This window comes from Drosophila virilis, unplaced genomic scaffold (assembly GCF_030788295.1).
Source record: "Drosophila virilis strain 15010-1051.87 unplaced genomic scaffold, Dvir_AGI_RSII-ME tig00000012, whole genome shotgun sequence".
Taxonomy (NCBI): Eukaryota; Metazoa; Arthropoda; class Insecta; order Diptera; family Drosophilidae; genus Drosophila; species Drosophila virilis.
Window position 1 is genome coordinate 1 of NW_027212784.1, and position 58,136 is coordinate 58,136.

Genomic DNA, 58,136 nt, shown 5'->3' on the forward strand with positions numbered 1-58,136 from the left:
TCAACGCGATCAAAATGTGTCAGAAAATCTTGGAATGACATCCAAAATTCGCCGTCTCTATCGAATGTTAAGCCAATTTCCTGTTTCTGTTCTTCAGGTATATATCGCCACTCGGGCGAGCTGTCGCTCCATGGACCATTCCACTCTGCCTCATTTCCCCACGGATTTCGCATGCGAATCATGGGGATTTTGCCCTGCCGATTTGGTGTCACACAATAAGGCACACCTGTAAATATACAAAATTTTACATTGTACATTCGCCACACAAAGTCAACTACAAAACCTTGGTAATGGAGTAAGCATGTCCTCGAATCAATCCCTGTGGAGTTTCGGCTTCCAGCACGTTGGGATCTGCTTCGATGGAGCATCCCATCATGGGAGTTACGTTCTGCGGCTTTCTGCAGAATGCTAAAAAGATTCGCTGGTGCTTCCTTAAGATCATACCACTCGCTGACACCGCCCGTAAAATCTTCCATCGCCTCGCATGTGGTGCCGCCCTTGAGGGCTTCATACGATCCATGAAGTCTAAAGAATGACAATAATAATAATTACAACTTTACAGCACGCTTAATATTCATACTTAGCATATGCCTTCTCCAAGAGTGCACTCCAGAATTCGTTTTTCTCAGCCGAATGCATATACAGTAGCTCTCCACGATACGTTGGCAAACGGTCATCAATAACCACGTCAACCCATTTACCTGTTAAAAATCAAAAAGGTGGCATGTTTTATATAAGTTCATTGTAAGCCTAAAAGAGTATCAATTCTTCTCCAAATAATGCAAATTCAACAATGCTGCTCCAAATTAAGCAAATAATGCTGGCCCGGGACGGAAAACGTATCTTCTGGCAGGATGTTTGGCGAGCAATATTAACCTAAGTTTATTCGGAGAACTTCGAAAGTATGCCAGTCTCTCGTTGAAAACCTTTTGAATGCTAGCAGACATTGAGGTCAGAGGCCTTGATAGGCAGAGACTGGTTTGCATAGAGAAAGGCAGACAAACATTTGGCTGTTATTCAAACATTCTCTTCAAAAAATATGTTGTATGGGGTACATATAATCTTATGACATGATAAATAAAAAAAAATTAAAAATTAATTCAAATTATTACCATATTGCCAAAAACGAAAGTGGAATATTCCAGCATAGTTCTCTTCGAAGCTTTGTTCCGGGGGAATCACCCGGAAGAACAGAGACGATTCATGTGTCAGGTTTGCGGTGGCAGCCAAAAGCCAACAATCGCCAAGTTCGCCCTGTTGCACATCAAATCTGGAATAGCCTTCGACGAAAAATTGAGGATTGTCAACGATTTCCTGAAAAAAATTTAAATATTGTTAGAAAAGTCGTACAATTAGCAAATACAAGAAGTAAAATAGGCGCAACGAAAGACTAATAGCTTTTGGAATAAACCTTGGCTTATGTATTTACAATTTCTAAAAATTCCCCGAAAAATAATGTGTTGAAAAGATATTGTCAATAGATGAAGAAAATTATTCCTGAAGATTTTAGTCATGACATTTCAGGATGCTTGGCCCGAAATCGATTTCGACTGAGCCTCAAGAGCTGTGAATTGATGGAGGCAATTCCTCGAGGATCGAGTCAAGCAGTTGAGATATGTAGGCTAAATCTAATTGTATCCCCTGGAGCATGTTTCTGGAAAGGAATATAATCAGACAGACTCTGACTCGCCTGTCAAAGCTCATCAAGAATTATAAGATATCTATACAGGGAACTTAGACAGAGCTTCATTAATAATTCGCTTCAGTTATCTATTTTAAGTTTGTTTGTTTTTAACGTCATTTAATCATTAACATGTGCACAAATATTTAAAAAGCTGGCTTATTGACTATCAATAGAGAGACTTACATGAGGTCGCAGCCATTCTATATATCGGTCGGGTCGGCGTGAGAACATGAGGGACTCATTGCTGGCCGGAAAGAGTGCGTCCTCGAATAAAGATCCATTCGTCAAACAATTATTCCTAAGTGTTTCATAATCCTGCACCTCCGAGTGCGGTCCAAGATTCGAGTTGTTTTCGCCCAGCTAGAAAAATGCAAATTTTATTAGGCTATACTTAGAATTTGTATAATATTTGTATTCTTCAAATAAGAAATTATCTTTACACAACTGACGTGATTTACGATTCTGCACAATGGTAGAAAGCAAAAAATGGGGAACAGTCGGAAGTGCCAGACTAGGAGATATCCTGAACTCTTTCCTAAAAAACTTAAGCTGAATATTTACAGTGCCATTTAAGGGATAAAAAGATTAAAAGATATGCTAAAAAAAACAGATATCGATCTGGATTTCTATCGATTTATTGAAGAAAAAAAGTTATGAATGATTTGTCAGACGGACCTGCCCAGATTACCCGGCTTTACTCGGATATTGAATATATATATTCTCATGATGTTGCAGATGTTCCATTCTGCCTCTCATATACATTGTCAAATATCCGACATGGTTATAGATATTTTTATAAACATAGGCGTAATACTCTATATATTTAAGCGAGACAGGAAGAGGTCTTCACGTACTTCGTTACAACAACAATAACAATAACAATAACAATACACAGCCATTTATTAGTTGAGTGCAGTTGACTAGAACTATAGTTCAATTATAATTTCTAATTTAATTTAAAATATTTATAATTTAAACCTTGGCATAGTTGTGCGACTTTCATTTGATTTCGAATCCCTAAGGCTTTTATAATCGAGAAATTTTGCATGGATACTCTTTCAGCAGGTTTTCCCCAAGAATGTATATATAATAAAAAACACGTTTCTTTAATTAAAAAAATATTTTTGCATAACAAGTATTGTGCCCAACTTATGTTCTTAAACAGAAAGTAATTAAATGAACGAATTTTAGATCTTGGACAAATTGGCAACATTAATAAATTGATTTTAGAACAAAACTTTATCGTGTTATCTACGCGATATGAAAAGTAAAGAAAGTTTTCGAATGTACTGAAAAGAATTCACAAAAACTCAATGAAAAGTCTTGGGCTTTACCAAGAGGAGCGCATCATACCAAGTCATTTATTCGCCGTATTCATGTGATCTATTCGGGAACTCTATTTCCGATTAAATCTCAAATACGTAGTTTACAATGGATTGCCATAGTACGTATTTATAAAACCCAAACCTGTTAATATAAATTAATTAGCGCTCTAGAGTATTAAAGTTGTTGAAGGGGCACCTTATGCCAGATTCCGCGTACAGCTTCCTAGATCTCTTGGTTGGGTCTGTTCGTTGACCATTTATCAAAGTCAGTTTTATATAAGAAAAATAGCTGATCTTTACCGGGGTTGCCGCTTCGAAGTTTTATGCTTTGACACCTAAATTTTTCTTTCCATTGGCTTTCATAAGAAAATTTTTAAACAATAGAGATTTATAGAACCTAGGTCAGATTCCTAGCTGTTACGATTTGGGCTGTGCGGTTCGATATATACATATTATATTTATATATTTAGCTCTCACAACGATTTACTTTCCATTTATATACACATTAAATAATGTCTTGCTGTAAACTTAGGATGAAATAACATTCAGAGTGTAATAGAAATTAGGAAATTATACCTTTGATAATTTATACAAGACACGAACACATAGATAGAACGTACTAGGACAATGTTTTGCAGTTGCGAAGGACACCGTCAACTAAATTACTTACATTACATAAAGGGCAGCTTCATTATGCAAGGGTTGCTAAGTTTTAAATTATCGTTTGACCGAAACGTAATTAGCAGACATATAAAAGTGTATATGAGATATGAATTCATGCAAGTTCAACTGTTTTTTTTTTTTTCAATATTGTAATAATTATAATTCGAATTTCTTTTTGATCACTTACAACTCGCATATTCTTAATGCTTGGAAGTACGCGCTTGGTATCCGCCTCCTTCTTTATAAATATTTCGTTAATCACAGATCCAACCACATCCTTGGCGGCGCCCATCGCAGCCTCGCCAGCGGCATTGAGAAACTCTTGGCCGGCTTGTTTCAGAAAACCCTTAAGTTCATCCATCCTGGAAAGAGAACATCGAATTAAACGTAAAATAACATCGAAATCCAGGCTCTTATGCAACTTTCATATGGCAAATCCTATGGATGAGAGTAAGCCAAAGCCGTTTCCTGTAGTGGGAGCGAGATAAATCATGTGTATTCTTACTCTCTTGCTGTCTGAGCATGTGAGCGTGTCTCGAACCGAACAAAAACGAAGACGACTTTGGACCTGCCGACAAAAGTATGCATGGTCCCATTCTTTTACTCTATATGTTCTATGCTTGAACGAATTGAAAATGGGTGAAAAAGAGGCAGGCAAGAAACATCGCCGACCACATAAAGTATATTATTACTCTTGGTCAGCATCAAAGGCGAGACGAGTAGGCGAGTAGCGCCCGACTGGAGCCTCTCACTTGTTGTTCATTTTATTACTCATGCGTGTTTCAAGGATGAGTTAACTATTAAGTAAGTCCCATTGCATGACTTGAAGTAATTATCTTATTATCATATTATATATATATACATCTGTAGGATAATATAAAAAATAATTTCCCTTGGGATGAATTAGAACTGGATACTGATTCCCTCGCTAACAATTTGTTATAAAATTCCACTAAATAGTTATACTTAAGCTAAGAATTATTATTTGTAGAAACTGTTGTCCGCTATTTGAATGAAAAATAAATTTTGATAACTGTCGTTAGTTTCTTTCGATATTGAGGCATATAGAAGGCAAAATATGAAATATTCTATGTATGCATAGAGGAATTTTGCGTGTTTAAGCTGATATTAGCTCAGAGATATGCTCAAAGACAGATTTTTTTTTGCCAATAATATCGACATTAATATTTAAAACAAGCTACACACATAAATCATTCACTTCTGAGTAGATGAAGAATTGACACATTCATGCATTCATTCATGCAATATTCATATTCTTCTTACATTTTCTGCCTGACCCACCCAAACATATTTAGCTTTTAATGTTTCATTCGCATGAACATACATACATACATACATACAATCTAACGGTGACATCATAGATATGCACGTGCGTATAATTTTGGGACATTGTTAATTATAAAGCCGTTGGATTTGAAAGCGTTTCTTTATAAAAAAAATATATGTACCAATACATACAAATTTAAGAACTTTTGTGTGTAATCTGTTTGAATTGTTTAATATATATGTGCATATTAAAAAATCAAATATATATTACATATGTTTGTTGCATACTTTATAGATTTCTATAGTTTTTATATTTTAGCGAAATATTGATATTTCTATGCAGTGACGAATCAGGTTTAATAACATAGTATCAAAATACGTATGTGTATGTATGTATATATACATATACTAAAAATATTAGGCATATTTATCCATATAATTATACAAGACCATCTATTTATAATATATGCATTTAAACACTGCCAATTAATGAAAACACTTTCTTGCAACACACCTGTAGAATCTCACTTCCGGACAACAAACAAAAATACCGATGCACTCGTATATATATGTATTTACATGTATTTAACAAATATACTGTGTAGTTTCACACGTTAATTGTTCGTATTATTATTCGCTCAGCAAACCTGTCTCTGACAGGTTTCTCTTTACAATGAACAAACAGCTATTCGAGCACTATGCCAAAAGACGTCAGCTGATTTATTACTAATATTGTTATCGAAAATGAACTAATTTGACGATAGCTGAAATGAATCCAGAATCCCTGGTATCCCTGGAGTCCCTGGTCACAGTTATTTTTCAAATACGTGTACTAAAAATCGAACGAACAGCTGTTTAATCTGATGAATGGCGCGCTCTAGATACAATTTGAATTTTGCTGCTGGTAAAAAGTTGCAGTAAAATATGTTTGGTTTGCGACTTTACAAAAAGAGTTGACATGATAATTAGCTACGGCTTCGCGAGCAACTAATTGATGGGAAGATATTATCAATTAGCTGTATATTTTTTCTATAGAAGGGAATATCAATAGATTATGAAAAGTAGACAAATTTAAATTTAATAATAATAGCATTTTTATCGAATTGATGCAAATATAAATTCATATTTTGCGAATTGTAGAACAAAAGAACCAGCTAACTTGGTTCCGGAGCTTGTACGCCCTGCAGATCATTGTGGCAGCCCTGCCAACTTGTGAAGAATTGGCTTTAAGAAAGAAATGCATCCATGGGATTAAGATACACACGACGAACCTAATACAAGTGTGTATGTATTTTCGATGTACACATTAATAACTACACAAATAAAAAATCACAGTAGAACGATTGCAAAAACAGTCTAAGCTACATACAACTAGATGCCAGCAGCTTAATATAATAATTCATAGTGCGAAGAATCATGACAGCATCACTTGTCGTTTTACCATCGCTTTGGTTAATATTAATTATTTTTACTGCACCCCATACTCACTGTACACAATCTGGCATATACATAGATAATGGTAAAGATCAGACAGTCATGGAACGTGTGCTGACCGACGATGATAAGTTGGACGTCTCACATGAGATATTGGAATTCCTGGGCATTGCCGCGCGTCCCTTGCACCACAAAAGCCATGGCTTGTCCCTTAGAAAATCGGCGCCCAAGTTTCTGCTTGACGTTTATTACCGCATTACCGCAGAAGAGGGCCTTGCTATTAAAAACAAAAGTGATCACAGCCGCTCGAAGCGTGATGCCAATGAAAGCGAGCAGAATTTCATCACAGATCTGGACAAACGTGCCATAGACGAGAGCGATATTATAATGACTTTTCTGAACAAACGTAATCACAATGTCGAAGAAATGCGCCACGAGCACGGACGCCGACTATGGTTCGATGTCAACAATATTCCCACAGACAATTATCTAATGATGGCCGAACTGCGCATATATCAAAACTCTAACGAGGGCAAATGGACTACAACGAACAAACAGTTTACGGTCACAGTCTACATGCTACGCTCGGGAGGATCGGCTCCGAACATGCTGGAGCCGTTGTCGTCGGTCAATACAACAGGTGACTACGTTGGCTGGCTGGAGCTCAATGTTACAGAGGCGTTGCATGATTGGCGCGTTAATTCAAACGAAAATCACGGCATTTATATCGGTGCACATGCTCTGAACAAACCGGAACGAGAAATCAAACTCGATGATATCGGATTAATACATCGCAGAACAAAGGTGGATGATGAAAATCAGCCCTTTATGATCGGATTTTTCAGAGGTCCTGAACTCATTAAATCCACATCTGGCCACAGCACGCAGAAGCGAACAAAACGCAGCACTCTGCATCAGCGCAAAAAGAGCAAATCCGAGCCGGTAAATCCATTTATAGAGAACTCAATAGAGAACACGCGCAGCTGTCAGATGCAAACACTCTACATTGACTTTAAGGATTTGGGCTGGCATGACTGGATAATCGCGCCGGAGGGCTACGGCGCCTTCTATTGCAGTGGAGAGTGCAATTTTCCGCTAAATGCGCACATGAATGCCACGAATCACGCAATTGTTCAAACTCTGGTGCACTTGCTCGAGCCCAAAAGGGTGCCAAAACCCTGCTGTGCACCAACTCGGCTGGGAGCATTGCCTGTTCTGTATCATCTCAACGATGAGAATGTCAACTTGAAAAAGTATAGAAATATGATTGTGAAATCGTGTGGGTGCCATTGATAAAATTAAAACAGTTGTAAATTTGCTTTACCATTTCCGTGTAATCGAATATACATTGTAATTTCAGTAATAATCTCGAATATTTTTTTAGAAATAAACCAAATGTATTATAAAAAAGAAATATTTGTTATCACCTGTTAACTTTCCGTAGTCACCGCATTTAACATTCTATATTTGTGTAAGATTATGAAATCGAATGCATTTTCAAGTAAACATATTTTACTTAATTTAAACAGAAAAACTATATTAACACATAATTAAGTATTCACGAGATTACATATATTTCAGATCACTCACTCACTACAAAACATACGTAATTATTGTAAATGCAATGTATTCCAAGTGGGAAGTGAATCTTGTAGCTTGTCTTAATCTTACTTATACTATGGCTAACACAGAACGCCATTAATACTAACACATTGTAAACTTAACTTTAGCTGTTATTTGTGTATCCAATGGTGTCGAAAAGCAAATAAATCCATAATTAAATTTCCAACTTTTTTGTCGATAAGAATTGACACTTGGCGACCATCAAAGCTGGGAGCTTTCACATTTAAAGATGCACAGGCCTGCCTTTAAAGTTATAGTATTGTATTGTATTAAAAATTTCTATGTATATATATTGTCAATAAAATGTCTGATTGTAAACAACAGGAAATCAAACGTAAACAATTATATAGGTTGCTTTGATTCCCTGCTTGGCTAATACTTACAAAATTTCGCTCAATGGGATTGCATTCCTGAAATATTCTTTTAAGATGTATTCACCCTTTTGACTTTTAGCTCGGCTAATGCTTATGATTCTATCGGGTTTTTTTGAATACAAAATCACGTAAATATGTCGACTAGGTGATTCGATCGGCCTGGCAAACTTGCCTATGACACTTTCAATATAGGACGCATCACTTTTTTTATAAAACTGCCCGGGGTTATCTTCTGTGTAAAGCAAAAAATAATGTTTTTCAATATGCAGTAATATACTATCTAAACCAGGTGCTCCGTTCGTTAAATCAGTTTTGTCATCTGATTGTTGCCAAGTGAAATGCGAATTGACGCTGAGCATATAAAAGGCCGGTAACTTTAGAGTGGGTCGAAAACCAATGTAGGAACACTCTTTAAATCCGGCAGCTGCGTCTTCATTTGTAAATATTGTAGTCAAAGTTTCGAGCAGTAAATGTTGCCTCGAGTTGGTCGACTCGTTTCGCCACTTCTCCAATTCGGTGCAGTTTTTAAGAAATTTATGATACATTTTAAAGAATTGATGCCGTGCTTTCAACACCAGCTCGATGTCGGACTTGGCCGCCACCAGCCATATCCATTCGTCTATAAAAAAATGAATCTTGCTTCTATGCGACGGCGACTGAATCTCTGTAATCTGTCCAAGTCCCAACTTTGTTGAGCCTGTTCTCAAAAAAAAAATATGAAGGTTAGTCTCAAAATAGAATTCTAAGCTTACCCGCAAACATGGCTACGGCTAGAGGAACCACAACAGTTGCATACTTTACGTTGTTCTTCTGTTTCGTGCAGACCAACCATTGCGTGAAAATACGCTGAGCGGATATTTGAAATGGTTCCAGAAAGTCCCGAAGTACCGTATTAGAGTGCAAATGCACCTCGCTTGACTGACCCGAATTGAGGTATATTTGTTTATCATTTACAGCGCAAATGTTGGGATACAAGCCGCCAGTAAGTGCCGCTTTTATTAAAGGCCAGTTGCCCGATTTGTTGTTGAGGTTTTGTATACTTAATTGACCCTGGCTATGTATCAAATTGGCAGCTCGCAGCGCACTAACAAGTCTGATGCGGGTTAAATTCAGCTGTTCCATGAGGCCATTGAGCATGAACTCGTAGTCATCGGTTAGGTATATTGGTTGCTTGTCATTTTTAAATCGGCTTTGCCACTCTTGAAACAGACGAACGAAAATTAAGTGATCCGAAAATTGGTCTTCCGCTAAACGTGCACGTTCGTTTTTAATACGATTCTGAATGTAAATGGTAAATCCATCCCATATGTAGTCGATTTCTTCGTTGGAAGGTATGCTCAGTGGGTCTGATGTGATCAGCGAGCTGACAATAGTTAATATCGGATCTAGGCATTGTAGCAAAATGCCAAAAATTAAAGTACGGCCCAGTTGGCAAGGCACAGGAATATCTATTAGCCGACAGCCTAACCATGTCACGTCCTCGGATTCATCTAGCACATCAATCTTTTTAAGGAACTGCACAGTCTGGTGGACGTTGATTAATGGCGGCGGTGCAATAGTTAAGTTTAAATATTCACTAATAATCGTGTTCGGCGACAATAATTTGACAGTCAAACAGATTTTGTCCAAATGCATTGTCTGCAGTAGAGGCTTGCTCGTTCCGCTCAGCATTTGGAATGCATCTTTTGCTATTAACCGAAAACAGTGTTTTTCAGAAACTGCTGAAAATTACATTTACTTAGGCTTACATTATGCGAACTAACAAATTTATAAACCAACCTTCAGCATCAAGAATCAATTGTCTTCTAAGCAGACAATCCGTTGCTACCCATTCATATCTGTCCTCAGAACTGTTGCTGATACCATCATATAAGGTTCTTTTCTGGCATGCTGTGTCTATTAGATATTGAAAGGATATTGGGAGTGGCAAGGACTCGATTATGTCGGTGGTTAAAACGATCTTCTTGTTCTCCTTGCGAGACTTGACTAAAGAGTATAAATATTCCTTGTCCATGTTCTCGTGCAACACAAATATGGAAAACTCTTGCAAATTGCCTGTCAATAAATGGCCTAACAGCATATAGTTAAGTTTTACTATATGGTAAAAAGTCGGTAAAACGATCAATATGTTTCCTGAAATATATAATTGTATACACAACATGTAATAGGCATTGTTTCGTATTTATTTATAAATTAATTTAAAAAATAGCCGTACTTGCTAATCATGTAAAATGTTGAACAGATAAACGGAACCACACATTTTTAAAACAGATGCATGTAGTTAGCTGTCACAAATTAAAACTATTTAACAGACATGTACGGTATGTTAAACTTAAGTTTAACACAAGCTTTCTTTTTTGTTTTCAGTAAAAATAACTAAATGTTCAGTATGGCAGTAGAACCCTCCTCCTCGATTTTCTTTAATTGTTTTAAAATTTCCGGCTTCTTTTCACCTTTTCCAGTTGATCTTTGTCAAGTTTGTTTATGTCGCCCGCTTTGATTCTACTCTCAATTAGCTCAATTTCGCGTATTTTTTTTCTCAATTTTTGATTTGTTTGGCTAAATCAATCTCTGGGCCGTCGCCCAGCGTTAGGTTGTTATCCAAGGTATTTGATAGTTTCGCAATTTCAGACTCATTCGGAGAATCACGGTTAATTTGGGTAGCTGTACAGTTGGGCACTTCCGTAGCGTGGGATGTTGGCTTCAATAAAATTTTAGGTGACTGCCTTTCAACTTTTTTTACTTTTGCCTTCTCCTTTTTCTCGCGCTCTTTTTTCAATTCCGCTGCCAAAAGTGGACACATGCCGGGAGGCACTCCAGTTTGTCTTTGGGCAACAAACTGTTTCCCCTTGCTTTCGTATAGCGGAACTTCTTCCTGTGGTACGTAACCGTCTTTGACTCGGCGTGCTTTGCGCCAAGTGCCATCCGGGCGCTTGGTAGCCGGAATAACTTTTCCCTTGCTGCTTTCCAAGACTGAGTTCATTTTAATTGAACAACACAAAACCAAACTATAGTTTCGATCAAAAATAAAATTCTAATGGAAATATTAAATTTATCGATATTGACACTTAGAGATGGACCAATTGAGTGTATGTAGATATGTTTATAAACGATTTTTCGTGAATAAAAACGAATACAATATTTTAAAAAAGACAAATATATATATCTTTCCTCCAATAAATGCATAAATTTAATTTATTTTACTGACGATAAACGTTTTTTTTTTTTCAAATGTCATTGGATAAGCGTATTAATAGGTAAATTACGCTGATTGTTAAGACGAATTAATACAGAGCATTTCGCCGCAAAATAACATGAATAAAACGATTGGAAATGAAACACATCGAGTTCTTGTTATCGATAATCGATACCGTTCTAATCGATAGTTAGATATTAAATACCCTACAGTAAATTTGTGTGCAGAATTTGCTGTACACATTCATAAGGAGTATGTAGGGTATTTGAGATTTCAACGAGCTATGGGGATCTCGCATATCTGCAAAACGATAATGTCGACAAAAGTATTAAATCTTTGGAAATTTTTATGATGAATTATAATCGAAATTCTGTGGCATGTGTTTTTCTTCTTGTGTATTTACTAATGGGAGGTTCAGGACAACTCCCAGTCGATCAATTTCTATAGAGCTACCTTTTTTAGATAAACTGTTCGTGCCATACTGAACAATTATAATTTTATTGACAATTTATCAACATCGAAGATCGTACGATGTTTAATATTAAGGATATTTTTATCTTACCTGGTGAGAAGTCAGGCTTTGTGCATATAAGATACATTAGATCGATAATAAGATCATAATCAACAAATTCTGGTTTGGCATCTTTAGCAACGTATCCATGGAGTTCAAAATTTTCAAGTATATCAATACATGCCGCGTTTCCATTTAAAGCTGCAACAGTTATTGCGTTTTCGTGTTGTGCGTCCGAAATGTATGGATTAGCACCCATAAACAACAACAATCGAAGATGATTCGCTTTGCCCAGCTGGGAGGCAATCAAAATAGCCGTTTTGCCCGTAACCGAGTGTTGATAGTTAACCGGAACCGACTCATAATTGATCGAGTAAAGAAACGGACGGATAGCCACATCGCTGCCAATCTCCTCGTATGCCTGTAGACATTTATCTATTTGTTCGTTTCTCTGGTTTTTGTTTCTGAACACTTGCCGCTGCTTTTGGTAAATCTCTGGGGCCTTTTGAATATCAGTCAATGCAACTAGCCTACGGATATCTTCCAAATAACAAATGTTAGGGCTAATCTGGCTCAGAGGCTCCATGCAGAATTTCGTGCCCTCGCCAAAGAAGTTCACAAATCGCATTGAATCACACTCTTGTGAAAGTAATATGATTCTCAGATTTCGATCCAAATTTAATGCTTGCTTCAATTCATAGAGCAGAATGTCGGTATAAGGATCGTGTAGGTGTACATCATTTATTACAAAGTGGCTAATTTGACTGAATTTCTTTGAGTTCTTGTTAAATAAGGAGCGCATAAAGGCTTTGGCAGTTGTGTAGACAACATGTGTTGCCGAGCTTATGATATTATGCTGAGGCACTTGGATGCCCACAGTTTCGCCAATATTTTCAGCCAAACATTCGGCGAAACGCTCGCAATTGTAGGTTGCCAGTATATTATCTTTCTCGATGCAAATCACTTTTACGTTGATATGTTTAGATTCGGAATCTTCCAAAATTAAAAGCGGCACTAATATGGATTTGTCCAAGCATAGATTGCCATCAAACATGGTCACACGATGACCATAAATTGAGCCAAGAATATCGTCGTGGTGCGAGTAGAGTGAGCCATTCCTCATGAGCTTGCTACGTTTTTCCGTTTTAAGACGTACTGTTGGTTGCGTCGGAACTGTTAACGGAATATGAAGTGACGGAATTTTAACACTCCAGGGTCCGTCAAAATAATCCGCACAACAGGGCAGCTCATCCCTTCCTAGAGCTTTTGTACGCGCCAATAATGAGAGCATGTCAATTATAGTTGGGGGAGACAATGTCAAGGATTTTGGCTCTTCTATAAAGTGTTTGCATTGCGGTTTGAATACCTTAACACATTGCTGCCCATTTATTAATGTGATTTGTGAACGTAAGCCCAAAGTATGTGCTGAATCAAATAGTATATTGTGCTCAGTTGATCGGAATGTGCAAGCAAATTGCTGACAGCAGCGCCGACCAGCAATAAAATATAATAATTGTTGGGGAATAAATTTAGTCCGGATTGTATGCTCCATAATTGATATGCGTTTAAAGTTAATCAACAATTTGATTCAATATAAGGAATAACTTGACTTAACTGAACTTGTCCGTTACAGTCAAATCCCCTAAATCAACTTGGAATGACGGAATAGAACACGAAAGATATGCAACGTTTTTTAGATTATTCTATCAGTTTTTAACATAGTGACCGACAAAAGTCTACATATGGAATCGGACGAGTCTACTGCACGTATTAAAATAAGTTAGTTGTATTAAATATATGTTTTATTAATATGTATTAAGAAATATATCGTGAAAAACTAAAATAACCAAAGTTTTCTTACATTGACATTGAGATCTAATAAAAAACCGATATTATTTAAATAAAATTATTGTTCAAATTTACAAAAAGGTCCACCGCGATCATCTAAACCTTTCAAACAAAATTTTAAAGTTGTTTAGTGGTATAGAAGTAAGAAATATTATTATTGTTAATTGTTACGAAAATATATTGATTTAATTGATATGATTTTCATTGGGGAGCCTAAGTTGGTTCACTGGTTTTTTGACACCAAATTACCTGCATCGGAAGTAAATAATATCATCCTGTTCTGGTGCCAGGTTGGCCTCCTTCTTGTAATGAACAAACCCGGTCTCCCTCAAAGTAAGACGGTTATCTCAATCTGCGTCAACCATCATTCTCCTTTTCTATGAAGGTTGCCATCGCGCAGATCAGGGTGCATCTGCTCACTTACAGATTTATTGCGACACACGGGTCAGCTCGATTATCTACAGTAAGTATTACCGCAAATGTTGTTTCAAAATAAACCTTATTCGGTCGGCATAAGTGTATTTCCAACTCGCGGCAAACTGTATTTTATTAAGTTTGGCATAAGGTAGATATTAATTTGCTCAATAGAAAGTGTGAACTATTGCTTGGCGAAAAAAAAAATGTTAGCACATATATTATTTTAATACCTAAGAAATAAATATTTGATGCAGCATTCTTCAAACTACATTCTCATCATTGAGAACGCGACTAAGGAACATCGATAGAATATTGGTGCACCCCTAAGTCAATCATCGATATATCGGAGCTTTGATGCTGTCGTTCTTCACTAGTATACATACAGAAAATTTAATCCTCACATTTTTTGCAAGGAGAAATGGTGTACATTACGAATTCAAATTTATTAAAAGCGAAATTGTAAATATTCTTCATATTTATTACGCACTTATTAAAAAGTGGATGTGCAGATTGACCTAGCGTGTGTTGTGTCAAGATTCAAGCGTGAAGAAAAGTGACTCCGATCTGGTTCTGACTGTGTGTGAATCTTGTGAGAGAGCGAGCATTAAAGAGGAAATATTACGTGTGTGAGCTGTACTGAAAACATACATACATATATTGATTGAAGGCATTACATCTGTAGTGCTACTACTAACCCTTAATAAATAGTGTAAGAATTGTTGTATAACCATATAGGAGAGCCTTATCGCCAATCAACTTTTTTCGGTACATACATACATACGTATGCGTTAGACCGCTTTTTAGATTGTACATGTGTACATGTACTCAATCGGGTGCATTTCATGTACGCATTTTTAAATAGATGTTTGTGTAAAAACGAGTACCGTTTTATACATGTGCATATTACTGCATTAAATTATAAGTTATGTCTATGCCGCCGGTACATGTCAATTTACTTTTACTTAAAAACATTTTGTTTCAATATGATATTAAAAAAAACCCTTTTTCTTCGGCAAGCCGAGGAGTAAATACCCATGCAGACATACATACATGTATATAAATTAGATTTGCCTATCATTTGCATTTGCTCAATGGTCTGTTGATAAGATTTAACTCTTATATTAGGCTAAAAATCAATATTTCCAAGTATAGCACAAATGAATGTACAAATTGATCCGATTTTTCTTAAGACAGTAAATCTTCCAAATGTCATAATTAGATTGTGACACATGAATATATTTTTACTCTTAAGTGATGACAATTGCAGAATTGCTATTTTATAACCAAAAATTTGTAGCAATTTTAAGAGTCCTCATTTAACAGTTACTTAAACGTCTTCAGAACTGTCGTTAACTCATTTACAGTTATATCGTTATTTTATAGTTCCTTAATCCTATACCCTTGTAGAGGGTATTCTAATTTCGTCATGAAAAAAGTTACGCATATGAATATATGTATATAAATACTATAACTATAAAATATTTTATATTGTCCTTCATGAACAGCTATCGGAACACTTTAATATATAGCTGACAGAGGCATAATTGGTCGAAAAGTAGATTTTTGTATAAAAAAATCGATCAGTTTTTCAAGATATATTCGGACCCAACTGGGCAGCCGCGAGCTACCCTATTCTACACATATTTTCGAGCCCATTCGCCACAGTTCGGCAAAGGTATTTAATCTTCGGCAACTCGAAGATAACAATTCTTTGTTGTTTTTGAGCTATCCAAGTGTTCAAGGTAATGGTTGATCAAATTTTTGAATAACAACAACACTGAACTGTAAATTGTTTAAGTATATATTTTTTCTTGAGAACTCGTAATTTGTAGTAATTTATTTGCTGTTCAGTTTATGAAGATAATCAGATATGTGTCAATTTTAGATATAATATGAGTAAGGGTCAAAGGTTGGAATGGATACATTGAATTTTTGAAATATGTATAATTCCGTTTTGATATACTTGTGTCCGCTTTTTTTTTGTATGTTTCCTTTTATGCCAAAGAGACTCAAGAGAGAACAAAATAACACGAATTGATAAAATCCGAAAAAAATTACTTACATATTAAACTGTGCTAACAGAGTTTTGTTAATTGTTTGCATTATGTTATGTATGTAATTTTGTAAAACTTGTATATATTATAAAACATATATTCTCGTTAGTTAAGCTGTTTATATGTACATAAATCCGGGTAGCTGCACTCCCCCTCCACTCGATACAGAAGATGGGGATGCTATACGTAACCATCTCCAAAGATGGAACCGCCGACGAGTTCTTAAAATCTACTTTTTATAAAGTCGCACTTTGAAAGGGTCTAAAGTCAAGATAACTAACTGCTGAGCTATTTATAAATATGTACAAATATTGTTTATGTCTTTATTGCATCTGACTGTCATGTTCTATTCTTATTTCTTTTTATATAATGCAAACTATATCGAATCTGCAACAACTTATTTATCACCTATTTAAAATTGTATTTATTTGTTTTGAAATGTTAATATCAGTATGCGTCCAATAGGCTGTGAGGTGTTTGAGTATGTGTTTATGAATGTGTATATGTGTATGTATTTGGGTATATGTGTAATGTGTGTGTGTGTCTTATTTAAATAAATATATACCTTGTTTTCATTTTTTTTTTCTTTCGAAACATCCAACTATCTTGAAAGAAATGTATTTCTCAGACTTTTCTATCGAAGTTTCAAAAATTTTTAAATACCTACTTAAGAATTTAATGAATACGTTTTTCATAGATTTTAAAATTGTCACCCGCAACCGGTCAAAGATTAAATCGGCAAAGATTTAATTTTAATCTAATCAAAGCCCTACGCTATTATTTGATAAACACCTGTTTCAGCTAGTTTCCAAATATCAAAAAAGTTGCATAAATCAAGATTTTCTTTTATTTCCAATTCGATGGATCTTAAGCTCCTTTTTAAATATCTATGTAGAGTTGAAGATAATACAGGTGGATAACAATTTTCTATCTGAGGAAAATGGGTAGAAAATTGATATTTAAAATTTAAAGCAAATAACTTTGGCAAAGCCAGTAACTTGCAGCTAGGTGATAGTTGATAAGACTTAGGCCCAACACAATTTTTGAATACAATGATATGTTTTTCTTTTTACACATTTACGCATTTAGTAGGCAAATCAATGTGTGAACAATCTGTTTCGGAGTGTGTGAATACATTGAGGTTAAATCCAAATGTGGGATTAAATTTGGAGTACATTAGAGTGATTTTCAGTTGATTGAATGGTGTAGATAACATTTAAATCATATTTAAAAGCATATAAATTGGATTAATATTTTACACATTTTAGAATTTTGAGAAAAACTCAAAATGGATTTCGTGCAAGTATCCGAGGAGGAGGGTGACGAGCCAATCGAACTGCCAGCTGAGGAAGATGGAACCTTGCTAATATCTACCCTTCAGGCACAGTTTCCTGGCTCTTGTGGACTTAAATATAGGAACATGGATTCGAAAGCTGTACGGGGTGTTCGCTCTAACGAAGGCAGACTATTTCCGCCAAATGTCGATTCGGATTGGGGAGATTATGTCTACTTTTGTGTCTTTCCAAAAGGTATACCAAATTTCACAAGAACTGTCCCACAGATCGACAGTGCTTATCGCCCCATATTGCCTCCCATAGAAAACAAACGTAAAAGCGATGATAACTTGGAAAATTCAACTGCTAAAACCAAACGTATTGAAACACGCTTACGTTGCACTGATTTGATTGTTTTGGGACTTGCTTGGAAAACAACTGAAGACAGTTTACGGGAATACTTTGAGGGCTATGGCGAAGTGCTCATGGCTCAAATAAAAAAAGATGTCAAGTCTGGCCAGTCAAAGGGCTTTGGATTCGTACGTTTCGGTTCTTACGAAGCACAAATGCGTGTACTCTCAAATCGTCATCTTATTGATGGCCGTTGGTGCGAAGTGAAAGTACCAAATTCCAAGGTAATAATTAACTTCTTTAGATTTAAACAAAATTTAACCCTAATTGTTTTTTACCCACAGGGCATGGGTCATCAAGTGCCATGTAAAGTATTCGTAGGCCGTTGCACGGAGGATATTAATTCAGATGACCTACGCGAATACTTTTCGAAATTTGGAGAAGTAACCGATGTTTTTATACCTCGACCATTTCGTGCTTTTAGTTTTGTTACGTTCCTTGATCCTGATGTAGCCCAATCTCTCTGTGGTGAGGATCATATTATTAAAGGTAAGCAATCTATTAAATATATATATATATCTGTATATATGTACTAACCTGTTGTTTTATTAGGGGTGTCGGTGCATGTTTCAAATGCCGCTCCCAAAGCCGAGCAAAATCGGACCCACCAAGGCCAAAATTACAACTATAACTCTGGAAATAATTTCGGGATGCATTCATACCATCCACAAGGAAATCACATGAACTCTGGCCGTAGCGGACATCATAGAGGTAATAACCAACACAATGCACACGGAGGTGATAGCACTGCAATCGGCAATAGTCACAGCAACATTGGCAGTGGTGGCTACGGAATGGGTAGCAATAATTTTGGTGGAAATTTGGGTGGGGGTTACACAAACGGTAGTAATCATAATAGTGGTGGGAACATGAACCGCCAAGAAGGTGGTATGTCCTATAATAGACAGAATAATTTTCATGGCATGAACCAGCCACACAATGGCAACGTAGGCAATGGTGGTTGGATGAACAGGGGACATTTGGACATGCCTAACCTACAAGCATTAGGCATAAATTCGCAAGGATCCAGCTCTTCCAATCAAGGGCAAAACATGAACAACCCTTTAGGCGTTGGACTTAATTTAAACTCATTGCCGATGAACCCTGCTTTGGTTGCTGCTGCGTTGAATCAGTGGAGCCTTCTTGGCAATCAGCTGCAAAATCAAAACCAGGATCAGCAGGCAAGCCTTCTATACACTATCATTGTTTCAAACAAAAAACTCTTTCAGTTACTTCTCAGGGAGGCAATTTTTTATCATGGATGGCTCAAAACAACGGAGGGCATTCAAACGCATCTAATATGAACTCTGGCAATCGCAAAGGTTCAAACAATCCAAACAATTCTGGTTCTGGCGGCATGAACAAAGGTGATAACTCGGCTGCTAATGATCAGGTAAGAAATTGCCATTAAGATAAATATGAAAACATACATTTTTTTCAAATATTTTACAGAATGGCTGCCCTTCAGGTAACTCATGGTCAAATCAGAGCAGTGGCTCTCAAAACTCTACGGAAAAATCAAATTTTCTCTAATTATAAAATATAAAACTCTACCCATATGGTACCATTAAAATAAAATAAAATAAAATCATTTTATCTCAACTATTGAACTTCAACATTTGCAACTATTCATAGTTAATAGTCTTAGCATCAGACTGTCATACGAATCAGACGAGTTGAAAGAGCGTTTGCAGAGTCTATGTCTGTGGCCGTGGATATTGCAGCTCGTGAAGCCGAGCATTAAAAAATGTGCAAACTTTGCTCTGAAGAACTACTTTCCCTGTAGTAAATAGGCTTGAGCGTCTTCTCACATTCGTCGAGCAATTAATTAAGCCAAGGACAATCTGTCTGGTAGAAATGCTGGCAGTGACCTTTAATGGAGGTTTGATCGCCTGTTTATGCCAGAATCTCATCCTTGCCTTAGAGGCAAAGGTGTTAAAAGGCCACTAATGGGCACAGGGTATAAACTTAATATAAATCAAATGAAGCCGTAAATTGTCGCTTCTGTGCTTCTCCCCATTAACTTAAGGGAATAAGCTCGCTAGAAATTGGAAGTGCACGTTTTTTGTCTACATGCATATTAATATATTTGACAGATACATACTAAAGTATTTACCCTAAGTTGCACAATCACAATGTATATGTATTTTGCACACAAACACAATTTAAAATTATGGGTACAGGGTATAAAAAGGCATTGTTGATCTCGACTACAAAAATATTATTGTATTTTCAGTAATATAGTTAAAATCACAGTGAGATATTACTGCACGCTGATGAATTAAATATATAGTTTTGGGCCTCCAAGATGTGCATTTCAGTTAAGCAAATGGCAACTAGTAATATTATATATCCACTGTAACGTATCGCTCGTAGAAAATCCCACAATTTGTCACAAAAGATACTAAGCAAAACACAATGAAGCAGGGCATGCACGTTGACGATGCGCCACATCCAAGCCACAGAAAAAAATAATGTGGACTTAAATATATAGTTCTGACACTGGTACTGGCTGCTGTTGACATCTTCGCGTTCCAACATATTCTGATAGACAGCGATATAACGATTCCATGCCGTAGAGCTTAGTAAAAGTTGGCCAGTAAAGCTAATAACATTTTTGGCAACCTTGCGTGTAGTTGCCTTAATTTTAGGAATAATAGTTGGCTCAGGAGTCGCTTTCGAGTCGCTCATTGGAATTATCGAGTAGCCTCGGCGAGGTGGGTTGCTTTTCAAAAAGAAGAATATGCCAAGTAGTAGCGCAATGCATCCAAGTCCATCGCAGAGTCCGTCAACATAATAGCCAGACGTTCCAATCTCCGAGCGCTCGCCACGTATATGTTTCCTTACACGCGCAACATGGCCATCCAAATCATCGAGGAACGTGCGAATTTGAAAAAGCAGTACACCAAGCCGCCTGTATCCCAGGCTATCGGAGGCCACAAGTTTTCCCGATACGCAAGCGACCACAACATGAAAAAATGATATCATGTTGGGTGTTATGAACGTCGATTGCGAGATGCCAACCACATTGTCAAAGATTGTTGCCAATGGTGCGAACAGATAGTGGTTGGTATGATCCAGCAGTATCGCCTTAACCGTAATATGACAAAGTGGATTTATATTGCATGATATCCACGTATTATCTTCATAGGACGGTTCTTTTTCAACGGTGGGAGGTTTCGGGCCACTGCTCGAAGCGGATGCCAAATTGGATGGTTCCATCGACGATATCGACGTTGTCGAGGTGTTGATGTGATAATTTCGGTTAATAGCATAATTATGAATACGCAGATACAGCTCAAAATCCATAAACATATAGAACATTATTAACAAAAACAAGAGCGTTAATAATATCTTGCTTATTTGTGAACTGGGGCCAATCATTTTTTACGTTGTGAGGTAGATATCATCTATAAATTCTTCAACTCTCAGTGAATAGCTAAAATGAAAAAAAAAAAACAAAAAATTTAATTAATTAAAAAGACAACAAAAATAATGATTATCTTCGGCACGCCCAAGATTCAATACCCTTTTTGGCTTACGGCATGTCCGATATATGAGAATAATGAATTTGTTAATGCTGAGTGAAAATGTCTTCGAACACAGAGGAACAGATTTTCCTGATTTTCCATTTATCTGCATTGAGTGTTAATCGAAGAAGGGTTCAAAGTGGAGGTATTCAATACTGAAATATGTATTATCTGTGTGTATACTTAAAAAACCAAGTCTTTGAGATTCATATCATATCATATTCCATGTGAGGGCAGCCTAGTCCGCACTGTAAATCAATGTGTACACTTATCTGGCAGCTGGTCAAAGTTTATATAAGGTGTAAAAAGTGCCTTAAGCAAGAACGTTATTTTCGTACAAACTTCAGTTTGCAACCCGAGCTATCTTTGATATTTATGAAAGATGTGGACCCTAGCGAAGTTCACAATTACTCAGTTGACATATAGAAAATAAAAAATGACATGTTTACTAACTTATTTAGATATAGATTTAAGCGAAAGTACATATAAACACAACCATCCATACATACATGCGTAACTGTATATTTATAGTTGTAGTTTATAGCATGCCCATACCATATTTTATGCAATGACACAGAGCCTGATATAAACACAACCATACATACATACGTAACTGTGTATTTGTAGTTGTATTTTATAGCATGCCCATACCATATACCATATACATGCATTTATACATACTGCATAGTTTTGGCGAGTAACTCTGTGAAAGATAATAACCCGTTGAATTACTATATCAAATAAAAAACTTTAACTACTTACTACCGATGTGATACACTGTATATTATTTACATTAACACATTTCATTTTCGATAAATTGTAATATTTGTTTATATGATAATTAATCATATATTTGTATATACCATATGATCATACATATTATTGTATGCAATTGGTTAGATAGCTTTTGCGATATTTTATTTTGTTTATTATAGTTTTTCGTAAGAAAAGCGGCTATGCTCGTCCAATTGTAAATCGGTAATTAACTTTTGGGTTTAACTGATATTAATTTAATATTTTTTTATATTTTACAAGTGTGTGTTTGTATGGAAAAAGTAATAATTCTTTAATTATACTATGAATAAATCGAGTGTATCGACAAGGCTGTTATCGATAACATTTTTTCTATATTCCCACCTTTCGCGTTTTATATTCCCAACATTCGCGTTTTATATCAAGGCATTTGTACAGAATACCGTTGGGCACATCTGTTTAATTGAGACTTTTATCAACTTATAAAATGTTAGATATTGAATTCACTCGATAAATTGAAGCATTATTTTATTTAAAATAACTTAAATAATTCGTATATATGAGACTTATTGTCTTAACTGACTGATTGGCCATAAACGCACATCCCGAATCGTGTTTACCATCCGATCAGCCTCAAACTCACACTTTCTAGAAAATCTATTACTTCTTGATGAAAATGGGCATCAAAGACTTGGTGGGTGATGTTTCTGATTCAAATTCATTTCTACGAATCTGAATCGGAAGCTGAGTTTGTTGAAATGTCTTTGAAAACAGAATATTTTGCCCCATAAGATCCTACCATTGAGCCGATCTTTCCTATAATAGCTATATATTAAAGTGGTCCGATATAAGGATCACAATTGAACTAATGTATGCAAGAGAAAGTCCTATGCATCGAGATAAGTTCACATATAATCAGACAGACAGGGTCATGGTAGCGCCGCGGCGAATACGGTGACACCAAGTACTGCCTCCGGCAGCTTATCGGCAGTTTTATCGTTTCGCACAGTTCTGCGTACTCATGTCGAAAACCGCAGTGGATCGCATCTTGGCGTTGTTTTCTTCTCATTTCGGCCTGATTGTACCTAACCCTGATTGATAAATAAATATCAGGGTACACCATGTTTTTCTAGTGTTACTTTAAGTCATCCTCAGAAAACTTACAAAGAGTTAATATATTATGGACGCTATCATAAAATGTTACGTGTTGGACGCTATAATAAAACGTTAAGTGTTAGAAACATGTTTGTTTTCATATGTCGCATCGACAATCGATACATTCGAATATCGATGCATTTGATTTTGTATCGATACATTTTAGATTTGTTTTAGTTCTTCCCGATTAGGTTAAGTAATAAACAAGGGCAAATGAATATACAAGCGTTAAGAACTGCGGCGTTTAAGGCTGCTGGAATGAGTTTGTCCCAGTCCTTGGGACGCCGGCGTCTGATATCAACGGTATCGCCAAGACTCAGCAAAGCGTATGACTATGATGGAAAAACAAAAGTCTCAATATTTAACACGGAAACAGACATGGGCCTTATGATCACAGGCTATAGTCAGTACGGATTCCGGCTAAACAATAATATGGTCTTAATAGGACCTATTACAGTATTTCCCAGGTGTGTATAAGTGACACATGTGCATACAACATGTAACTTAATTTCCATTTAAGAATTTTGAACATTCTAGGTCAGTACTGTCATGGAACATAAACTCATTTGACGATATAAACGAGGAAAGTCTTTCACTTTTTCCGACACTGGAGCCAAAGATAGATGTACTTATAATTGGAATTGGAGACCAGAATCCAACACCAAACCTAACAAAACGCATCATTAAATTCATGAAAAAGTACAAAACAAACGTCGAGGTTCTTCGGACAGAACAGGTATGTATGATTTTCCACATTTGTTAAATCCATCTACCACCTGAAATATTTTTCTTTGCAGGCGTGTGCCACGTTCAATTTCCTTAACGCAGAGGGCAGAATGGTGGCATGTGCTCTCATACCTCCGCTGCACATTTCCTACAATGAAAACGATGTTCTACAAACCAAGCTTAAACAGAAACAGCTTTATGAAACAGATTAATTAACTTAATTAAATCAAATCAACAACTAGGGTCAACTAAGAAGTTATGTACATTCAATGTGAATAGTTAGAAGCAGATGTTAAATTACATTACAAGTTGAAAATGTATGTTATATGGATTTTCTTCTTATTTTAAAGATATCTCAAATAAAAAAAAGATTGCACATTAATGTCGATTCTATAGCGAAATAAGATTGGGTGGCAAAATATTGTTTTCCGGCATAAACAAGCTTCACTTTTTCACTGCAAAGCCATGTCATATAGCAACAAGGGTATTTAATATTCAGTGTGCCGGTAGACAGATAATTTGATATTCCGGGTGCGAACTGTTTCGTAGTCAGTTTGCAGTTTTGGGTAAAATCTTTATAATCAGTGTAGCACCAATAAGTATATTTATTAAAAGATATTTTATTGAAAAGTACTTAGCAAATTATATATTCAGTCGGCGCTTGCTCCAGGATAACGCTCTATAAGCATGGCCACGCCTTGTCCACCAGCAGCACATGCCGCAACTACACCAAGCTTTCCATCCTCGCGTACCAGGCGGTTGGCGGTGTGCATACATAGACGAACTCCTGTGGCAGCAAATGGGTGACCAATAGATAGTGATCCACCCCAGTTATTCCACTTGGTTAAATCTACAGCCCCTACTTTCTCGTTCAGACCCAAATATGTTTTACAAAACCAATCAGAATCTAAGGCTTTCAAATTGGCCACAATTTGACCAGCAAAGGCTTCATGAATTTCCCAAGTGTCCACATCTTTCAGTGTGATTCCGGCTTTCTTCAAGAGCTTGGGTATTCCATAGGCAGGACCCAATAGCAGTTGGTTGACAGGATCTTGAGATACATAAAGAAAATCACGTAAAAATGCTTTGGGCTTTAGGCCCAACTGCTTGGCTTTCTCCTCTGTCATGATTAGACAAGCTGATGCACCGTCAGACTAAAAGTACAACAAATTGATGATAGTTCGTTTATATAGTATTTCTAAGACGTACCAAGAAGGAAGCGTTGGCAGCAGTAATTGTGCCATAAGGTTTCACAAACGCTGGTCTGAGCTTTGCCAAACTTTCTGGGCTGGAGACTCGAATGCCGTTGTCTTTATCGACAACTTGATCAACACCTTGAACTTGAATAGTAACGTTTTTATGTAAAATATTGCGTGCAATCAAATATTATTTACATACCTTTAAAAGGCACCAAATCCGTAAAGTATCCATTTTCCTGAGCTTTTTTGGCCAAGGTGTGGGATCTTAAAGCGTAGTCGTCCTGTTCTTTGCGTGTGACATTAAAAGCCGATGCCAGTCGATCGGCGGAGTGACCCATAGTCTCTCCAGACGAGAACTCTGCAACAGCCGGCAACTGTAATTTACATAAAAAAGAAAAACATTTATAACTAAAGCTTGAGTTGATAAGTTTTTTTTACATACTTCCGGAGCCAAGAATCCAGGCCTGAATGTCGAGAGTAACGAAAGCCGCTGTCCAAGCGTTTTTGCTTTATTTGCCTTTAACATAAGCGCTCTCATTTTGCGCGAATGCCGGATTGGCACATCAGACATAAACTCAACGCCTCCAGCAACAATCACATCGTACGTGTTCGTAGCAATAAGTCCCATGCCAGTTGTTATTGCCTGAAATTGTATATATAACAAAGGACTGGCATGTATTGAGTTGTTTTAGAGAGCCAGGCATCAGTTCTTACCGCATTGGAGCTAATGCAGGCCATTGTAACCGTGTGGGCAGGTGTCTTATCGCTAAATCCAGCCGCTAGCGCTGCCTCGCGCCCAATATTCGAAGTTTTTACCTCCTGAATAACGCTGCCATAGACAATATAATCAACAAGTTCCTTGTTGATTTTACTCTTTTGCAATAGAGATCTATATGCACAAATATATTATTAACAAAAGCAATGTATTGTTTTCATATCGAAAAGAACTTACAGCAACGAATGCCTAGCTAACTCGTGGGGCATTAAATTCGAGTATGATGTACCAGATGTCAGAAAAGGCGTACGAACTCCATCGACAAGCACAATGTTTTGGCTGTTTCCGCTTCGTTTGGGTTGTACTGCGGCTTGGACGGACATTTGCCTGTGTCCAACTGAAGTATAAAATTAATAAATATTTCGCGAATTATTCTTACAACTATCTTCAATATTTATTGTATTTATATAACTGTACATATGCATATGCTTTCATGGTCATTAATTTGATTCGTTTTTTATAGTATACGCCCTTAAGATTCAACATCAGTTGGCTGCCTATAAGGGCGGCGTATTCGGCTAAATACATATATTCGTGGAATTTGAGCCCAGAAATCGCCTCTGAGTGCGTGACGTAGTTAATTCATCTTATGACAACTGCAACATACTTATTTATTTGGATCTGTACTTTACTCTAAAATAAATGGACTTTGATCACGCAGAATTGACGTCGTCAAATGCTTCGCCTACTCAATTTTCACAAGTATAAATCTTTGAGAATTACTTACGTCTTCTAAAAAAGCTTGTCATATTTAGATAATTGTTTCGTGTTTGAATAAGTCGGACGTTCATTTTTAATATTAACAAGTCTCAATATATGATCGATGCTTTTATTTTATTTCGCCGCTGGCTAGCGATGGCCAGATAATCGAGATGGCTATGTTTCTAAAACTATCGCTAACACTCCGATATAAATCGATAAATAGCCTTTACATTACATATGTTGGCTGTTTAAGTACTTAGCAGCTAATTTGTATGTTAATACATTTGAATATAAGTACACATGTTTGTATCTTTTCTACTTTCCACACTAAAACTACATTCCTTTTCATGGCATAGCAAACTGAACTAGGAAATAGTTGAATGCTCACATGCTCATTTAAATAGGGCTACATAAGTAAATTCCAAAAGTAGAGTGCAGAATGTCTAGTTCAAGGTTAAATTTAATTGTCTCCTTTAAGAAGAAAGGGTACGGGCACGTGCAGCTCATTACATTTACATACACACTAATGCACATGTATGTAAGCATCAAGGCCATTAAAATGCTACTCGCTGCACTTCATTGTTAGGATAAGTATTTACATACATACTTATGTAAATGTACATAGTATGTAAGAATTCAAATACATATATAAAAAAACGGTGAATTCGAACTATTTACATAGGTATGTGGGCGCAAGAAAGTTGAAGCCGTTATACAGTCGATAATGCCTACTAATTTTCCCCTTTGGGTTAAACTGTTAATGCTAATGGACTGATTGAGTGATTGACTGACTGACTCATTGATCAGCACCTGTTATGACCTTAGTCAACACTTAGACGAGCGTATTATCTAGCTGATCGGCATAAGTCTCATTTTCAACGCCCTACACTAAAATAAAACTAATATAAAAAAATGATAAGTTATATGATGAGTTTATTGAGAATCTTGAAATTAAAAAGGTGATCAACGATTTTCGCCAAAGCTTATTTTTCGAATGATTGCGATATAGTTGAAAAATGTTCATACAATTTGGCTCATTTGTAAGGAGCATGATAATTATTAGATGTCTTCTTTGGTTCATAACTTATGAAAAAAATGTAAATTTTGAACATAATTCTCATGAGCTGTTTTTGAATCACAGTTAATATGGCCCGCGTTCGATAGGAATCGATAAGAATCGATATCGAAAGCTTATTTTGTGAGAAGAACTCTTCGGTCTTAAGAGTGCGACTCACGAACTCTGGTTTTTTGTATAGTAAACATAAATTTAATAAAATTAATAAAAATTACAAACGAAACTACGGCCACAATTTTAAGGATGCCCTTTTGGGTAAAAAGCTTCTCCTATGAAAGTTCCGGGTTTCTTGCAAAGGGAAACTCAAGCACAATAAACAATTGGACTCGAACCAGTTTGCCTCGAAATAGTTTCGCAGCCTTGACTACGAATTTCTATATATTTGCTTATTTTACTTTATTTACTTATTGAATAGGAAAATCATTGTAGGCCGACATAACTGACTAGTCCTCCAGATTTCTTTAGAATACTTTGAAATGTAAACCCGTTTGTTTGTTTTTGAGTATATAACAATTTCTATTCGTAAGAGCCGACACGCAAGACGCGTAAATTTACATCCGTTCTTTAAAATGTGCAATTAAATTTGTCCTTGAACTGCAGAGCGTATGCAAATGGGAAAGTGGGCATGAGGATACAAGGATACAAACATCTGTACAGGAATGGATATACAGGAAATAACAGTCTACTTTCAGCCCGTTATCCGTGCATAATTATCTTTAATGGATGCACATTTAAATCGTATTCCTTGGGATAGTTTCACATGCTTGTAAAAAGAAAACTCCAAAAAAAAATGGATATCTGTGAAAATGTTATGTGGAAAGGTAATCACAATTAATTGAATTGAAATAATATGTAAGAAAATAAAATCTCTAATTGAATAAATCACTTTAAATACATTTTCCTAAATGTATGCAAATAACGAGACAGGTGAAAATGGAAAATCAAAACGGTTTTTGCAGCTGATCAAGAATATAAATATGAATTCTTACAAATAAAATGTTAATGTAAAGGGTTAATGTTAATCAAACAGAGCTGGCATGGGATTGTAATATGGTCTAATCAGAAATATACATTAGTATATTTAAAAGAAATGATTGATGTATAAAATGTGAAAATAAGTATGTAAGTATGTATGCGTGTAAAGACATTCATTCAGAGTTTAGTTTTTGTTGCAGTGTTAAATAAAACCCCTGTTGGGAAAGGCATAACACATCATAAAACGAAGTGGCTGCAAGAACAAGTCCGAAGACCAACATGTTCACACGAAGACTGTATGATCTCGCTAGCTGCTGTTGTCGGCTGCCACTGGCTGTAGTTTTAGTGCACAAATAGTGCTTTGGTAGGTCGGACGTGTTGTCGGTGCGCGCGTGATTTAAGAGAGCCGCAGTGCTACTTTTATACGAGAGAGAGAGAGGGAGAGAGAGAGAGAGAGGCAAAAGCCCGATCTCTTGCTCGCAAAGTCGGAAAAAAGTTTTACCAATCAAGTTTTTTATTTCGCAATAATGTATTACATATAACAAAACTTCAACCTAGTTAAAAGTTACTGTTGTTGTTGTGAACTTTTTGTATGTGTGCGGTACACACACATGCATATGGATTGCCATCAGTATGTGCATGTGTTGTTTGTGGCATTAGCAAAAGCTAATAAAGCTGTGAACTGTACGTGCGTTGCTTAAAAACAAGATCCAATTCAAAAGAGAAATTAAATCTACTCTGCTACTATTAAACTGTGTTTGAAAATCTCGAACAAATATGATAAACAAAAACAGAAACAGTTGTCTTATATATATGAACGTGTGTAGATGTTGAAACTGAAAGTAACAATTAATAAATATACATATACAGTATGTCAATAAAGTGTTTTGACTAACGAAAAAAAACTAATTTTTTGGGTTTAGTTGAAAATAAATGTACCTAAAAGTGAGAATTTTTTTTCAATTCTAATTTATTTCGATTCTATATTTTTCCTAGAACTTAATGGCAAAAAGAATTGTTAAATAACATTACCCAAACATTTTATAAAATTAAAAAACTAAAAACATTCAAATTTTATGCTGTCAATAAAGTGTTTTTACACGAAACTTTATTACTAAATAACAATGTTAAAAAAACAGGAATATTTTTTTTTAATACTTTGTGTGGCTGCCATTAGCGTCACATACAGCCTGCAATCGCCGTTTCATTGAAACAATAAGGTTTTGTATGTATGTTTCTGGAATCTTCTGCCATTCTTCCAGTACAGCAGCTTTTAAATCAGTTTTTGATTTTGGACTCCGCTTTGCGACTTTTTTTTTCAAATATGACCACACATTTTCTATTGGATTCATATCTGGACTTTGTGGTGGAGTGTCTAACACCTTTCCACAGTTGTACAACAGCCAAACTCTTACCATATGAGCTTTATGCTTCGGGTCATTGTCCTGGTAAAATTTAAAAATTGGCTTATTGTCCTCATAGAATCCAAATTTCTGTGCACTACTGACGAGATGTGTCTGTAAAATGCTCAGATATTGTCTAGCATCCATGGTATTCTCAATGAAGGTCAAATCTCCTACACCCTTGCTCGAAATACACCCCCACACCATCACTGATAGTTTTCCGAATTTAACGGTTGGAATAATATTGCGGTTTTCCAACGCTGTTAGTGGCTTTCTCCAGACTCTGGATGGCCCATCGTTGTAGAATAGCATCATCTTGCTTTCGTCACAGAATATGACGTTACTCCAAAAATCGTTCGAACTATTTACATGGACTTGAGCGAACGATAGCCGCTTCAAAATATTCGCCGCCGATAGTAGAGGTTTTTTCCTGGCAACTCGTGATGTGTAGTCATTGGAATTCAGTAATTTTCGGACAGTTTCATGTGACACATCAACACCACTTTCTTCCTTGAACTCCTGAGCAATATCCCTAAGCGAAATTTGTGGATTTTTCTCAATTTTTCTCAGAATTTTTCGCTTATCTCTGTCAGAAATTTTGCAGGGTCGACCACATACTGGCTTTGCCTCTAGCCTATCTTCCTTATTGGCTCTGTTTAATATGTTGTATATCGTTGCTTTTGATAAATTAAACATATCAGCCAGTTCCGAGACTTGACGTCCCATCTGATGGTTATAATACACCAGCTGAGCGACTTCAAAAGTTGTTCTTTTTCCTGGCATTTTATTTTTCATAAAATTAAAGCAAAACGTTATAAATTGCAATAGAAAATGACAAGAAAAGTCGAAGACACAAGAGAAGCCAAAACGCATGGGCCCAAATCTAACGGGATCACCCAAAAGAGAACGGCAAAACAATTTACCGTAGCTGTAAAAACACTTTATTGACAGCATAAAATGTGAATGTTTTTAGTTTTTTAATTTTATAAAATGTTTGGGTAATGTTATTTAACAATTCTTTTTGCCATTAAGTTCTAGGAGAAATATAGAATCGAAATAAATTATAATTGAAAAAAAATTCTCACTTTTAGGTACATTTATTTTCAACTAAACCCAAAAAATTAGTTTTTTTTTGTTAGTAAAAACACTTTATTGACATACTGTATGTACAATTTATCAACATACAATTTTACATGTGTTAATTCTGTCGTTCAATGCAAAAGGAATAGAACGCGTAATTCACATAACACATACACGTTCAGGTATATGTTTGTATGTGTGTGCATACACAAACCTTAACCAGAGACTGTGAAAGTGGAAAGCTCTACTGAGTCGCATACATGTATGTATGAATGTGTATGAATACATAAATATATGTATGTATGTGCAGAAAACTACGATATTTACATGTATGCATGTACGTATATGCCTTACATACATATTCAGAAAGTCTACAGAAGATTTTCCATCTATTTGTGAAAGGGAGTAATTGCTACAAGATTTAATGAAAGAGGTAAGTCGAAAAAGTATATTTAGAAAATCATGTTTTACTAGTTTTCTATGTACATATATTTGTCAAAATAGAGACAGTCAAATTTGTGTTATAAACAAAAAAAAAATATTATGTTTATACGCTGCACGTTTAATTAAAATATAAAATGGACACCTAATGCAAATTAATATGCATAAATAACATTTACACAATGCCAAATTTCAAGTTATGAAGAAAAGCAGACAATCGTACTTAAAGTTTGAACACACACATATTAATGCATGTCTATGTGAAAACATATATATGTATATAATTGATATGTATGTAAATGTGCAGCAGAGCCCAGTTTTCTGTATACCGTCCGATCGTCACGATTAACAACGACAGCACAAACAACTACAACACTAAAAGATCGCAACGCAACGCTCACCCAAGCAAGAGACAAGAAAGGCTTAGTGACCTTCATAGCGTGCTTATATGAATGTATTCACACATATACAAATGCCTGAACAGACAGACGCATGTATAAATGTATACGTATAGCTGTTTATATATAAATCTATATATGTATATACAAACATATTTGCATTAGTGTGTGTCTGTCGTGTAAGAAACTTGTGTTGTGTGCACGTCGCTTACGCTTGTCGCTCTTTCTCTTTCATTTATTATTGCGCAGAAATGTTAATAAGCTCCGTCAATATATATGTACAAATATGTATGTTTTTATGTAGTACGTATGAGCGTACAAATGTATATGTATGTATGTTTTGACTCTAAGAAAAAGTGCATTCGTATTAAATTGAATGTAAATATTTTCATATGAATGTATATTCATCATACAGAAAGTTATGTAGAAAAAGCAATTCACTTTTTCTACTGAATTTGATGGGGAAAAATGAGCTTGTTCATTGTTATAATTATGTAATTCAAATTTGGGTCATTTTTACGAGTGTGGCATTTACAACACGCTCAACGACGACGCGTAGTTGTGTGCGAGTATGAGATTTTTTGGCTGGCTCACCAAAAGAGCTTTCGTGAAAGGGGAAAATGAGCAGAAACTTTGCATTACGTTAGTATTGGTCCGTGACAAACTTTAGCGAAAACAAGTTTGATCATGTTAAATCCGCTCACTTCATAAATTTGATGTACTTACTCATGTACGCATACATGCATACATATATATGTATGGCAATGCAGACAATATGTTAAAATACATGCATAAAATGTTTATATTGAAAATATAATTCAAACTCCCTTAATTATTATAATAGCTGGATTATCAACTTTCATTTATGTACATACATACATACATATATAAAATATAAACACATTTCTACATAAATATGTATATAAATACATGTAAACATATATATGTATGCATGTATGAGCATACAAATTCAAACAGCGGATTGCAAAACTGTATATGCATTTATATCGAAACTACGACGACAAATTCGGAAAGCCAAGCGTAACTGAGTGATCGTATTTTGTATACACAGACATGGTTTTCGTATGTATTGCTTAGCTTTCGTGAATACATTTACTCATATACATGTTTATATATATATATATATATATATATGTGCATGTGTATGCAGACTCATTTAGAGTAATTCGAAAGCTTTTTTACATGCCTTTATCTAACACAAGCACAAAGAGTAATGAATGAATACACACAAACACATACATATGTATATGCTTAGAGAGAACATCATCGAGAGAAAAGCTTTTTGTGAAAGGTGATGTTTTTGGTCGTTTGTAAGCGCGTTTTTCGCTTTTCAGTTTTCGCCTTTTGCTTCTGAATTACTATTTTTTTCGCTTTATCAAAACGAGTATGCATTTATATAAATGTACATTGAAAGTATGTATGTATGTATGTGCATACATATGCATGTAAGATTTTTACATAAAAACAAACAGTAGCTTCGAATACCCGAATGTAGTTCATATACATTCAAACACTCATAGCCAAAAGTATGCATACATATATGTCACAATATGAAAACTGTATTTTTAAAAAACGAAATGTACTTTCGACAGATACATATGTATGTATGTATGTATGTAAATGCATTGCCAAATAATACTTTCTCATTCCCGTGATGTAGAAGTGTTTCTTTATATTGACTGAAAGGAGTTTAAGCTCATTTGGATAATTGGATCTTCTTTAATAAATTTTAAAAGAAATATGGCCTCTGCTCCATATTTTACAAAAATCGGACTATTTTCTCATTTGGAAAACTTTCCTTTTATTTGCATCATTCAATATACTATTTTGGTACGATTGGGCTTAATTAAGATGAAACTGCTTGATGTATGATGTATTTATGAAGTATGATGATGTATGTATGACGAGTGCATGTCTTTCTTATAATCTGAAGAACTCAAACAAATCATAAAACGCTGAGGGGAAATCCTGCTAAAGCAGATTTTTGTTTTAATGTTTTATTGTTAATTCCTGTTCGAGTAGAAATGTACTTTTGAGTGCTTGCTTAAAACAACACAGTTCCGTTTATTTTTTTTATTGTCGAGCTCCATGCCATAAAAATGTACATATAATACGTTGAAGCGTACCATTCTCTTGCTTGGGCAAGCCAGTCAGTCAAGTTTTATTGAAAGTGAACGTTTCTTCTCCATTCACAGCAAAAAAGCAAGACTATCTCTTTCTAAAGTTTTAGAGATCTGTGAACTTTAGCTTCAATGTGTGGCCCTGTAGACTCACAAACACACACGCACACACACACACACAATTCGATAGCCATACATGCACATGTGTAGACACACACGCATGCACGCTGTGAATCTGTGTAAGCCCGTGTGTGTGTGTGTGTGTGTGTGTGTTTAAATACATACAATGTTAACTTTTAAATTCACAAGCTGACAAGCCGTGCTCTTGCACAATACAAAATGACACATGGCCTTTTATTTGTTCATATGAATACGTACGTACGTATTCGTCGTATAAGCTAAAACGAAAATGCACTTTTTGATTTAACAATTTCGTTGGTTTTAAAATCCGTTGCCCTTTCCCAAAACTTGACACCGACAAAATTTCCCATTGCAAACGCATTGAGAAAGCTTTTAAAGCTTTTTATGCATCTGCATTAGGTTCATTCCGTGCATTCCTCGAGATAAGCCTCTGAGTCTGGAATAAATGCCGTGTTGTCAGACAGTTCTGGTCGGAAGTGCCCTGCGGAAGATACCCTGTATCTGGCGCCAAAACCTGCAACGCTTCTTCCTCTTGAATAACTTTCTTATATCGAAAAGATATTCGTAAAGGCAAATTTCTTGGACCTGTGCATACGAGCTTCTAAATTCCAAATACTATGATGTTGTATGTTTCAGATTAGAACTCTCTAGCCTCATCCCATTATCCAGACCAAAAATATTTATATTTTTTACCCATTGCGAATTGTGCATCTTCCGAATTAACTGGCTACAGATTTTAAGTCGAGTTGATAATAATTGGAAAGTTGGCAGTAAGAGATTTTCTTTAGAATGAATTAATTAGAATAATTTAATTACGCATATTCTACTTGAGGAGAATTGAACACAATTAAAAACTTAATCATTGCATTTGCAAAAAAAATATACATACCCCTATTACAATTACTAATATAAATATATTTCAATTGATTCCTCAAAAAGAACATAAAGTCTGCATTGTAAACCCGTTTAGTTTGTATTGATAAGCGATCAAGATAATATATAATATATATATGCTTGTTATCAATTGCAGTTTCAAAGAATGTTGATGTTGCAATACAGCAAGCATGGTGAGTGCATCCTCAAAGAAATCGGAGCAGCTTTCAGAGGGGAGCATCCAGCTGACTTAACAATCGTGTGTGAAAACAAGGTGAAGCTACATGCGCACAAATTGGTACTCGCTGCAGCCAGTCCACTTATACGGTAAGTGAATGGATCAGAAACAGATTTGTGAAGCAGACTCATGTTTGTTTTGAAATTGTAGGAATTTATTGGAGGATACTCACCTGAGCGATTGCACGACAACTGTCTATTTTCCGGACGTCAATGCCACGTATTTTAAATTCCTTTTGGATTTCTTGTATTCCGGCCAAACGTGTATAACGTCGCGGGACGTCAACTATCTGCACGATTTGTTGCTGTTGCTGCAAATTAAGTCGGACAGTTGGAAGACAACAGATTCTGCCTATCTGAGCAATAAATGCTCCAGCATACGTGAGAGACCGCGTAAACAGTACTCCTCCTCGCAAACTCTAGACCAATCCTTAAAATATGAAGTCGAGAGTGTGGACGAGACGAGAAATACCGCAGACTTTTCCTCGTTCTCAGCTGAAAACTGTGAGAGCGCGATCGAGTGTTCGCATAAGGAAAACGATGATGACGACTGCGCCAATAAGGACAATAAAAGCGATAAAGACACTGATGAAATTGTAAATCTTTCGGACATTCCAGCGGGTGGACTTGCCAACAGCAGCAGCAGCAGCAGCAATAACAATAATAATAACTCAACAATAAACCCTGTAAACTTATCACTTGATCTTCGAACGAAAGGTGACAATTCGGCACGCAATGATAGTAAAAATTTTCTGTTAAAACAAAATAATGTCGATACAATCAGCGCACATGAAAGCACAAAGCGAAAAGGACTATTTTTTGACGCACACAAAGATGTTATGAAACCCCTCTCTGATGGATCCGATATAAATAGTTCGCCCGAGAACTACGTTGTGACGCCCCATCGGAAACGTCGGCCCGGCTTTCACAATACGCAGAGCGATAACCAACCCTTCACAACGTATCAGCACAATCTATTAGAAGAACTGCGATTGGTAAAGTCGACAACATCACCCATAGCCGGATTGACCTCGGAGAAGAACATATTATCACAACTTGAGGATGGAACACTTAATACGGAGACTATGACGCCGGAAAGGAAACTGCTAGAGGCACAACGAAATCGAGTTCAAAGCCCGGAGCTGCATCAGATGCATCTGGGGCAACAGTTTGTATATCAATGGCAATCCAATCAAAACGCAGCCCTTTCTTCAATGCCCAATTTGCAGTCGCGACTGTCAAGTTTATCGCACATAAACCTAAACCTGGACCCAGATGGTCGCAACAACAGTGCTACTTCCGTGTCCAATATCTCCGCGAACAATTCGCACTCGTCGTCGGTGCGCGAGTACCGATGCGAATACTGTGGCAAACAGTTTGGCATGTCGTGGAACCTCAAGACACATCTCCGCGTCCACACTGGCGAGAAGCCGTTTGCCTGCCGCCTATGCGTGGCCATGTTCAAGCAAAAGGCGCACCTTCTTAAGCACCTGTGCTCCGTTCATAGAAATGTAATAACCACAACCAATGGCACGGACACAGAGAATCGATACAGCTGCTGTTTCTGCTCGATGTGCTTTGAGTCCGTGCAGGAGCTGGTTCGCCATTTGTCTGGGCACCACAACAACCTTCTGCTCACCAAGAATCTTCGGGAATAATCTGAAAAAGGATCTGTTCGATTGGCTGGCTGCCCGTTAACGCTAATCGAATAAGTAATTGCAAAGAGACCTGAATTTTATAATTATAAACTTACGGTTACAGTAACAACAAGAGCTTAAAAATAAAAATAAAAAAAAGCTTAGCTCTTGTATAATAATATGTAAAATGTACATTTAAAACACATAACTTTATTCACACATTCAATTGTTTTTACTCAATCATTTCATCGGCGATAGAACCGTGTGACAGTCAGAAGTGCGAGCACTGCCTATTGGCTTTTAATTTAAGTCGGATTTGACTATGTACTAGATGCAATTTACATCCGAAACTGAAACTGAAACTGAAATCGAAACCGAAACCGAACGGTCGCCTTCTTTTAGCCGCCGGCTGGTCCATTTGTGTGGAACATTTAGGTTCTAAGCATATTTTTATTCAGAAGGTATTGTAATTTGTATTGTATTTTCTACTTGATTCACATTTTACTTTTGATTAACATTTTTTTATACAACACTCCTGCATACTTTTATATGTAGTTACAATTTTTTAAAATCATAAATAAGAAAATATGTAAATTGTACAGAACAACATTTACAAGTTTGTAATAAAACAAAAGCATTTCTTTTTTAAGTTTTATTCCTGACTTTTTGTAGGCCAACCAATCGTAAAAACCATATTCGAAATTCTTACATGATCAAGTTAACGCAAGTTAACTTAAAGAACAAATATAAATCGAATTTGTTTCAGTGTATGGCTACTATTCGATCTCTATAAATCAATTAAATATAAATTGCTGAGAAATCTAATTGACGCAACCTGCCAGACGTAATCGAGGAATTCCCAATTGGAATATACATAAGTAAGTATAGTATAGGCGTGATCTCTGATTGGATAGTTATTGGACTTCCCTATGAATGCATTGCTGAATACTCGGTCTATTGCATCTTGCATCAAAGATTTATGGGTCGAACTCTAAAGTTCTGTTCAATTGATTTTCAAAGAAAGTTGGCGGAAAATTTGCAACAACAACAATTTTCCGATTGATTTCCAACTCAGCGAGCACGACGGGCCAATCCAGGTTTGATCATGGCTATCATCAGTAAGTTTACTTCATAAGTAATAAATGAGCTTTGATTAGCTTTTTGTGGTAATGTTGTTTTCGATAAGAAGTTCGATAAGTAATCGCAAAATAAACACGAATTGTTCGGGGCGAATACGCAAATTTTCAAAAAATGTGTATTTCTTATAAGAAAACGTACAGGCCACATTTTTTAAAAAATGCGACATTCGCAAAAAAATGTAAGAAATGTGGTCAGTGGACAGAGACTAATTGGTCGAAAAATATGTTTTTCTATGCCACTGTTTTCCAATAACATATTTATATTAATATAATTTGAGCAAATAATACAATTTTAACGCTGTTATCGCTTTTTAAATCCATTTGATGTTGCCGCCGGTCATAAAAAGTGTGCGTTACATTCGCATGTAAACGTAACATGTCAATTTATCAATCGATTGAGAAACTGAAGCCACTTATGAAACCTGACAGATAATCTTAATATAAACCATAGCTATGTTAGATCTTATCTATATATGGGAAACTGGAAACTGGGCAGCAAGAAGTTGACACAAGGCGTGTTCCCAATCAGCCTAATTGCTCATGAAATTCTTATTAAGTTTTTGATAACATTTAAGGATTGAACATGGATTGTTTTGGCGACTGCAACTTTGTAAAAATATTAATTTTTATAATATTTAATGCAATCCGAAGACCTTATCCAAAAAAAAATCAAAATAGTACTTTGTTCATGTTATGAAAATTAACAGCTGACTAAGTTGATTGAAATTTCAGAAGGATTATTAAATGGAAATGTAGATGCATATGTGTTAAATGATATTTATACTAAAACGAAGATGAATAGAGTAGAATAAATAAATTTTGTTAGAAGAAGTGAATTTGAAAGAAGTTAGTAGTCAAAGCAAATTTGGCGCCATCGCAAGCTGCTGTCATCGACCCGTTGCCGCAACGATTGCAACCGAGCCAAAGGTTATAGATAATATTTTCACTGTTAAACTGCAAAAGTATAACAAAACAAGGAACAACGCGTCAGACCGTAAACTGCGTGTTTTTATCTATGGACGATTTTGGTTGCTCGGAGTTAACTTACTGTTATTTTTAGTTAAAATTTACAACTGTGAAGTTCGGAAATAACGGTGCGAAATGTTGATGTGCTCTGTGTTTTATATCGAAACAACAACGAAAATAATTAAATAATGACAGTTGCGATTTTCAGTAAAGGCCAACCAAAAATATTCCTCAACTGACCAATTCGAGTCGAACTTTGGCATACATTTGTGCGTGCATAGATACATATGTATATGTATTTAAATAAATATGTATGCATGCATGTATTTTAAAAAATATACAGTGCACATCTCTATCTATGGAAATCTGCATGTGTACAGTACATATGTATTGCATGTTTTCTTACATGCATTACATGCACATGTGTATACATGCATTACATGCACATATGTATACATGCATACACATTTATTGAGTTATTGATGGATGTGATGCACACGTATACGTATAGATACTTTACATTCATCTGCTCTCACATGCATAGATGTATCTTCGATTCGTGACTGCTTGAACGACAGGATAAAAGACATTTAAGAAAGTATCTGAAGCATACAAATAGAATAATACTCAAAACGGAGCATATTATTATGGCTCTACCCAAAAAGATCAAATGTTTTAAATATTTAGTTTACAGTTATGTGTTCCTCTTGGCGGTAAGTAAAACTAAATTGTTCATTGTTTGTCCTGATGCAAAGGATGCATGAGAATGTACATACATATATGAATGTATGTTTGTCAGTTTTTAGGTGCATATGTATTTGTGATGCAACGACCGTTGCGCCGAAGTTGTAAGCCCGAATGCTGCGATTGCATACATACATATACATATATTAGTACATATAAATAAACATTTAAAATAATAAAACTTCTATAGCAACGCATATTAAATCATTTACATATTTACAATTTCATATGCATTCAAAAGTTCAGTACACGCTCTCACACACACACACAGACACACGCTTGTGTGTATACATAAGTGTGTATTGTATGTACATATAAACATGCGTACACTGGCAAAAATTGGTGCTTCTGCATTTGACCTTGAGCCAATTTACATCAGCGCATAATATATATGTATTTAAATACATGTACGTATGTTGCACATATAGATACATACTTCTGTATGTCACATATGTATGTGTGTATGTCATACAAATGTAGGCATATCAAGGAACATATGTATGTATGTACATTTGTATGTGCATATGTGTCAAGGACTGAAGTTTGTAGGATAACTGAGGATAACTGCACGACTTCTGCTTAAAGACCAAAGACAACATTTTAAAACAAATTGAAGCTAGTCAAGGACTCGAGCTCCCTTCCTGCCTTAGCTTTGGCAAAGCAATAACTATACACGTTTCACTGGCGAAATTGGGTCTATCTATTGATTTGAAATAAACAAAATAAATAAATACCTTGTTGTCGAATTTGTTGCCTCTCATACCAGAGGAAGGTCGTCAAAGATTTATATAAATTGTTCTATTTCTGTTATTGCATGTTAAATGGTCCAGCTAACAGGAGCAGCTCAAATATTTCTGGGAACATCTCTCTTATGGGGACACTCGGTCTATTATGGCATTGTCCAGAACAAGTTGTGGGCACCCGCTGCAATACTCCTGTGCCTGGGACCTGTCACGTTCATATTGTGCTGGATGGGCTGTCAGGCTACCAATCAGAGGAAACGATGTCTGCTTGGAATGGTAATCCAATCAGAAATGCTAATTGCTGTCCATTTTTGTAGTTATGTAAATATGTGCTTCTAATTTTTCTTGTAGTTTGCAGCTCTTTTAGTGGCGTGTATATGTGTTCAATTTATTATCTGTGGTTGGTCCTTGGCAATGCGGGAAAATCTGCCGACGTCTGTAGAGATTTTTATAGACGATTCATTTGTAGAGTTTTTAGACAAGTTCTCAAGGACTAAAGTCGACAACTTGCATTTGTGGAATCGCATGCAATCTCAGGTAAGCCCTGGCTTTGGAAACCCGAGCCCCGAGTTGCGGCAACATGTATGCAATTGATTGCAGGGTATCCCTAGTCGGGCGCTCCCGTCTCCCGTCTAGAGCACTGTTCCTTGTTTTATAAGCATACTTTCGTCATATCAGATCATAGTAATATCAACATGCTTTATGGTTCTAGTTGCAATGCTGCGGTGTCGATGGGCCGCTCGACTATCGACGACTCTCCTTGCCCTGGTCCTGCTGCTCCCGGCCTGAACACGCCTACGAATCGGCTTGTGATACTCACTACAAGCGCGGCTGTTTGGCCGTGGTGTCGGAACAAATCAAGAGTCGTCTGTTGATAACTGCATTCGGAGCTGCAATCATTGCCATACTACAGGTAATCACAAATCGCGAACATTTTTATCAGCGCATTACGTATTATATTTGTACTTATAGAGCCTGGGTATCTTCTGCGCGGTCCACCTAACCATACTGTTCGGGAAGAACGACAATACCCATCCAATGAATATGAATCGAAAAAAGAAACAGCAGCAGTTCTTACCTCTGACTATCCAGGACAAGAGGCATGATTTACCATCCCCGATCAATCTGTCGCCTTCAGCACCAGGACAGCGCGTTTTAAAAACTGCTCTGCCTCCGGCCATGCATAAATGACAGACGATTAGTTTTTAATATCTAAAATTTATGAAAACTCAAAAAGTTATAAAAATGTTGTAACCTGAGATGGAATGAATATAACTGTGACCCTCAATGTTACGTTATGGTAATTTAAAAAATTTACCGTTCGAAAAAGAGCAAACATTTAAGCTTTGTTTATTTCGCCAGCATTTAAATTATATCTATAAAACTGGGCTGTAATGGCTGCAATTAGTAACCCCGTGAAACGTTTGGCGGTACGTAGAATGCGTCCACTGCCTTGGGCTTCTTTTTCTTGCCGAACCAGCGTTTGGGATAATACACCTTTTTCTTATAGATTTGTATGTCGATATCCTCTTTGTTCTCAAAAAACCAAAGGTTTTGCCGCATCGATTTTAACGTTTCCAACGTATTTTGAATGTTCTCGACACGAGTAATTGTATCCTGGACTTTCGTTTGTTCTTCCACAGCACGTTGGAACCTTGCGTCCCACTCTTGGTAACTTTTGGTGTATTCTGACATGAGCTGTGGCTCAAAGCTGGCGGCACACTGTTTAACGCGGGCATCTAAAATCTCATTAAATGCATCAGACTTTGTACATTTTTTAAGAGCTTCGTCCAGTAGATTCTTAAATTCAGGATTACTTTGCGCTTCCAAGGCGTCAACTATTTTACGGCACAGCTCCAAAACGTCTTTATAAAAAATCTCACTGTCCTGTTTAACAGACTCTTCTGCTTCTGTATAGCGATCACTCAGCACAAAGCCGAGCAGGGATACATTTTTTCCAAGTGTGCTTTCTAGACTCGCACCGGTACCCAATTTAATTAGGGCTTCACCGAGTTGTTTTTCTTCTGATTTCGCATTGGTATTCTCACCGAAATTGCGCAGAAATTTCACACGAACCTTTTCCTGAAGCGAACAAATAATAAATTTGTTAAATATTGATTATAAAAGTATTGTATAACATACCACTTCTGGCGCCTCAACCTTTTCTTGTGGGCTTGGTTGGAAGTCTTTTAGAAAGGTGTAGAAAGATTTCAGGGAAAGCACAGCGACCAGCTCGTTGTTGCATAAGTCTCGTTGCACAAGCAGAGCGGCAATTTGTGCCGCTTCCTTCGTGTTTCCAGCGTGTAGCAATTGGTCTATTAAATGGCATCCTGTGAACTGATCAATGAATATTCCATACTGCAAGGGGCTCCGCAGAACGTTGACTGCATCTTGTGGACCGGAGAAGTCGACTAGTTGTTTTGCCAATATATTCGGCAGAAGCGGCACAGCGCTGCAATCTTTCTGTTTTCTAAATAAAAACAAAGTTGACTCGTATGTTAATTTATTCTTTAGTTAATGCTTTACCTGAGTTTTATTAGTTTGTCCAATAAATCCATTGGCTTATGGTCCTGGTTGACAAAAACATCTAAATCCAAATTATTTACTCTTTGGCTGGGAACATTTTGTGGACCTTGATTTGCTAAATTGTTGAATGCGCTCGAGAAGTATGATAAGCATCTCCGGTGGGCATAAATGCAGATTACACTCGATTTAAGCATACTCGCTTTATTATTTATAAAATTCTTGAGCATTTCATTAGCTAACCACGTGAGAAGGTCGCCTTGATTAGAGCTATGTAATTGAAGGAAAAATATATAAATATTGCACACTTTGTTAGTTGAATGCATATACATATAAGTTTACTAGAATAAACTAAATATGTGTGTACAAATCAACTTAAGCAACGTACCTGGTTTCTCTATTTACTTACGTATATTAAAATTGAAATAACAAAACATCTGATATCACGGCAGGGATACCTGGCGATGTTTATTGCTTTTCGATTTTCGATATTAAAAAATCGATGAGGTAAAAGTCATCGAATAACTGGGAAATTTATTGGGTAATTCTTCGTTTTAGTCCTTCAATATTAAAAACGTCCAAATGATTCGGGGGGTGTCTACTTCACATATTTTTTTATCAAGCTCCATTTCCGTCGAGGGAACTTAAATATATGGTGTATTTTATATAATATAACCAATTAAAAGTTGCCGATAACTCAGTGGCAGCAAGATTGCCGAGTGTCGTGCAACAACGATACTACTTGACGATGAATTTCCGATAGTTTTTAACTATCGTAAAGGCGGGCGAATGCGCTCATAACTATCGATGACTAGTCATTTGGCGGAACCTTTAGTGTATTTAAAATGCATACATATATACATGCATACAAACAGGCAGACGTGCACGCACAAAAAACACACACACACATACACACACACACACACACACAAATACACATACACACACACACACACACACACACACACACACACACACACACACATACATACATACACACACACACACATACATACACACACACACACATACATACACACACACACACACACACACACACATACATACACACACACACACATACACACACACACACATACACACACACACACACTGCTCCGCCCCCTTGGACGCCCTCCTGCTCCTCAGCTTCCAGCGTTGAAGCCGCCTGCGCCTAATTCATATGCGAAGCCTGCAGGCCCTACTTACATTTTTGAGAATCGAGGAGGAGGGCAGCTTTAATAAATACGTTTTTTATTTAAATTTGCCGCGCAACAAGAGGACTTTGTCTGCTATTGGAATAGCATACATACATACAGACACACACACATACACACACACACTTACACGCATACATACATACATACATACATACATACATACATACATACATAATTACATATACACATTCATAGATTCACATTCATTCGTTCATACATGCATTCATATATATACTATATATATACATACATACATACATACATAATTACATAATTACATAAACACATATAAACATAATAGATTTGGCGAAATTCATGTGAAAATAATACCCTCAAATATCCTATATAATACATGGGTTTAAAAAACAGTTTCTTGAATCTTACCCAGAGTTTAGGCGATCCCACGAACTTACTTTCTATAAAGTTAATTATTAGATTAAAATTTTAAGCCGAGCCGTAATAGTGACCCGAACCCAAGCAACTGGGTACAAGGATGTAAGAAACCTTTGTGGGAATCGAACCGTCAGACTAGTGTCTATATAAATATATATGTATATCATAACATAAATATGATAATGTATGTTAGACACACATACATACGTACATAGGCAGGTACATACTTATAAGCAGCCGTTCTCCATTTGTTGCTTACATACATATATACACACTTGTTTGTAGGCGCAAATGTGCAGATGGACATGCATACATGTTGGGTGCATGCATCGTAGACTGCACTATTTTTTAAACAAACTTATATACACAGTTCTACTTGCATGATAAAACGGGGTGATTGTAGTATAAAGTAGTTAGCTAAAATCAGCGAAGCAGAAAGCCTTTCCATCCCTCACTCGTGTGGCAGCTGCTGATATACACACATGTTTACATGTCTAAAAAGTGCCACGAGCTGCACATTTGGATACACATGGTAAACTGAGCAGAAGTTCTCCCATATACATACATACATACATACATACATGCATACCTGCACATACAAGACAAACATACAAGTGTGCCATAATATAAAAACACGATCAAAAGAGGCACAGCCGGAACAGACAGAGCATACATTGGTGGGTTTTGTCTTCTTGACTCTCTGCGATCCGTTGACTGTTCTGCTCGACATATATCCACACTGTAAGTGTACATACATACATACATACATACATACATACATAGATACTAATACGTGCGCTTGTATATAAACATATGAATGTGCCTAAGCGTATGCCACGGTCGACATAGTTCAGTTGTGATATACCAGACAATTGTGCTTGACCATGCCCAGCGAACGGTTCGGCAGCAGTTTTTCAAAATAGCAAAATTTACAGTTCCTTCTGTGTTACACTCTTCGAAGAGCCCAAAATCAGTTAATATGCAACTGTTCTTAGCTTTTATTATTGCTGCATCGACTATTCTAAAAGGTAACGGCAAAAATCCGTTTGCTGCTGCTGCTGCAAAAAAAAAAGTGTTTGTACTGATCATTTAAGAATTATTTATAAATTTAGAAATGAAATCATCTCTTCACGTGAAAAATTAGTGTATATATATGTATATATATTTGTGTGTGTGTTAAAAATAAACAAAACTGTTTAAAGTAAGAGGATGTTTGTGTATATTTATTGCGAATATATAGTTTCGTACAAATTTACAAGCAAATAAAAGTGTATTCAAATGAGGTCAACTACTAAAAAACATTGGAAAATTTATAGTTTCATTGAAATCATAATTCTGAAGCAAAAATAAAACAAACAAGAAATGTGGTTAAAATTCAAATAAAAGAAAAAAACGTGTCTTGTTCAAAGAAAATAACTGCCAAAAAAAATGCGCGAAAATAAAGGTATCTAGGATTTGTAGTGGATCTTCATTGTAGACCGTAAATCCTTTTATCAGCCGGCTCAACTTAATTGTTTTCGTTCTCATTAGGAAATGTATTTCATTGATATATTAATTTGTTTTTGTTATAATCAGGGACTTTCTCTGCTATGCTCTAGCGTGATCGCCTAGGAGAAAGCCTCTGTAGCTAGAGTTGAGTTGCCGTTCCTAAGGTTCGAATTTTCTGCGGTCAGCCGCTCACTGTGAAAACCGAAAACTGAAATAGTCGCCTAACTAATTTATATACCCAAGCGCAAGACCCTTCTTTGAACACGTATAAGAGCTCTAGTCGCGAGTGCCTGATAAGGCACCCCGTTCCCAGCGATCTTATTCAAAGCGTTTGCCGCTTACCATCGATTCAAACAAAAGTATCGCTTAAAATATATGATGCGGGTTTGTAAGCCAACAAACAACACTATTGGGGTGCTTATTTTGTTCCAGTGTTGTAAGCTTGTAAAACCATGCAAGCACAATAACACCGAACGCATGTCTTGCAACACTGTGACCCTGACATGATAAATCTTCGTATACTTCAATCGGTATTTTGTTACATTTTGTTATAAGAAAAAATCGTAATTAGCTGAGCTTGTATATCCATGTCCGTCTTTGCATCTGTCTGTTTCTATACAGTCTTCAGTCTTCTTCTTCTATATAGTCTTCAGCAGCAAATAAGTCGGTCGGATCGGTCCATTATATCATATTATCGCCCTAGGCATAACTCTTTAAGATTTCGAAGAACTCAAAGCCCAATAGAGAATACTTTCCATATTGTGGTTTTTAAGAAAACAGAAGAAACTAATGTTAAGCCAAAAGTTGATTTCAAAACGGATTGTTTTTTAGAATTTTCTGAAGAGTAACTTTGCCCGCAGTCAAACAAATATTATTAAATATTTAATAAATAATATTAAAACAAGGGGAATTTTTTATTAATGTCCGTTGTCGATCAAAAATTTATGACAACTCTTTCATCTTTGATATCACGCTGGTTGATTACGCTCGGCAGGTTAAGTAGACTTGAAAAGAAATGTGCCCTAGAGCGAAACAATCCTACTTTCTACTGTACGTCTTAAATCGCATAAAGTTGTATTATCTTCAAAGAACATAAATTAGGCCCAAATATGTATAACACAATTTAGTAAATGAGCTCTCATTTAATATTATGCTCTCCTTTTTGCAAAGATGTACAATGTCTGCCAGTCAAAATCGATGCGGAAACAAAGTTTATTGTTCTCCAGAACGAGGGAATGGAACCAACCGTATTAGATTGTGATTATAATCTAAATGACACCGATTCATTTCTGACTGTGAAATGGTTCAGAAACGACAAGACTATTTACCAGTGGATCCGAGGATCGCATCCGGCGCCAATTGTATGTATTATTATCTAAAACGAAAAACTAAAATATAAAGTACTTTCGTTAGCCGGAATTTAAAAGTGATGTGGATAGTTCATATGAGAGCTCAACGGATCCCAATAAACAATACAGCTCACTGGCCCTCATAAATCCATCTATAGATTCCACCGGAGACTATAAATGTGTTGTACAAACGAGAACAGAAACGATAACGGTTCATAAAAGCGTACAGGTGATTGATGTGAGGAATTATACGCTGAACATGTATCGCTATCAAATTCAAAATGAGACTCAACTGGAGTGCACGGTCTCCAACGTCTTTCCGAAGCCAACAATAACTATTACGTATGTGACTGCCCGTAAAAAGGCTGGCAAAATATATTTCAAATTTGTAAATTACATTTCATTGTTTTAGATCGGAAGACGATGATATTGTCAAGGTGGTGGCCAATGAGCCGCAGGAAAACGAGGATGGATACTTTAATGCAACTACTTTTGCCGCGATCCAGGATGATGACGAGGACACGGACGCCCACAAATGTGTTGTGACTTTCGAGGGCTATTCACAGAATTTGACTACCATATTAACGTCTGGATCGTGTAAAAGTTGTACAGATTATCGGATATTATTCCTGAGTTGCTTAGTGTATTATTTATTCTCTAACTTTAAAATTTTAGATTAAATAAAATTTGTTGTTATATTGTTGAAACTACTGTTACACAGAGTTGTTCTTATTGTTGTTATATTAAAATTTAAAATGAGCAACACCAAAACATTGGAATATTCCTTTTTATATGTCCCGCCCACCGAGTTGCTACTTCACACACAAGCAAAGGTTTATTCAAAAGGTCAAATAAGATAAGACGCGTATCCGCTTTCCTGAATAGAAGGCATCCTATCCAGAATAGTCAGACCTGCTACATGTCTAGTGTAGATTTAAAGTTCGCATATTGGCAAGTCGAACTAGACAATGGACGAGGAGAAGAACAAGATAATACTCACCCAGTTGCGTTGCAAAGTTTTTGTTTTTCTGGACGACCTGCCTGGTTATTGCCGTAGATTTCCAAACTTATCTAAGGTACTTGCAAGTGAACGAACCATTGCCTTCTTTTCAGCCAAGTTCATCGCAGAAAAGAAGTGCTTGCGGGTGTCAAGCTTTATGACAGCCTTATAGACGCATCCACAACGAATAACAAGAGGTTGTCTCGAACAAAGGATTAGCCATTAACCTCTTTATTGATCTCTTAATTGCAGCAGCTCAAGGAAGGCAAGGGGGAGAAGCCGCCTACCATTGTTGGAATGGCATCGAAGACATCCACGACGTGTGGCTCGATGTAGTAGTCAGCAGTAGTAGTCCATACTCAAGTGGGAGATCATTGGTGACCTGTGATGAGATCTGAAACGGAGCTTGGGTAGTTCCATCAAGCTCATCTGGGGTAGCCAAATCGAATGGTATGAACCGTTTCAGACATTCGAAGGTGACGGCTTACTCTTCGCCTGTAAGGCGAAGAAGAGGAACGGTTCTTATGGTGAAGCTCGCCAGAGTGAGTTTCCTGCGTCGTGGGTGTAGTCCATGCTCAGCTCCAGCCCATTGGAGAAGAAGACGTTTTTGACCCTGCGACGGGCCATCTTGAGCTCCCACCCTACTTCTCGCCACTTTGTCTGCCGCAGAGATGCTAGGTCGTCTGAAACCTATGCCTGCACTGCCTCTTAACAATGAGCAGATTAGCCTATTCTGCTGGCATATTAGCCAACTGCCTGAAAACTGAGGGAGGAGTGACTTCGGCACTGAGCTCAGTGCGAGTGTCGATCGGGGAGGAGCGTGTTAGGGATCACCTGATAGCTGGAGAAGTCAATATAAGACGTGTGCCCCTGCTTTCGTACGGGTATTTTGTGGGAGAACCTGTGTTCTTCTGCCCACCGGAGTCCTAACCTGTTAGCTCCAAGGCCACGCGCATTGGAAAAAACTGTACTACAACCGCTTGGATGGTCGGCAGCGTATGGCAAATCTTCAGCGGGTGTCTGGCTTGAGGAGTACCTCATTTTAATACAAAAACGGCCTAAATGGCTTACTCTAACGCAAGGGTTTTGCGTCAACGCATGGTGCTCGCCGAGGATGGGATTCTGCCTCCCATGCGTTGGTAGGCTGCTGAATCTGATTAATAGTAAGAATGGAGTATCTCGCGTCTCCAATCATCATCTGGAATCATTAGAAGAGCACTAAGCACGTTGTCCGGTGACCTTTAAGGAGTCTGTTGAAAGATGGGGAGGAGGTCTTCTTCTTTTATCTCACTCACTTAGTCATTCGTTGTTGATCAACGAAAATGTTCTGAGCCACAGTTAAATAACTTCCTCCATGTTTCCTGGCAATAGTTATCACAGATAACACAATTTAAGTTATTCATGATCTTCAATTGGCACGCCCCGACTTCGCAAATCGTTTTTACTTGAATAGCTGCAATTGCACTTCTACACCCAAATGGGTTGGAGATTTTAATATAAATTGTATGTTTTATATTTTGTTATAAAAACATTTTCTTTGGCACGAATTTTGAGATTCTGGAATTAATACATCGTAACATTGAGTCCCAGATATTGCGTCTTGCCGCCTTTCCATTTTGTTACAACTATCTTTCATAACATAAACGGCATGCCTTTCCTGTTTCCGAAATTTCGCTCTACGATTCTGGAACCAAACCTAAAAAGACATTGCAAATAAATCATTAGTGCCAATGAATACCTAGAAAGAACGTCCATCTACGAACGATTATACAACTTTATCAATTAGCCAATTAGCTGCGACTTTGCACATGAACGGACCAAGCCCTTTAATAATTTCACACAACAGCTCACTCGAAAGAGAAGATATAGTCTTTGCTGTGAACTCAATATCATATCATCATAATACATACTTAGATCTCGGAGTTTTTTTTTAAAAGCTAAGCAGACTTGCAACTGATCGTGCGGCCCTGGAGGCTTTTGGCTGCCACTCTCACCAGTCTTATTCTCTCTGGACATGACAAACTGATCGCAAGCACTCATGTGGCTCTCTCTTGCATTAAGAATTCATGATTAGATTATTTTTCGATTTGAGCCCTCTATATCACACTCAAACAAAAACAAAAAAAAAAACAATCCTAACTAGAGTTAAATGGGTCGAGGGTACTTGTTATTTTGAAAGCACCAATAAACCAAAAAAGTAAGGTTGCTGAAAATCTATTTGTTATATAGGTTCAAATGCATTCAAATATACTTGGACTTTTAATAAATTTACCTGTACTCTCGCCTCCGTCAAATGCAATTTTGATGCAATTTCTTCCCTTGTATATATATCTGGATAGTGAGTTTCCAAAAATATTTTTTCTAGTTCATTTAGTTGGCTTGATGTAAAGGTTGTACGTATTCGTCTTTGTTTGGATTTATCGCTTATACTTGAACATTCGTCAGTATATTTAAGTGGGTATCCTAAATTAGAATAAGAAATGTTTGCAATTTACATGTATTAATTTTTGTTGCTTCAATAAAGATAGTGCTACTGCCAAATTTCGCAGTAAATCAGTGCCAACTCTAAATATTAAATTGACATCCTAATGTGTTAAATATCGAAACTTTAAGTGATAATTAACTTAATGTTATTATTATTGAATACGACCACATAGCTATAAATCAGGTAAATAAACCAATTTGTATTGACTTTTTGAGAATATAGAAATATTCTATAGTACAAAAAGATCTGCTGTAGAAAATTTCATCAAGATCGGTTAAGAAACACAGAAGTTATTAAAGAAAACTTGATTTGGCTGATCTCGTGTTTGCGGCAGCTAGCGCAAATTCAAGAATTTCTGTCTACATGTGTGTATACACAAACATTCATACGCGTCTGTATTGAATTCTATTTACAGCTTGGCAATTGCGATTGTATTGTTTTCTGTGCTACTCAATTGCTAGTTTTTATGTGAGGCACAGGCGACGGCAACTATTTTGGTAGAAGGAGACATCTCCGATCCCATAAGGTATATATATTCTTGATCAATATCAACAGTTGGGTCGATATAGCCATGTCCGTCTGTCCGTCTGTTTGTTTCCATGCGAACTAGTCTCGCGGGTTTAATGCTATCGTCATGATACTCTGCAGAAGTGTCTCTTTCTGTTGCACGCAGTACATATTTAATATGATTGCAATAGGATCGGTTGAAGAATAGGTTCTTGTATAAAAAACTTATTTGTTTCTTAAAATAAGTTATCCAAATTCAGCATTTAAAATTTTGCTGTGGTTCTCATATATATGCAAAATGCTAATAACATCAGACCACTATATCATAAAGCTGCCATAGGAACGATCGGTCGAAAATTTGGTTGTTCTACGGAAAACTTTTTTGTTTTTCAAAATATCTTGACCAAACTCCGTATTTATAAGTTTCATTATGCTCATTACGCTTATGCAAAATCTTACTTACATTGGACTACCATATTATATAGCTGCCATAGGAATGATCGGTCGAAAATTAAGTTGCATGAAAAACTTTATGTTTTTTATGATATCTTAACCATTCTCCGCATTAAATATTCTCCCTGTGCTTCTTATATACGGACAAGGTACTCGGAGCATTATGAATATGTTGGGTTGGGCTTAAAAAATAAAAGCACCAAAAGTGTAGCGCAGGCGGAAGAAGCAGCGCTGCCACTCACGAGTTTGTGTGTTCTATTTTTAATATTTTAATGGTAAGCAAACCTTGTTTGCTTATTAATTTATTTGCGAATCCCCACTCGGGATCGAACAATGTGAATCCCTGTCTGCTCTTTATAATAAAATGATTTGTTGCAAATAAAGATTGGCGTCGCGCATTTGCGAGAATGCAGACCTGACATAGAGAAAAAACTGCCAATGAGGTCTGCAATGTTCAGCGTATCGGCTATTTTTATTTCAGCTTTCTTCTGACTTCCACGTATCATCCCTGAAGATTGTTATTGACAATCTAAGCGAGGCAGGAGGTACAGAAAAATTAGATTTATGTGCATCCCCCAGTCGGAGAGGACGCCTCGAGTGAGGCTACAACAACATAGCCACGAGTCAGTGTTGTCGCCGGCGTTTCTAAGCACTTACAGTGCGAATTCGCGGAAGCAAGCATGTCAGGCTGAGAAAGAGGATTGCTAAAGTAGATAATAATTGCATTTAACCAATATAATTTTTCCCCAAATTTAGTCAATTTGATGAATATAGTAGGAATATAGCATAGGAATCTTCAAAACTTAACTTATAGTTTTATTAGAGTTAAGACTTACCGGAATTATAGGACGTAATGTTATGTGTTCCAGGATAAAGATCGGCAACATTCGTTATTTTTGAAAAAAGTATATTGGACTCTTGATTTAATGAATTTCTTATTGCGGCCTCATTAGCCCGTAACTTATAGCTGGAATCAATTATTAAATTATAATGGGCCATGTGATTTGGCACAGAAATTCTGGGATTTGCGTTCGTGCTGTGCAATTGCGAATTTGAATTATATATACAATCTTTATCATAGCTTGTTTTGCTTAAAAATGAAAAATTCCATTGCATCTAATCACTATTTGGCACAATAAAAAGAGCTCGACACTTATTAGATATTAATTTCGCTGTAACAATCACATAATAATAAAATAACTTAATTTGAAACCACTTCACAAAATACGAGTTTTAACTCTGGTTAAATAAAAAATTACTGTTACGATTGTCTTAACTTCATCCTTTAGATAAAAAAGGACACTAAGGATTCATAAAACGAAAGAGAGAAAAAATATCGTGCTACGTGTTTGGAGGCGGTGCCAAATAACACACATTGTTTTGGGGGTGGAAATGTTTCAAATTACACCACACACGTCACAAAAACAATGACCATAAAGAAACTGTTTTATATAGGAAATGTAATATAGATAATCGCCTTGGATTTTATAGAAAAATTTTCTTAACAAGAAACCATAAATTACTTGAGTCCTGTAAATATTCTCATAGAATTCCTTTAAAACTTCATACTTTTCATTAATGTCATAACTAATGCGTCTATCCCAGTTAATATAAGGGAAGCAAATTGGGATTAAAGATAATATATATCTGCGAAATTTATAAACATCTAGAAAAGAGGTCTACATCTGAATCTGAATACGATAACATAACATTTAATATATATGTCTTATTATTCTAAAACCTAATATAAATACTATATATATATTTAAATATTCTTTTCATTTTTTCTTTTTCTATAGTGTACGGCATATAAAAGATGCATCACACCCGCTTTGTAAAGTGGACAGCTCTTCTCTGCACTGGGTAAGGGGTATCCCTTGGTCGGGCAAGGTAACTCTTACTTTGCTCATACCCTGTACCCATTAAAAATAGATAAAAAGGGTATAACTGTTTACTGACAAATAATGTAACCTCTAGAAGGAGGCATTCCCGACTTACTCCTCTGTCCGTGCCAATAATAATTTTTACCCTTTAAAAATTATTTCCTCTTGTTCTACAGTTGAACCTATTATTTCACATTCCTATCTCTTCTCTGCTTTAAATTCACTTCTTACTCTCCTGGAAATGACCATACTCCTAGTTTTCGACTGTAGTGCTATCTTTCTTCGTGCATTGCTAAAGTTTATTAATCTGTCCCTTGAATCTTCAGTCTTTCCTTTCCTTGAATATTGCTCTTGTAGTGAGGTCAGTTTTGAAGCGATCAACGTTTTTCGCCTAACGAGATTTAAATTGGGATCCCAATCTTCGGTGGCCATCATACTCCAATAGACTTCTTCTTCTTGATCTTCCGTCCTTAACCAACCGTAGAACTAACCACTGAGATGTCTTCCCACATAAGTTGACTTTTGGGGACATAAGTTCTTTTTTCCGTTACGGCGTCTTCAATTCTCTGCTCCGTCCAAACTTAACAGGAACTATCGCCCCATATTCCTACCAACGTGCACAAGAGATTACGCTGTGTACAACTCATTTTGCGTATTATGCAAAAATTAGAATAGTTTGTATTACGTTTTCTGCGCCGAGCTTTCTCAATCCCTAATAAAATCGTTGCTTTTTAGGATACTATGAGTAGGGGCAAAGTTTGCTGGACAGGCCATACATTACCCAGATTGGTGATTTCCCTTCACTATTTCTTTACTTAATACTCTATTACTTTGTAACTTTTGTTGATAATATAACTTTTTGGATAATTTTATTTTAATAAGTTAAGCATACATACCAAACAATATTTCAGTTGCAGTACGTAGACATTATTGTTACACTGTATTCTGTATCAAACCTTTTATGAATAAATCTTAAAAAAAATAAATTAAAATTTTATTATTTGTAATGGAGAAAATGTATGAACTGGTTAAACAAAAAACCATTTTAGAATATATAATGTGTGCGGGAGCTTAGTATAATGGAAGAATAAGGTTGAAAACCTGAATCGATTTAAAAGAAATAGTGTTTGGCAAATAGGAAGAGGAATCTTGTGTTAATTGCTACCCAGAAGTCTGACTGAAAGTGTTTATACACTCATTTTAACATGTTAATGTTTCATTCCACTGTTCCAATACCTTTTTACGACGCTAAGTTTATTTATCGATAAATGTGCTTAAGATTATTTTATCGAGTATGTGTTGTTTTTAATTTCATTTCGTGCGGCGTTAGATTAATAAACAATAAATTCGTTTTAACATGGAAAAGCAACGAGTTAACAAACGCCGGGATAAGAAGGATAAGTCAAACCCCATCAAAGTACGCATTAGTTAAATATTTATATACAATTACTAAAATGCTTAACACTAACTTAGATTGTGGTCCGTCATTTGCCACCGACAATGACCGAAAAGGAGTTTTGAGCAAGTGGATCCATTGCCGGAAAACGACTCCTACTATTATTGCCCTGCCGACTGGTCACTCGGACAAGAAGCCACATGCCGTGCTTACATTGATATGTCGCTTAAAGACATTGCCGAAGTTTTGCAGTTTCGCGACCGGTTTGACGGATATGTTTTTGTTGATTCAAAGGGCGCAGAGTACGTTGCCATTGTGGAGTATGCCCCGTTTCAATGCTTTTTAAAGAATAAAGCGCGGAGTCACGACAACAAAGTGAACACTATTGAAAAGGAACCGCACTTTCAGGAATTTCTTCAAAAGTTAGCCGAAGAACGCGAGGAGGCAACTCGTTTGGGGGATATAAAGATTGATTTTACGTTCGAAAATAGAGGTGATGAGAAGGTAAAGTCTACTCCGCTGCTTCAATACTTGGCAAACAAAAAGAAAAGCGCCGCGAAGAAGCCCGAAAGCGAAACGAGGAAAAACGAAAGCACCGTGAAGAGCAAAAATTGCTAAGGTCGACAGAACAACCGGAAAATATTAAAGTGAAGGATTCTGGAAATGAAAATAAAAAGTCTCTTAATAGTAAGCCAAAAAAGGATTTAACAAAGAGGGTCAATTGCCGGAAGATACAGCGAAAAACGCACGCTCCAAGCGCCGAACTGAACGCGACCAACGTCGGCGAGAAGAACACGAACAACGAAAATTGATGCGCGATCGCGAAAACCGCGATAAGAAAAAAAATGATCGCCACGACAAAGATATGAACCAAAAACCCTCAAAACATTCGAATTCAAAGAAAGATATTGTCATTTTAAAGAAAAAATCTACAGCTGATACCAATTCACCTGACCCAAACACATGTGCAGCCTCATCAGTAGATGTGTCCAGCGAAATACCGGCAAAAACTGATAAAAGCAATGAGCCTGCAGAGAAATGTTTAAATTCTAAAGAAATTGGTAAATCAGTTCCAGCCCTCTCAGAAGTCAACAGCCCATTAACTAGTGAGGAAATTGGTATGCCACAGGATGCATGTAAAGCTTCTAATTCACGTGCTGCAGAGGAACGGCGAATAAGAAATAAGGTTCGTTTTCACAAAGATAAGATAATGAGGATAAAATAAATATTATTTATCTTCTCTAACAGGATCGCCCATCAATTGCCATATACCAGCCCAAGGTTAGAATCAATTTACGATCAGAAGACAATTCTCCAAGTGGTTGTAAAGACCCTGCTCGTGTAACAGAACCCCCCTTATTAGCTTCCGAAGGCGATAGTTTTGTGACGGACGAGACGCCAAAGAACAAAAGATTTGGTAGACGCAACAAACACAAACTTCAAGACACTAAAGACAATTTTGAGCATGCACGGCGTGAATCAAAATCTTCTGAAAGCAGCACAAGTGCCCATTCTACATTTAAATAACTTAATTAAATGCTTTAAATGTTATTTCTAGTTATGCGCTTACGTTTTATTAATAAAAATCACTCTCAATATCCATCAGACTGCTGGATTTCTGATTGTTTCGCACTTGATCCTGTGATTTGTACATGTGGGCCACTTGATTTGCGTCGGTTGCATTTTCAGGACTCTTATCATCGCGAATACGTATGAAACGAGGAAAACGCAGGGAAATGCCACGTTCAGCATCAACAATTCCTATAGACGCTCTGTGGATCGGACTCAGCGATAGATCTGCACATTTAACCTCCCACACTTGAACGGGTTCAAACCAAACGTCCGGCTCCAAGCTGGGGTCGTATCTGAAATATGATTTGGCACTGCCAGTCACATGCTTATTGAAAAATTCCGAATGCAGTCGTAAATCATCATCGGTGAAACCTTTAAGTAATAATGAAAATTCAATAAAAGTAATCATGAATGTGTAAATTAAATACCTGTTCCAATCTTGCAAATGCTTTGGTATTCTTCATTTCTGTGTCATAACAAGCTAGCAAAAAGCCACCGTAGGTGCCGGTACGTCGACCTTTGCCCTTGTAGCCGCCGATAACGACAAGATCCAGTGAATCTCCAACATTTGACAAATAGTCTTTTTTCAATTTGAGCCAGTTTCTTGATCGTTTTGCAATTTCATAAGTTGCTTCTTCCTCCAAAGTCTTTACCATAAGACCCTCACAGTTACCTAAAAAGTACGAAAATAATTATGAATTATAAATAAATAAAAAGTACATTAACTTTGTACAAGCCGAAAGATTCAACTCCAATATCGCATAAATTTCTTGATCTGGACGACGAACTGATTTCTATGAGAGCTTCTATCTCGAAAGGATTAACGGCTAGCAAATTTTAGAATAAATTATACCAGAACAGAATCTGATTAAGGCACGCCCACTGGAGCCCTCGAAAATCGTGAATATGTATATAACCCAGATTTAAAAGGCC

General features: G+C 36.5%; 11 protein-coding genes, 1 long non-coding RNA gene and 3 pseudogenes across 25 annotated transcripts; 7 read left to right on the plus strand and 8 right to left on the minus strand.

Moving 5' to 3' along the window:
• Positions 1 to 208: 208 nt before the first annotated feature.
• LOC116650346 (calpain-A-like) lies at positions 209 to 5,619 on the minus strand (annotated as a pseudogene).
• Positions 5,620 to 6,206: 587 nt separating this feature from the next.
• On the plus strand, positions 6,207 to 8,182 carry LOC6626797 (protein 60A). The gene has a single exon (XM_002049912.4). It carries the CDS (start codon positions 6,376 to 6,378, stop codon positions 7,684 to 7,686), a length of 1,311 nt encoding a protein of 436 aa, XP_002049948.2. The 5' UTR covers positions 6,207 to 6,375; the 3' UTR covers positions 7,687 to 8,182.
• On the minus strand, positions 8,127 to 13,757 carry LOC6626798 (benign gonial cell neoplasm protein-like). Of its 2 annotated transcripts, none has more exons than XM_032433677.2 (5): positions 12,149 to 13,757; positions 10,170 to 10,523; positions 9,143 to 10,111; positions 8,400 to 9,087; positions 8,127 to 8,259 (listed from the first exon to the last, which is right to left on the minus strand). In XM_032433677.2, the coding sequence occupies exons 1-5, from the start codon at positions 13,647 to 13,649 to the stop codon at positions 8,127 to 8,129; spliced, it is 3,645 nt and encodes a 1,214-aa protein (XP_032289568.1). In that variant the 5' UTR covers positions 13,650 to 13,757. The 2 variants fall into 2 exon arrangements, with proteins under 2 accessions (XP_032289568.1, XP_002049949.1); XM_002049913.4 differs by having other exon boundaries at positions 9,143 to 10,108; positions 12,149 to 13,756.
• On the minus strand, positions 10,553 to 11,443 carry LOC26530812 (partner of Y14 and mago-like; annotated as a pseudogene).
• A 976-nt stretch (positions 13,758 to 14,733) lies between the features above and the next one.
• On the plus strand, positions 14,734 to 19,703 carry LOC116649722 (TAR DNA-binding protein 43-like). Of its 7 annotated transcripts, none has more exons than XM_070210742.1 (7): positions 14,734 to 14,821; positions 17,685 to 17,945; positions 18,015 to 18,325; positions 18,386 to 18,590; positions 18,654 to 19,282; positions 19,342 to 19,494; positions 19,554 to 19,703. In XM_070210742.1, exons 2-7 carry the CDS (start codon positions 17,705 to 17,707, stop codon positions 19,632 to 19,634), a joined length of 1,620 nt encoding a protein of 539 aa, XP_070066843.1. In that variant the 5' UTR covers positions 14,734 to 14,821; positions 17,685 to 17,704; the 3' UTR covers positions 19,635 to 19,703. The 7 variants fall into 7 exon arrangements, with proteins under 7 accessions (XP_070066843.1, XP_070066841.1, XP_070066839.1 ...); XM_070210740.1 differs by having other exon boundaries at positions 14,744 to 14,995; XM_070210738.1 differs by having other exon boundaries at positions 14,744 to 14,988.
• A 604-nt stretch (positions 19,704 to 20,307) lies between these two features.
• On the minus strand, positions 20,308 to 22,708 carry LOC6625014 (ceramide phosphoethanolamine synthase-like). Of its 4 annotated transcripts, none has more exons than XM_015173832.3 (2): positions 22,394 to 22,708; positions 20,308 to 21,540 (listed from the first exon to the last, which is right to left on the minus strand). In XM_015173832.3, the coding sequence occupies exon 2, from the start codon at positions 21,483 to 21,485 to the stop codon at positions 20,352 to 20,354; it is 1,134 nt and encodes a 377-aa protein (XP_015029318.1). In that variant the 5' UTR covers positions 21,486 to 21,540; positions 22,394 to 22,708; the 3' UTR covers positions 20,308 to 20,351. The 4 variants fall into 4 exon arrangements, with proteins under 4 accessions (XP_015029318.1, XP_015029317.1, XP_070066845.1 ...); XM_015173831.3 differs by having other exon boundaries at positions 22,508 to 22,698; XM_070210744.1 differs by having other exon boundaries at positions 22,397 to 22,698.
• Positions 22,709 to 23,710: 1,002 nt separating this feature from the next.
• Positions 23,711 to 24,647, plus strand: LOC6625015 (NADH dehydrogenase [ubiquinone] 1 alpha subcomplex assembly factor 3-like). The gene is made up of 3 exons (XM_002049916.4): positions 23,711 to 24,006; positions 24,077 to 24,275; positions 24,337 to 24,647. Exons 1-3 carry the CDS (start codon positions 23,753 to 23,755, stop codon positions 24,475 to 24,477), a joined length of 594 nt encoding a protein of 197 aa, XP_002049952.1. The 5' UTR covers positions 23,711 to 23,752; the 3' UTR covers positions 24,478 to 24,647.
• Positions 24,648 to 24,865: 218 nt separating this feature from the next.
• Positions 24,866 to 27,125, minus strand: LOC6625016 (trifunctional enzyme subunit beta, mitochondrial-like). The gene is made up of 7 exons (XM_002049917.4): positions 26,967 to 27,125; positions 26,417 to 26,576; positions 26,179 to 26,353; positions 25,907 to 26,107; positions 25,664 to 25,838; positions 25,475 to 25,605; positions 24,866 to 25,419 (listed from the first exon to the last, which is right to left on the minus strand). The coding sequence occupies exons 1-7, from the start codon at positions 27,028 to 27,030 to the stop codon at positions 24,916 to 24,918; spliced, it is 1,410 nt and encodes a 469-aa protein (XP_002049953.2). The 5' UTR covers positions 27,031 to 27,125; the 3' UTR covers positions 24,866 to 24,915.
• Positions 27,126 to 31,561: 4,436 nt separating this feature from the next.
• LOC116649783 (transcription factor Ken-like) lies at positions 31,562 to 37,997 on the plus strand. Its single transcript, XM_032432877.2, has 3 exons — positions 31,562 to 31,907; positions 35,626 to 35,795; positions 35,857 to 37,997. Exons 1-3 carry the CDS (start codon positions 31,899 to 31,901, stop codon positions 37,361 to 37,363), a joined length of 1,686 nt encoding a protein of 561 aa, XP_032288768.1. The 5' UTR covers positions 31,562 to 31,898; the 3' UTR covers positions 37,364 to 37,997.
• A 1,437-nt stretch (positions 37,998 to 39,434) lies between these two features.
• On the plus strand, positions 39,435 to 42,270 carry LOC6625018 (leukocyte surface antigen CD53-like). 3 transcript variants are annotated; one of them, XM_032433090.2, is made up of 6 exons: positions 39,435 to 39,575; positions 39,992 to 40,160; positions 41,022 to 41,210; positions 41,286 to 41,471; positions 41,647 to 41,847; positions 41,907 to 42,270. In XM_032433090.2, the coding sequence occupies exons 2-6, from the start codon at positions 40,095 to 40,097 to the stop codon at positions 42,123 to 42,125; spliced, it is 861 nt and encodes a 286-aa protein (XP_032288981.1). In that variant the 5' UTR covers positions 39,435 to 39,575; positions 39,992 to 40,094; the 3' UTR covers positions 42,126 to 42,270. The 3 variants fall into 3 exon arrangements, with proteins under 3 accessions (XP_032288981.1, XP_002049955.1, XP_032288944.1); XM_002049919.4 differs by having other exon boundaries at positions 39,489 to 39,716; XM_032433053.2 differs by having other exon boundaries at positions 39,489 to 39,654.
• Positions 42,255 to 43,956, minus strand: LOC116649724 (uncharacterized). 2 transcript variants are annotated; one of them, XM_032432925.2, is made up of 4 exons: positions 43,846 to 43,956; positions 43,461 to 43,727; positions 43,077 to 43,404; positions 42,255 to 43,016 (listed from the first exon to the last, which is right to left on the minus strand). In XM_032432925.2, the coding sequence occupies exons 2-4, from the start codon at positions 43,685 to 43,687 to the stop codon at positions 42,339 to 42,341; spliced, it is 1,233 nt and encodes a 410-aa protein (XP_032288816.1). In that variant the 5' UTR covers positions 43,688 to 43,727; positions 43,846 to 43,956; the 3' UTR covers positions 42,255 to 42,338. The 2 variants fall into 2 exon arrangements, with proteins under 2 accessions (XP_032288816.1, XP_032288868.1); XM_032432977.2 differs by having other exon boundaries at positions 43,867 to 43,888.
• Positions 43,957 to 45,929: 1,973 nt separating this feature from the next.
• LOC6624976 (uncharacterized) lies at positions 45,930 to 48,623 on the plus strand. Its single transcript, XM_002049921.4, has 4 exons — positions 45,930 to 46,098; positions 47,729 to 47,919; positions 47,972 to 48,249; positions 48,320 to 48,623. Exons 1-4 carry the CDS (start codon positions 46,050 to 46,052, stop codon positions 48,585 to 48,587), a joined length of 786 nt encoding a protein of 261 aa, XP_002049957.2. The 5' UTR covers positions 45,930 to 46,049; the 3' UTR covers positions 48,588 to 48,623.
• Positions 48,624 to 50,358: 1,735 nt separating this feature from the next.
• On the minus strand, positions 50,359 to 54,073 carry LOC6624979 (homeobox ARX homolog alr-1-like). Its single transcript, XM_032433557.2, has 3 exons — positions 53,189 to 54,073; positions 51,180 to 51,370; positions 50,359 to 50,603 (listed from the first exon to the last, which is right to left on the minus strand). The coding sequence occupies exons 1-3, from the start codon at positions 53,466 to 53,468 to the stop codon at positions 50,418 to 50,420; spliced, it is 657 nt and encodes a 218-aa protein (XP_032289448.2). The 5' UTR covers positions 53,469 to 54,073; the 3' UTR covers positions 50,359 to 50,417.
• Positions 54,074 to 55,538: 1,465 nt separating this feature from the next.
• On the plus strand, positions 55,539 to 57,268 carry LOC6624980 (regulator of nonsense transcripts 3B-like; annotated as a pseudogene).
• On the minus strand, positions 57,180 to 57,872 carry LOC116650266 (uncharacterized). The gene is made up of 2 exons (XR_011417083.1): positions 57,632 to 57,872; positions 57,180 to 57,575 (listed from the first exon to the last, which is right to left on the minus strand). It is a non-coding gene; the product is annotated as an uncharacterized lncRNA (long non-coding RNA).
• Between the last annotated feature and the right edge of the window lie 264 nt (positions 57,873 to 58,136).

Excerpts from the sequence above, each read along its gene's own strand:
- LOC6626797 (XM_002049912.4), top strand. The coding sequence starts at position 6,376 with ATGACAGCATCACTTGTCGTTTTACCATCGCTTTGGTTAATATTAATT.
- LOC6626798 (XM_032433677.2), bottom strand. The coding sequence starts at position 13,649 with ATGGAGCATACAATCCGGACTAAATTTATTCCCCAACAATTATTATAT. Across the intron at positions 10,112-10,169 it reads ATTGATTCTTGATGCTGAAG|CAGTTTCTGAAAAACACTGT; the intron begins GTTGGTTTATAA and ends TGTAATTTTCAG. Across the intron at positions 9,088-9,142 it reads AGCCGTAGCCATGTTTGCGG|GCTCAACAAAGTTGGGACTT; the intron begins GTAAGCTTAGAA and ends TTTTGAGAACAG.
- LOC116649722 (XM_070210742.1), top strand. The coding sequence starts at position 17,705 with ATGGATTTCGTGCAAGTATCCGAGGAGGAGGGTGACGAGCCAATCGAA. Across the intron at positions 18,326-18,385 it reads TGAAAGTACCAAATTCCAAG|GGCATGGGTCATCAAGTGCC; the intron begins GTAATAATTAAC and ends TTTTACCCACAG. Across the intron at positions 19,283-19,341 it reads ATCAAAACCAGGATCAGCAG|GGAGGCAATTTTTTATCATG; the intron begins GCAAGCCTTCTA and ends GTTACTTCTCAG.
- LOC6625014 (XM_015173832.3), bottom strand. The coding sequence starts at position 21,485 with ATGATTGGCCCCAGTTCACAAATAAGCAAGATATTATTAACGCTCTTG.
- LOC6625015 (XM_002049916.4), top strand. The coding sequence starts at position 23,753 with ATGAATATACAAGCGTTAAGAACTGCGGCGTTTAAGGCTGCTGGAATG. Across the intron at positions 24,007-24,076 it reads CCTATTACAGTATTTCCCAG|GTCAGTACTGTCATGGAACA; the intron begins GTGTGTATAAGT and ends TGAACATTCTAG. Across the intron at positions 24,276-24,336 it reads AGGTTCTTCGGACAGAACAG|GCGTGTGCCACGTTCAATTT; the intron begins GTATGTATGATT and ends TTTTCTTTGCAG.
- LOC6625016 (XM_002049917.4), bottom strand. The coding sequence starts at position 27,030 with ATGAACGTCCGACTTATTCAAACACGAAACAATTATCTAAATATGACA. Across the intron at positions 26,354-26,416 it reads TTAGCTAGGCATTCGTTGCT|ATCTCTATTGCAAAAGAGTA; the intron begins GTAAGTTCTTTT and ends TTGTGCATATAG. Across the intron at positions 26,108-26,178 it reads CCTGCATTAGCTCCAATGCG|GCAATAACAACTGGCATGGG; the intron begins GTAAGAACTGAT and ends ATACAATTTCAG.
- LOC116649783 (XM_032432877.2), top strand. Across the intron at positions 35,796-35,856 it reads GCAGCCAGTCCACTTATACG|GAATTTATTGGAGGATACTC; the intron begins GTAAGTGAATGG and ends TTGAAATTGTAG.
- LOC6625018 (XM_032433090.2), top strand. The coding sequence starts at position 40,095 with ATGGCTCTACCCAAAAAGATCAAATGTTTTAAATATTTAGTTTACAGT. Across the intron at positions 40,161-41,021 it reads GTTATGTGTTCCTCTTGGCG|CTAACAGGAGCAGCTCAAAT; the intron begins GTAAGTAAAACT and ends TAAATGGTCCAG. Across the intron at positions 41,472-41,646 it reads GGAATCGCATGCAATCTCAG|TTGCAATGCTGCGGTGTCGA; the intron begins GTAAGCCCTGGC and ends TTATGGTTCTAG.
- LOC116649724 (XM_032432925.2), bottom strand. The coding sequence starts at position 43,687 with ATGCTCAAGAATTTTATAAATAATAAAGCGAGTATGCTTAAATCGAGT. Across the intron at positions 43,405-43,460 it reads GACAAACTAATAAAACTCAG|AAAACAGAAAGATTGCAGCG; the intron begins GTAAAGCATTAA and ends GTTTTTATTTAG. Across the intron at positions 43,017-43,076 it reads AGGTTGAGGCGCCAGAAGTG|GAAAAGGTTCGTGTGAAATT; the intron begins GTATGTTATACA and ends TGTTCGCTTCAG.
- LOC6624976 (XM_002049921.4), top strand. The coding sequence starts at position 46,050 with ATGCAACTGTTCTTAGCTTTTATTATTGCTGCATCGACTATTCTAAAA. Across the intron at positions 46,099-47,728 it reads TGCATCGACTATTCTAAAAG|ATGTACAATGTCTGCCAGTC; the intron begins GTAACGGCAAAA and ends CTTTTTGCAAAG. Across the intron at positions 47,920-47,971 it reads GATCGCATCCGGCGCCAATT|CCGGAATTTAAAAGTGATGT; the intron begins GTATGTATTATT and ends TACTTTCGTTAG.
- LOC6624979 (XM_032433557.2), bottom strand. The coding sequence starts at position 53,468 with ATGCAATGGAATTTTTCATTTTTAAGCAAAACAAGCTATGATAAAGAT. Across the intron at positions 51,371-53,188 it reads CATTACGTCCTATAATTCCG|GATACCCACTTAAATATACT; the intron begins GTAAGTCTTAAC and ends ATTCTAATTTAG. Across the intron at positions 50,604-51,179 it reads TGACGGAGGCGAGAGTACAG|GTTTGGTTCCAGAATCGTAG; the intron begins GTAAATTTATTA and ends ATGTCTTTTTAG.